We start from the raw sequence: 72,089 nt of genomic DNA on the forward strand, positions 1-72,089 counted from the left end.
CTTCAGGAAACTGAGATTAGCTAGACTAAAACTATCAATTTTAAGTTCTATGGTCTACAGGTCTAATGGCCACTGAATTATTCTTAATACAACAAACACATTTAACAAGGTAAACAAATAATTAAGTTGATTAAAGTATAATTTTAAAACTAAATGCATCAGTATTCATTATTCACTTTTAAATATAAATCATTGCATTCACTCTGACAAATATCTACTGAGCATTACTATGTGCTCTGCAAATCAAAATATTGATTACCTGGTCCACGACATACTGACCACGGAAACTAAACATAGAATGATCTCTATTGTTCTTTATGAAGGAGAAATCATAAATATTATGCAGAGAAATATCTGTAAAACACTGATTCTACTGGCCTGCTTTATTCTTTTTTAATCCATATTAATGTAAATAAACACAATGATACTTTAAGAAACTCTCTACAATCATGAAATAACATATATTTTTAAACTGTGCCGTGCCTTTCACCAATTAGCTTATCCTTCTCTCAGGAGGAAAAAAAAAAGTTTATGCTACAAACTTCAGAATTCAAAACACATTCCTTGCATTCTCTATTCCTTATTCTTACTTCTCATATGTTATATAGAGAAAAACTGAAGAAACAATCATCCCAGATCTCCAATACCACCCCTGCTCACACATTTAACAGAGTGAATGTTTCCTCAGAATCCAAAAAGCATTACCTAAACCATTCATTCAGACCAAACCCCACTGACTTCTTTATCAACTCTCAGTATGCCCTGAATCATTTCATCGATTCATTCAAACATCAAAGCACTTACATACATGCCAGACTCTATGCCAAGTACAGAATTAGGGATGCAGAGCTGAATCAAATGCAGTCCCTGCCCTCAAAAAAAATTTACAATCCCAAAGACTAGACAGGCACATAAACAAATAAGGACCATAAAGGGTTATGGATGTCCTGACCAGAGTGCACAAAGAAAAGGTACAATCACCACACAAAGCACAAGACTCAAGAAATAAGCTGTTTTTCTTGTGTAATGGCTTAACACATGTCCCTCTTAATATTCAAAATACAATTTAGTCAAATAGAAATTTTAAAATAAAGCACATACATCTCCTTATAATAAGTCATTTATATAAGGGCGAATGTTGAAAATCATAGGGTTTGGAAAGCATAGACTCATGTTCTTAGCCTCAAAGCACTTAGAAAAACAATCCACATACCACATCATCAATATGATGGAAAGGAATGTAGTCATTAAAAGTTACGTTTTAAAAGTTTCAAAAAACTTGAGCAATGTCAGTTGGGAAAACTAAGATTAGAAATGTCAAAGAATATGATAGCAGCTATACTAAACATTACATAGAAAAAGGGATGATAAAAATGTACTAACTCATTATTTCTGGATTATTACTTTATTTTTTATAGTTTTGAGTATTTTCCAAATTTACAGTTGTAATTTGAAAATTCACACTCTATACAAATACAATTCTAACTGTCCTAAAAATAAATTCACTTTCTCCAATATTGGAGGAAGGAAAGGAAGTATACAAAAAGATGAGTGGAAGAAATGTAGAGTGCTAAAAGGAGGGCTATAGCCCTGGCCTTCCATTCCCATCATGAGAGATGCTCAGATATCTAGTGGAAGCTTATGACTGCTGTTTGTACAGCTGAGTCAACTTTTGTTGATTCCTTATATCTAAATTAATTAATATGTCTTAATGCAATTTTAAGAACCTAAGTCAATGGCCAATAGTTAAGTGGAAGCACATTAAGCTCTGAGATTATTAAAAAATGTGATGAACTCCCCATTCTGCCCTTCTTGCCTGTGGTTTCCTCTGCTCCTCATGTCCGTTGTTCCTGTCCATGTGGCTTCAGCATTTCCCTCTCCTCCAGTAACCTGGGTGAGGAGGAGTCGGGGAGGTAGGTGGCAGAGAGGAGGCAAAACCGAGTCAAACTGGGTGCTGTGGTTCATGCTTATAATCCTAGCACTTTGGAGGGCCAAAATGGGAGGATCACTTGAAACCAGGAGTTCAAGACCAGCTTGGGCACCATAGCAAGACTTTGTCTCTACAAAAAAGTTTAAAGATTTAACTGGATGTGGTGGCTCATGCCTATAGTCCTAGCTACTTGGGATGCTGAGGCAAGAGGATTGCTTGAATCCAAGAGTTCAAGGTTGCTGTGAGCTATAATCATACTGCTGTGCTCCAGCCTGGGTGACAGAGCAAAACTCTGTCCCTTAAAAAAAAAAGAAAAGTCAGTCTAAACAGCCAATGGTGTAAAAACAAACAGTAAATCTCAACAACTATTTTAAAGGGCCAAAGGGACCAAAGGATAAGTGTCACTGACATTTTTGTCCTGTGTGTATGCTAATTTGGATGATGCTATAAATAAAATAAAATGTTCTCCCTGTTACTTTACTATTATATGACTAGAAATTCTCATAAGGTTCTTTGTAGTATTTTCCATGTTAAATTTCTTAGACAGAAAATCACTTTTTATCACATTACTAAAAAAAAAAAAGTAAGATGAGGAGGAGGAAGGAAAATCATCAGCCCCTGGATATAATCAAAATTTCCCTCACTTTTAGTATTCTGTTACCTTGAGCCACTAACCAATCACAGAGCTTCCACTTCCTCTAGAGCGGCTGAACTAAATGGGCTGTAGTGTCTCTTGCAGCTATGAAATTCTACAAACTTTAAAAAGAAAGAGAGCAAGTTATTGATTTTAAACAAGGGCTCTTGAAAAACAAAAAGAAGAAAAAGTTTAATTGTTCAATATGAATTAAAACACTTATTCTCACTAGTTAGGTAGATTTGGAAAGATAACATACATATAATTTTTTAGTCTTCATATTCTACAAGTATATAAAGACAGCATCAAAAATATGTATAAATCAAAAAATAATCTTAGTAATAAGATATAAAATAAGTTTTGCCTCCTTATTTGGGTAATTCAGAAATTAAAACAATTTCACATAATACAAAAGTTAAGGCTATCTTATTATATTTACTAGCAATAGAATCTTTTTTTTTTTAACCACTTACTAGTATGTCAGGGTCTATGGTAAGTCACTAACACTCACTTTTTCATCTGATCCACATTACAGTTTGTAGGTACAATTATAATCCCTGTTACACACATTAAAGAAATCAAGGCTCAGAGAAGTTAAGTAACTTGCCTGAGGTCACAAAGCCAGTGACTGACAGAACCAGATTTGAAATGACGTATGTTTGTCTATTACTCAGCCTACCATTCCAGCTTGAGCTGAGCCTACCTACCTCTTCAGAATTGTTTTCTACTGTTCCCTTTCATATGCATTTCATTCAAGCCGATTGAATTAATTTCCTTTTCCCATTTTTAAATTTTTTTTTATTTTAATGGATTTTGGGGTACAAGTTGAATTTCATTATATATATGTGGTGTGTAGTGTTGAAGTAAGGGCTTTTGGTGTGCCCATCACCCAAGCAGTGCATATTGTACCTCACAGGTAAATTTTCTTCCCACACCCACTGCCCACCTCTCGCTCCTTTTGAATCTCTGATATCCATTATAGCACTCTGTGTGCCTAAGCTGTCCATTCGTAAACATTTATTCCCAGTTCCTAAACATGTCTCAAATTGTATCCATTGTTCATAAACCAAGTTTGTCTTTCATGGAATTCATGATCCCCTCCTCAATTCTCATATCACTTAATTTATTCCTCTTGGATGGCATTTATTACCTCATTATTGGGTTTTATATTTCATATGTCTTGATTTATCACCTCTTCTGGAATAACATCCTTGTATATAGAATCCTTGAAAAGTTCATTTTTATATCCTCAAAGCATTTAGTGCAAGAGGGAATATGGTTGGTTTAGAATATCACTATTTGTTCTCAGATAATCATAAAGTTCCAAAATGCATGTTTTGTTTTAAAGTCCAGTAACTTATAATGGAAACAGAAACTACTCTCATCAAGGAATCATTTAAGAGGGAAACACACACATACTTACACCCCACCTCCCACACACAAATTTAAAGAAAAGTTGAGAAGATTATTTTTAAATTTTGGTTAATTTTCACTGAAATATGGGGAAAGAGAGTCAACTTGGGCCATTGAACTTTTTATTTTACATTTCTGATTCTCACAAGTATTAATACCTTAGATAAAATATTAGATTTAATAATTTTAAAATTTCATCAAAGAAAAATCACTATAACATTTTTACTCTCATTGAATTTTGTGGTTAATCTCTAAGACTCAAGATAAAAACTGTAACAGTGTCTGCACGGTTAAGGCATCTATATACAAATGATTTTGAAAGTTAAAACTTTTTTTCTTAATATGAGATTTTAATTAGAAGCAGAAAACATTGATCAAATAAACTTTGAATATGCTCACAGAATTAATCTGTCCTTACACTCTATGAAGTTCTATTCTTGGGAGCTGCACGGCTGAGTAGTTATGGCACACACACACAAAAAATGTATGTCATCAAACAGTGCCTTGACTCTGTTTTCTGCTTAAATACATTCACCTCAACTGCTTGTCCATTTTACTTCCTAGAAACCTCCTCAAGAACTGAATCCATCAGACTTCTACTCTCCAAATAACAATATTCTCATTAGGAAAAAGAAAACCGTCTTACATAAATGCCTCAGTTTCGCACCTTTCACCACAACATTTCAGACTGAGTAACTATCATCCTATTATTTTATGTCACTGATATTCATTTCCCTTTTAGCATGCACATGTAGTCAATCATTAGGTTATCAATTCTCTCTTCTGAAATGTTCTGATATTTATACTTTATCATTCTTACTACCTTCAGCCTAATTCAAGCTTCAACTTCCCATAGCCCACCCACTCGGCAGAGATGTCTGTGAGCTACAATATGAAAATTATCCCTTCAAAGAACATGGTGGTTGAATACAAAAGAAATTCAAATATATTATAAGAATGATAAAAGACCTCAGGTGCCTACGTGTTGTTTAATGCAGAGCTATAATCTATTCCTTAACATTTTTCACAGAATAGAGAATTAAAACATGATTATTCTACATGGTATCCCTCATATTATGCTTCTAATTCCTGACTTAGTCCAGATTTTTACTGTTCATAAGTATATCTAACAACTGTGGTACAGTTAAATGCTTATCAATTGAAATCCCCAGATTCTGATGATTACACAAATATTTTGCTAGTAGTTGTTTTTGTAATTGTTACCAATTTCTTGATTTTCATCTTTTTCCTCCCAGATCATTATTCCTGAATTAGACTATAGCAGATGGTACAGATTACTTGTTTTTCCAGATGTTCTAAATTTTTTAATGTGAAAACTAGTTTACTATTGAGAAAGTAATAAACATTCTTAACTAGCTTCAAAAACATGTTGAATTTCAATGAGATTAAGTAGCAACTTGAGTTAACTCACCAAGACCCAAAACTAGTTTGCTGTGCTCAAACTTTTAAAATTTCTCATTTTCTCTGACATACCAATATCACAACCATAATACCTAGCATACCATAATAACCCAATAGATATATTGTATAGATGTACAGAACAACTATACCATTATAAGTTTTTGCCTTTATTAGTAACAGAACATATTCTACATATTATAATAAACAGCACAGGGGAGGAAATCATACATTTAGTTTGAAACCATACTCTCCAAAATGCTGTTCAGAGCCATGCACCTTAGTCTCTGTGCTTCCTCAGCATTTACCTGGTGAAATATTCAGAAGATCCTATCCTCTACTCTAAGGAAGGCTGATGTAAACTGTATTTTATTAAGTTATCTGTATAAATAAGAAACACAGATAACTTAATAAAATGAAATAATTTCCAATAACTTAGTAACTTCCAATGAAATGCCTCACTCTGCAATAAAAAAGGCCTAGTGTCAAGTCATTTTTTAAAAAATATTATACAATTGATAAGAGAGGACACAGTACGTTTTACAGAATGTACACGCTGAATTAAGAAATGTGCAAGCTGATGTTTACTGTGTTTATCATGTATTAGATATCTAGCATAATACATCTTGTTTAATCTTCATCACAACCCATGAGCCAGATATTATAATTTTCTGCATGTTTTGGATATTAAGTAATGCATGAAGAATATATAACTAGTCCAAGTTCACATGGCTAATCAATGGTGGAGTGAGGACCTAGTTAGTTTGACTCCAGAAGCCAGGCTCTTTACAATCTAGGTGATAACAGCAGCCAGCAAAGGGTAATACAATCACCAAGACTTTGTAAATGCCAAATAAAAGAGTACAGTGAGCTAAATTCTGAAAATATGTAAGGGTAGAATCAGAAATGGAAGCCAAGCATGAAGGAAACTGTACAATCTGTCTATAATTTTAAGGGACCAATGGCCCTAGAGAGATTCAAGAATTCTTTAGTAATATCAAGCTCTAGAAATGCCAATACCACAATACTAACATGTTGCTAGCTAAGCCATATGTTTTATTCCTGTTTACTGGATGATTTAATGTGTGAAAAGAACTCCAACTTTAGGACCAAAATTAGTGCAAAAATAAGATTTCCTTTACAGAATTTCATTTACCAAAATTGCTTTCCATCAAATAGTCATAGAATGCATCTAATTTGAATAGAAGTGTTGCCAGTTACTTTAGATCTGAGCTCACCAGTTTGGTAGCCACTAGCCACAAGCAGTCTTTGAGCATTTGAAATGTCACAAGTCCAAATAGAGATATGCTGTAAATATAAAATACACATTGAGTGCAGAAGACTTAGTACCAACTAAAGAAAAGCATATAAAGTATCTCATCAGTAATTTTTATATTAGATGTTGAAATGATAATATTTTGGGTATATTATATTAAATAAAATATATTATTAAAATTAATCACTCATTCTTCTTTATTCTTTTTTTTTACTGTTACTACTAGGAAATTTAAAATTAGTTATGTGGCTCACATTATATTTCTATTAGAATACTTTATATCCTTTAAGTAAACTTAGTTAATGTACTAATATATATTCATACTACATCACATAGTCTGAAGCATATGTTAGTATTAAACTTTTTTTCTAAATTTATATCTGATAAAACGCACTATATTTATTCAAATGCATTTTTGCTTTCAAATTTTGCATTGAACAGTTAAAAGAAAGCTATCTTATTTTGGTACTGCACTTACAAGACAGTTGCAAAGCATTGGAGCCACCAACTGTTCAAAAGTGGCAATACCTAGCTAGTTGAAACCTCTACAAGAACAAGAAATAAATATCTGTGAGAAATAAATACCTTCAAACTTCTGTGAAGGAAAAAATGTTGAAAATAACATGTAGAAAATATGTATGATTTCTATTTTAAATTAATGTGGTAATCCATTGAGAAAAATAATATTGGCTTGCAAATGCAGTAAATTCTATTTGGAAAATAGATGGAAGTGTTTGATGATAAAAGAATATCGATAACTATATAGAAAACTGCATAAAGACTAAAATATTTCTAACAAATATTGAGTCACATATAATTATGCTGTTTGAAAATTTTAATTGGCAGAAAACATTTTATATATATATATATTTTAGAGATAGGGTCTCACTTTATCATGCAGGCTGGGGTGCAGTTGCACAATCACAGCTCACTGGAGCCTCAAACTCCTGGGCTCAAGAGATTCTCCTGCCTCAGCCTCCCAAAGTGCTGGGATTACAGGCATGAGCCACTTATCTTGGCCCAGATTATGCATATTTTTAAAAGAAATGCTTGTAAATTTGAGAACTTTATGATTTTAAAAAGTATATCAATGTCCATGGGATATGACTCTCCAGGGCCCTTTTTCATCCAATAGGGTTGTTAACAGTTATGACTATTATCAGTTCTTACAAATGCTTGTGGGTGCTTCTTTCGGGACTAGGTATGCTCTCCATGTGGCAGCTGAAGCCTAATGGACCCTCTTGGCTCCCATCAGAGACACAGGGTACCCTGACTAGTTTGGTGGAAAAATTTTCAGACTAGGTTGGCCTGAAGAATAAGGATATGCATTTCTGCTTAGGGCTGAAAAATAGAGGCAAAACAACAAACTTAGCACACTTAAACCTTCAAATGTTAAAGTTAAACCTCATGGCATAGTTCCAACAATAGAATTCAAGTCATCCAGTTTGTCTTTCACAGTGTTTGACAAGCCCAGTAAGGATGTCACCATACCTCTAGGTAATGTTCTACAAAGCAGGGCAGGCCATTATCCCCTTTTTTTTTTTTCTTTTTTTTTTTTTTTTTTTGAGATAGAGCCCAACCAACTCTGTTGCCTGGGCTACAGTGCAGTGGCATCATCATAGCTCACTGCAACCTCAAACTCCTGGGCCGAAGCAGTCCTCTTGCCTCAGCCTCCTGAGTAGCTGGGACTACAGGCATTTGCCACCACGCCTGGCTAATTTTTATATATTTTTTGTAGAGACAGCATCTCGCTCTTGCTTAGGCTGGTCTTGAACTCCTAGCCTCAAGTGATCTCCCCCGTTGGCCTCACAAAGTGCTAGGATTACAGGTGTGAGCCACTGCACCTGGCCTTATTCTTATCTGTGATAGTTGTGGCCAAAGAGAAACCTGAAACTCTCCAGTATCATCCAAATATGAACTATTGCCAAACACTAATCTTTAATATTTTGCTGACAAAATGAACTTTAGAGATTTGCTGACATCTAAAAGAAATGTCACAGTTGCTGTGCTTAGAGAACATCAAAATGAAACATGACATATCTGTGCTGGTGATGGCATTAAAGGAGGCTCACAGGAAGAGGTAGCCTGGCTTCATAAGCCTGTCTAGGGAAGAGACATGAAAACTATGTTTGGAAACTTAGGTAATCTTTACCTATCTCTTTATTTTGAGATATATGTATCCTTAGGCAAACTAAATAATTTTAACATTTAAAGAGATTTTGAAGTTTTAAAAGTACTGTACAATCTTCTGTTTTCCTTTGTGGACTCAGATCAAGCTTCTTAGAAATTTAACAATTTAGATTTTCTAATTCTGGCCTGAATTGTATGAAAAATAAACCTTCCTTCAGAAAGTTTCTTAGAACTATCGGTTTATTGCTAAAGGTCTATATTCAAATGTACTTAGTATGCTTAAAACTCAATGCTGTTTCAAAATATTATTCTGATTTAGTATCTTTTAGATGTGTCTATTGGAAACATTGTCTCATTTTAAAATGTTTTCTGTATGGTGTAATTTTATAGTAAGAATTATTTTTATCAGAAATAACACTAGTTTATAGGTAACCAATACATGTAGAAGTTTTGCAACATATAATTTCAAATAGAATCAATAAAATTTCAAATGGAGAAAAAATGAAGTATTAAAGTAGACCCCCCCCAGGGAGAATACAGAACCCAGACTGTTCTGGGTCATGCAGAGGAGGTAGAGACATGATTTCTACCCTAATGAAAATCGCAGACTAGCTGTTGAAGCAGGACTAACACACATGGCACAGGAATGAAAATTAAAGAATAAGTGTGGGTGTTAAACTTTTTAATGAGTGCCAACTGGTTCAAAGAACCCTTGATGTAGCAGGGAATTTTTTTTACTAAAGAGGAAGAGCCTGTAAGGGCTCTGAAAAATAAATACAACTTGAACATATAGAAGGGAAAAAGAAAGACATTCTAGGAGATGTAAACAAAATGAGAAAAGATAGAAAAACAGAAATTTGAGAGTTTAGCTATACTGGAATTGGATGTTGATAAATACTAAAATAATAATAATATTGAGTGATCAACATTAAATGGAGTCAGGATCTCAATTCAAGCAATCTGGCTTCAGAGGCTGTGCAATTTCCATATTATATATAATAAATATTTTGAAAAAAATCAAAATAGAAAATAAGCATTCCAAAAGGCAGAAGAAGCAAAAGTGTTAACCTTTTTGCCAAGGCCAAAAAAGAAACATGACTCGTTCATTCATTTGTCAAATGATCTTGAACATCTACCTTGTAGAAGCTTCTGTGCTCAATATCAAGAAAACGTAAGTGAAAAAGATACACTCCCTTCTCTAAAGGAATTCACAAACCTATTGGGGAGACAGACAAGTAAACAGGCATTGCTTCATTTTCAGAAAGGAAGAAGGCTACTATTTCCTTAAGAGATGCAAATCAAAACCACAGTGAGATATCATTTAACTCCAGTGAGAATAGCTTTTATCAACAAGTACCAAAATAACAAATGTTGGCGTGGATGCAGAGAGATAGTAACACTCATACACTGCCGGTGGGACTGCAAATGAGTACAAACTCTAGGGAAAGTAATATGGAGATACCTCAAAGAACTAAAAGTAGAACCACCATTTGATCCAGCAATTACACTACTGGATATCTATCTACCAAAAGGAAAAAAAGACATTCTATAATAAAGACATCTGCACTAGAATGTTTATAGCAGCACAATTCACAATTGCAAAGATGTGGGAACAGCCCAGGTGCCCATCAATACATGAGTGGATTAATAAAATATGGTGTAGATGTATATCATGGAGTACTACTCGGCCACGAAAAACAGTGAACTAACAACACCTCTTGTATTATCCTGGATGGTGCTAGAGCCCATTCTTCTAAGTGAAGTATCACAAGAGTGGAGAAACAAGCACCACATGTACTCACTATAAAATTGATACTAACTGATCAACACTTATGAACACATATGAAAATAACATTCACTGGATGTCGGGCAGGTGGGAGGGGGGAGGAAGGGATGGGTAAATGCACACCTAATGGGTGCAGTGCCTACTGTCCGGATGGGCATGCTTGTAGCTCTGACTCAGGTGGTACAAAGGCAATATATGCAACCTAAACGTTGCACCCCATAAAAGTTTGAAATAATAATTTAAAAAAGACAAAGTTTTTTCTTTTTTTGTTCCTTCCTTTCCTCTCTCCCTCCCTTCCTTCCTTTTTCCTTCCTTCCTGCCTCCCTTCCTCTCTTTTGTCCTTTTCTCAGTATTTGTCTCAAGTAGCACATTAAATTCCAGGAAAGACAACGTGTTAACAAAATGCTTACTAAAAAAGCAAATTGTCAAGCAGTTATTTCTTGTAATGTCCTGATGTAAGTTTGAGAATATAATAGTTAAGCCAAAATTAGAGAAGGTTAATTCCAAAGAGATATCATTATTGATATGAGAAGAATAAACCTGGCCCTCAGAAGTTTGTAGTTTGTCACTATTCATTTATCACCCAAATCCTTTGTATAGTAAAAGTTGATGCTGTTAGGATAATACCAATTTTCTAAAATATTATGCTTATATACTTAGAATATAAGTAACTTATAATTCTATAATGTTTATACACTTACGATATAAGTAACATGAATAACACTAATTTAATCGTTAAGAAGGAACTAAAGATATTTGCTGTTCTAGAGTCAATATTCTAGATTCAATAGTGAAAGTGTTTATTATTGGGGGTACAACTATTTATTGAACAATATTTGTGAACAAAGAGCACAGATAATATTCAAAAATAATGTTAGTTCTGGAAGTTTGACAATTTAATATTTAGCTAAGTATAATTATCAACCATTCCAAAATTATAGAGCAGTGGTCCCCAACATTTTTGGCACCAGGGACCAGTTTCATGAAGACAATTTTTCCATGGATGGGGGGTGGAGGGGGGGACAGTTTTGGGATGATTCAAGCAAATTACTTTTATTGTGCAGTCAAACCTCTCTGCTAATGATAATCTGTAATTGCAGCTGCTCCCCAGCTCTAGCAATACTGCCTCAGCTCCACCTCAGATCATCAGGCATTAAATTCTCCCAAGAGTGTGCAACCTAGATCCCTCACATGCGCAGTTTAGAGTAGCATTTGCGTTCCTATGAGAATCTAATGCCACCTCTGATCTGACAGGAGGCAGAGCTCACGCAGTGATGTGAGTGATGGGGAGCAGCTGTAAATACAGATGAAGCTTTGCTTGCTTGTCTACCACTCACCTCGTGCTGTGTGGCCCAGTTCCTAACCAGAACTGGTCTGTGGCCTGGGGTTTGGGGATTGCAATGATAGAGTACATGTTTACCATTTTGGTATCTTAGAAAGAGATTTGACTTATATCTCAAGTAAACTGAACATCCTTCCTGTATTTATATGACTATTAATAAAAGCTATAAGAAAAGAATTATTACATTGTCTTTCAAGTACCTGATTTAAAACTGTTATCCTATGAACAGTTATTAAATTAAATATTATTAAAATAATTTAGTTGAATTCAGTCAAGTCACCTTGTGTGTGTACTTAAACACAACCAAAACAAATTCTAATAATATTTATTTGAATAAATTTAAATTAATTTTAGTTATTATTATTCTCCCCTTCAACTTACAACAGGATGAAACAAATATCAGTGCAGTCAGCTCCTGGATTTTGTCCATGGTGAGGCTCTCCCTTGTTATGCTTGTCTATGTTTGGTTTTATTGTGCAAGTAAACTCCTCCAGCTTGGTAATTTTGGCTGAAAGATGTTACCCTGTGGTTATTGAAGTAGGGTCCCAGGGACTCTTGTGTCAAATGCTGATCCCACCACCCATCACTTACTGAGACTAGTCAGGTGTCCACTTTCATGACTAGAGATGGGTGGGGTGATCTTCATCTAACTCAGTCCCCACATGGAAATGGAGTTCTCTTACCAGTAATCAAGTAAGAGAAGTGCAGCTCTATCCATTGCCTACCTAGGAAAAACACATCCTTTACTCCATAGATGTACACCAGTGTGTTGAACAAGCATGACACAAGGACTATGATCACAGTGAAAACTGTATCATCTTTTCCTTGGTTTTAAAATTTACTCAGTTTAGGTTTTCTTCCCTATCCCAAAAAACTACTTGGGCAAGTCTGTGATTTTTGTAGTTACTCACTTATGGAAAATAAAAATTTCTTTAGTTAATATTAATGGTAAACACAGTTTCAATGTAATTGTTATGAATCAATTCATGAAAATTAAAATGTCCAGTACAAAATATCAAACCAAAAAAATTTTTTAGAGACAGAATCTCACTCTGTTGCCCTGGGTGGAGTGCAGTGGCATCATGATAGCTCACTGCAACCTCAAACTCCTGGGCTCAAGGGATCCTCCTACTTCAGCCTTCCAAACATCTGGGACTACAAGCATGCACTACCACACCTGGCTAATTTTTCTATTTTTTTGTATAGATAGGGTCTCACTCTTGCTCAGGCTGGTCTCAAACTCCTGACTTCAAGAGATCCTCCTGCCTCTGCCTATCAAAGCACTAGGATTACAGGCATGAGCCACTGTGCCTGGACTCAAATAAAATTTTGAACTTGATTTAGCATCCAACATTCTTTTATCCCAAACTTGGACCTTCTCTCTCTGGAGGCATGCCACAGGGAAGCAGGGGTGTGGGTAAGGGAGAGGAAAGGAGGAGTGTCCTTGCATTCTCCACCCCCACCATTTTCTCTTCGGAGATTCCTTAACAGACTATCTATCTCCCAGAGGGCCTTCTGCTATTTATTCTATACTCTTAGGCCTATATGTGTTCATATTCATTCTTTTTCTGCTGAGATTTCCTGGATATCATCGGACAAAATCCATGACATCCCACACATGTCCCACTTCTGGATCTTCTGTGCATATTTGTTACAATAACATCACTTGGCCTCTCCTGACCAATACTCCTGGCAACAACCCTCTCCAGTAAAATCTGTTAACCAAACTCTCTTTACCTCCCCCTGACTCTTTTTATGTTCTTTAACAAATAGGTCTTTAGGGCTATTTCCTTTATAATTCTGCATATGTAAGCTTCACAAGGGCAGAAAACTTAAACTGTTTTGCTCACTGCTCCATCCTGAGCACATGGAATAACAAGTAGCATATAATAGGCACTTCTCATTGCATAAATGAATATGAAGCTGGGATCCATCTCCCTCTCATTTAGGTATTCTGATTCCATCACTGGTAGCTCTGTCAAAATGGAGAAAGAAAAGATATAGTTACAGCATCATTTTAGATGTGCACAAACAATTCCCACATTTCTTCTGCCTACTATAGTAAACACAATTATCCAACCTGTAACTGAAAATGTGCTTACACTTTTCCAGAGGCCAACAACACAAAATCAAATACAGCTACCATGTAAAATGGTATGTCCAGGATCTCTCGAGAAGCATCTTTTTCTTTGTCCAATGTGTATGTGACTTGCCATATCTGGCAAATGTTGACTGAATTATATGTTTAATCACCCTGTGTTCTGGTTATCTATTGTTGAGTCACAAGCTACTTCAAAACTTAGTGGCTTAAATCAATGACATTTATTCTGTTCATGAATTTGCAATTTGGGCAGAGCCTGGTAGGGATATGTTACCTCTACTCCTCTTGGAGTTAGCTGAGACAGCTTGCAAGCTGATGGCTGCCATCATCTGAAGACTCAGTTACTCACATTTGGTTGATACTGACTCTCAGTAGGACCTCTGCTGAGGTAATGACCAGAATACTGGCACATAGATTCCTCATATGGGAACTTAGCTTCCTTAGAGCGTGGTGACTTGGTTCCAATGGTGAGCATGCCAGGAGAATCAGGCAGAAACTGTGTCCCTTTTATCACACAACCTCAAAAGTCACACAGCATTACATTTTCCAAGGCCACTGACCTAACCAGGTTCAAAGAGAGAAAACATAGACCGCTACACCTATTGATGGATCAGACATATATTGTTGTGATCACCTTTGGAAAACACATTCTTCTACTTACTAAAATACTAAATATGCAATGGTGAAGACAGGCGACATTACCCACATTTGGAAAAAGCCAAAGTAAGACAACAGATAGTGGTTCCATCCCTTACACCACACCTTGTGGCCATGAACAGCAGGCTCCTCAGGTTGCCAACCGTGCAGCCGCTGGTTTTGCTTCCCCTCCTCATCCTGCAGCCTTGTCTGACAGGGGATGAGAGAGTAAGTCTTCATCTTTGAAGCTCTCTTTTTGTTGGTATTGGTTCTGAAGCTCTGAGAATTGACTCATCACAATTAAGAGAATTAATTATTACAGTATTACCTAAAATCTGAGTTGCTGGTCAATTACATTTCTCTTAGTTCCACCAATTAAAATGCTGGTCTGTGGCTTGTCTGCTCTCAGAAATGCTGATTGCCTTTTTATTTTCTCAAACTCAGCAGGCTCTTTCTCAGGTTCCCATGCCATCTGCCTTTTGTTGGAAGCAACAGACAGGGTATTTCTTCCTCTGCCTTGTATAGAATCTTTGGCCAGTGGCTGCATTTCCTTCCTGACCCCATCATTTCATCCTCCTAGTGTTCCTCCAGTGTAAGGAGGTGGTGCCCCTGCTATTGCTAGTCTTTGGGGTAACATATTATCCCAGTTGACTTCTCTCCACTATTCCATCATCTAACTGTTAATAATTCCTCTGTTTCAAATACTTAAAGGTACTGTAATATTATTTAAGCCCCTGTTATTCTGACCATGTCTATTGCAGTTTTATATTTGTAGCTGAATCTACAGATTTTTACAAATCAAATTAAGTTTATGGATTGTCCTCTGTCCTTCTAAAATGTGATTTCTCCTATTTTAACATAATTTGATAATTTATTCTCACTTTAAGAGAAGGGAGGTATTTATTTATAAGTTACCCATTTGGTAAATAATTCAATTCTCATTCAACTCAATGAAGTTGAGATATCATCTTGCTTTAATAGTGAAAAGAAAAAAAGAAAAACAACTGAGACTCACACAAGTTAATTAAATAGCTTGTCCAGGGTCTGACTCTACTATTCTTTCCACTACAATATACTGTGCCACTGCATATTTTATTTTCACTCATTAGTCTTTATCCTGACTTGAAATTAGCCATTTGATATTTAGTAATAAATTTTAGTGCTTTTAGTGAGCTTCTACAAAGCCCTTATTTGTGTTCTTGATCAGTATCTCTTCATCTATACTTTGATAAATCAAAACTTTTATCAAAGCCCAGAATTAGTTACTATAAGAATCCACTTGGCCAGGTGTGGTGGCTCATGCCTGTAATCCTAGCACTTTGGAAGGCTGAGGCAGGAGGATCGCTTGAGGCCAGGAGTTCAAAACCAGCCTGAACAACACAGTGAAACCCTGTCTCTACAAAAAAATAGAAAAATTAGCCAGGCATGGTAGTGTTCACCTATAGTCCCAGCTACTTGGGAGGCTGGGGCAGGAGGATCCCTTGAACCCAGGAGTTTGAGGTTGCTGTGAGCTATGATGACCTCACTGTACTCCAGCCTGGGCAACAGAGTGAGACTCTGTCTCAAAAAAATCCCCCCAGAAAACCTCAAGAATCCAGTTGGTGTTCAGATAAGGAGAGGTAAATAAGGCATTTCAGGATAGGCAGAAACAACAAATCACCAATAATTAATTTGCAGTATTTATATACTAATCTTATAAAGTCCAAAAAGTTAATTTAATTTGTAGAAAGAGCATCATATTTATTAGCATTGAAATAAATCTGTTACTTGCTTACACAGTAGGCCTGACACTAGTTAGAAAGAAATTATATTGAACTCGTAAGTCCTCCTTATTATAACCATATTGTCGGCTACTTGGGTGCCACCAAAATGTTTCACCATAAAGTGATGGTTTAGTTGAAGCTCTGTTGGCAATGAGAAAGATAAATAGCCTCAAAGCTTATTCGGTACCACCTTAAAACATGTTTGTAAGCCCAGGAACATGTATCTTTTATGTACATGTGTATTTCCTTACACTATTACAAGTAGATTAATTTTGTGACAATTTGAGTTTTTCTGAGTTTCTTTGGGGCAAAAAGTATAGGGAAATAAAGAGCTTTTGTGTGGAGATAAAAGCCAAAGAAATGTGAAAAGCTGAAAGTGAAAATTAACAAAAGTCTTTATGGGAGGCAAAACTCTGCGATGTCCCTCGGTATTCCCCATCCTACCTGCATACACCCTGTCTATTCCTCAGGTCAGGACTGTGAATTTGATGTATTGTACTCCTGTGATTAGCTTATGCTAGATGACACCATTAACCCTGTGATGGGGAGATCCTCTGGGAGGGTGAGATCTAATCAAATGAGCCCTAAAAGGAGAGAGTTTTCTCTGTCTGCTCACAGGAGAGGAAGTTGGAGAAATTCAAAGGTCAGTGTTCAGTTGCTGAGATAGAAAGGAAATTGTGATAAGGCCCAGAGCAGCCTAGGAGTTTAGAGGTGTTCCCAGCTGATAGCCAGCAAATTAACAGGAATTTTGCTCCTACAACCGCAAAGAGCTAAATTCTGCCAATAACAAGAATAAATTAGGAAAATGACTCTGAACTCCATGTGAAAATGTAGCTTGCTGACACCTTGATGTCAGCCTGAGCAGAATCCAGCCTTGATGTGCCTGAACTTCTGGCCTACAGAACTCTGAGCTAATAAATGGGTGTTGTTATAAGCTGCTAAATTTGTAGTGATCTGTTATATAGCAATAGACAATGAATATACCTCCAAAGGTGGTCAAACAGCTGTCTTTCAGCACATGGAGAAAGCATGGGTTGATGGAACATGGAGGAGCTTTATTGCAGACTTGTTCCACTCAAGTCATACGAGGACTTTCCACTGTACTCTGAACAACTTGTGTGGGTTTATGTTGTATTAAGGTTTCATTATTTGGCTTTATTTCATTAAAAGCATGTATAGTGTCCTAGCTTACCATGCACATTTGACCTGGGCAAAACTCCAAGAATTGCATGGGTTTAAAGTTCCATCCATTCAGCATTTTGGTTCATAACCATGTTTGTAAGCAAAGTGGATGACAGAAAAACCCAACCTTGATATTTTGTCTCCAAATCCAAATCACCTCCCTAAGATGTATAATAGTCAATGAAAATAGTAAACTGTATTTTGTAGAATAACATGGCTTTCTTATTGCTTTATTTCTTGCCCAATAGATTTTAATTTTTGAGAGTTCTTGTTTGCAAATTGGCAATTTACAAATATCCAAAAGGCACAAACATAATCACAAAAACCTAACCTAAAAAACTGTTAAAGACTATGTTGACAATTATTTTCTCACATCAAAGATAACTGCAGCCTGAGCAACATACCAAAACCCCAACTCTAAAAAAAAAAAAAAAGAAAGAAAGAAAGAAAGAAAAAGAAAAAAAACAACAAAAAAAATTTAGCTGGGCATGGTGTTGCATTCCTGTAGTCCCAGCTACTCAGGAGGCAGGGGTGGAAGGACTGCTTGAGCCCAGGAGTTCAAGGTTACAGTGAGCTATGATCGTGCCACTGCACTCCAACCTGGGCAACAGAGTACGACCCTGTCACAAAAAAAAAAAAAAAAAAAAGATAATTGTACATTATTAAATTGTTTGGGCAAATAAAACATCCTGAAAAGTTGGACATAAAAAAGCATTTTTAATAATGTAATTGCTACTGAATATATTAAATTTTAGAGATGCAGTTCATTGGCAGTTCTTGCTATTTGCATTTCTTTAACTATGGTAAATGTGAAGTCTAAGCATTTTATTGGGAGAGTGAAGTTAACATTATTAATAACAGCATACTATTCTGAATCATACTTCTGTATACAGCATGTTCTGACTTTTATTGGTTTGCTTTACAGCTTTAGTATCTGGAAATAAGGGAAAAGAGACATACCTAATATTACCACTAACTGACAGACTGATTAGGGCATGAATACACTTTTGCTGCAATGAGATTTTAAGTATAGCATATTTTAAAATTTATTTATGCCTTAAATACTAGAAGATCTTAAGTACTGCAATGCTATATCAATCATTAATGAAAGTGTGATATGGGGCCCATGTGAGATGATTTTACGTGTAAGAATATTTTCACTCAAGTAGGTAGCTATTTATTTGAATGTGCATTAATGTGTCTGTCCTTTCTACTTAAAGAAAATAATATGTGTTGAGCACAATATTTATGGCAAGTAAGACCATGATGCTGGTTTTTAAAAAATCAAACATATTTAAGTAAAAATGGAATGAAACATAATAAAATGATTAGGTAAATATTATTTTAGGTGTTACATGGATATGACAAAAATTGTGAAAGTGGTCTAAAAATAAGATTTGGAAAACAATGCTTTATAAATTTTTATCTCTATTTAATTCCCAGTTCTTATATTAATTATATCTCTTTACTTTTCCAAAATATGTTTTCAAAAGGCATTAAGTTAACGCCAGCAATTAAATACATTCATTTTAGAATTTGAAAGTATTTCTTTTTAATTATTTGAATATTTTTACTAAATGATTCACAAACTACTTTCTTCTTGGTTCAAGATCCAAACTTCTCTGCATCTTGATATGGGTTTAAAGATTCAATCAGAATAATCTATTTTCAGCCTTTGCTTCATAAAAAACTTTGAAATAAATTTAGTCAATAAAACAGTTGATTATCAACAATTAATCATTTTTATAATGACTGCTTTTGTGTGCATGCTTTAAAGGTTTTGTATACAATTTTATTAATAATAGTTTTAGTATATTTAAATATATTAAAGGATTTTCATATATATGTATATAGTTATAGATTATATAATAACTGAAACAAGTATTTGATACTTAGTTCAGTATTTGTGGTTTGATAATAGAAAATACTGATGTTTTGTAAATCATCTTTGTGTTCAGTGTAAAACAGAACTAAATCACCTAACGCTTTTGAAGATGAACAAAAATACTATTTCATTATGAAATATTTTGTACACCTCCAAATTACATTAGAATTCTCCCATTCCACCCTTAGGGCCTCCATATTATCTGAATCCTCCCCAGATCATCAGCAATGAAAATGGATAATGTTTTATACTGTGCTGTGCCTCATTTAGCATTAGTTACTACAGCTATTGCCTCTGTCTGTATCTTACTGTGTGATTGACACCAAAAGCAATCTTAGGTTGGAGAAGCAGAGTCTTCTTATTTAGGTGCACCCTGGAATGCATTATAATTACATACTCAAGGGAACTTATGCTGAACACAATTTTACATTTACATTATAGGCTCTACCTGCAGGCAATGACAGTAAAGAATAATGAGATGAAGCCAAAGATTTCTGCAAACTCTTCTTTCTGCCGAAAATGGGAGGAACAGACTCAAGAGAAAGGAAATCCTGTAACAGTTGCATGTCAAATAGAAAGAAAATAATATATTTAATTTGAAAGGAATATGAGAAAGAAGACTGTTTTAGTTAGGGAACAGGTTAAGCTGATGTAACTAACAAAAAGACCAAGAATACACTAGCTAAAACAATAAATACATAAAAAAATTTTATTCTCTCACATACCAGTCCAGAGGTAGGCAGGCAATCCAGCACAAGCAAGACACTCTGCTTCCCAAGGGCACCTTAAGGAACTCAGGTTTTCTATGAAGGGCTCTTCGAACCCCTGAAGAGCTTATCCTTGGCTACCTATTCAAAACTGACTGAGCAGCTCTGTGTCTTTATTTAAAACTGAAGAAAAGAGAAAAGAGAGAGAAGGGAGCATATACCTTGCTTGTGTTACAAGCAAGATTAAAGTGTTCCAAGTATCCCTTCTCTTTACATCTGATTGTCAAGAACCCAGCCTTATGTAACAACAAGGGAAACTTGCAAAATGTAGTCGCTTGCCGGGCAGGTACTCAGTAAAAGCTTAAGGAGTTTTAGTGTTTAAAAGGAAAATAGAGAAAGTATATTGGGGAACAATTAGAAGTCTCTGCCTTTGGTCTCTAGCCCCACAAATATCCACATGTACCAATCTTCCCATACAAAGAACACAGGCTCTCCCCAAGGAATGCAATTAAAGTTCATGCAGTTATTGTTCCCAATTCAAAATCTGAGATCTGAGTGTTTATTTATCTCCACCTGATCTAAAAGTGGCTCCTCAAAAACTAGCAATTTATTATCTAATAGACAAGTTATTTGTAATCCCATACATCTTGATGCAAAATGGTGGAGTAGAATAAAGAACTGCAATAAAAACTACCATTCTAAAAATAAATAATGGGAAACATAGCAATCTCTATGACATTGTTTGGCAGGAATTCAGAAGGCTTCCTTCCCAGGCAATAGAATAAATTCCTTGGTTAGGCTCTGGTTCTGATCTTGGGAAGGAATTCCTTTGTCTACTTACTGTTCCCCAGTCCCATGGCCACTGGGCTTCTCCTCAGGAGATTCATTCTTTTCCATTATCTGGTATCTATTATGGTGTCACCTTATATCAGTCTTGGTCTAATTAGGAGAAAAACCAACAGTGATTTGAACAAGGAAAGTTTAACTACAACAGGGGTTTGTAATAATGAGGGGCTGGCTAATAGGAATCAAAGAGAACTCTAAAGAATACAGGAATAGCAGATATAAGGAGCAGCCACTACTCACAGGGCTGAGATAGAGCCCCAAGGAAGAAGTGCCCCAAGGACTGAGATCCAGACTTCATTGGAGAGAGTTAGCATGGCTCACTGAATAGCAGCAGAGAAGCCACTGGAGGGATGAGTCAGTGGAATTTACCTAAATTTCACTAAGGGTGCTAGGGATAGCTTTTCATGAGGTGGTGTCTTGCCATAGGTGCTCCACCGTGAATCTGCCTGAGGAAACTGCTGCCTCTGGGTGCTGTTGTCATACCTATCCTGGAGCAGCTGGGCAATAGAGAAGCCACACATTCTACAAGAGGCTGCCAGGTGAGCACACCAGACCCAGGAAAGAAAACCCTTTACTCCTACAATCTCTTCCCCGCACCTTCTATTGACAAAGCTCAACATTGTTCCAGCTGACAGGAGAAAAATATTTAAAGGGCAAGCTCCATTTCTGCAGTGCAGGCAATGAGGGATGCATTTAGAGCTGAGAAGCATTAAGTTGGCACCCAACTGAAGTGAGTTGTTGATAGTCACCTTGTTGGTGAATACACAGCTTTTGCAGTATGTTTTCTGCTGGTAGTTTCCAGTTGGAGATTGCTGAAGACAGGCACCATATTTGTGATTTCCTTGGCAAACAATTTCCCCCCAGATTTAACAGGCTCCTAGTCTACTTGTTTCCAGTCACATCTATGTTAAAGCAGCTTCAGTCAAAGGTCATGTCTTGTTACAGTTCTTAAGCTTTCAGACTCTAGCTTACTTTCTGGTTGTTGTGTTCAGTCTACCCAGCTCTCAGTTAATTTAGTAGTGGCTACCTTGAGGCCACTTAAAAAAATAGACTTAGATGGGAATGGAATTTCCTTAGTCTATTGTCATAGGGCTGGCTCCCACTTTCTGGCTGAGAACATGTACTGGAGGCTCTTGAGAAATATCCTGAGGGACAATATTATCTCCTGTGGTTTGAGGTATAGGGAAGTTGGCTTTGCCAAACTTGGGAGTCCCCAGACACTGTCAAATTAGTTAATTCAGATTTTCTACTTTAGAAGGAGAAAACCTCTTTGTCTAGCCTTCCATATCTGTTTCTTTACCACCTACTTCCCTATTGATCAGCCATGACCACATATTTTAAGTTTTCATTATAGCAGCACCCCATTTCAGGTAATAATGTCTACATTAGTTAGGGTACAGCTTAAATTGCCACAAAACAGTGATTCATACAATAAATAAGTTTGTATTTCTCTCACATAATAGTCTAGATGTAGACAAGCTGTCTACAGAAGGTGTAGTAGTCACCTCTCATATACCAAGAGACTAGCCAATCACTTGGAAGACGAGTTGATTGCCTTCACTCAATCTTAAACTCTGGAGAGCAACAATTTGTCTAGATATGTTTGCTATCTCTGTTCAGTTTCACCACCACCAGCATCACCATCTGAAGACTTACAGAATATCAGAGTCAGCATAATATCCCACATATCACTCAAACCAAGAGATCCACCTTACAGCAAAGAAGTTGGGGCTACTGACACATTGTCCAATGGTCTTAAATACTACACCTTACCCAGAAACCTAATGATGATGATGATGTTGATGATGATAAACAAAATAGCCTGTTTAAGGCTCAGATAAGTACCAATTCAGGGACTATCCCTGCTGGGTTGGGGTACTCCAGCATGAAGCATGTGCACTAAATCAATGTCCAATATATGTGCTATGACTCAGTAGCTAGAATATGTGCTGCTAGAAACATGAGGTGAAAGTAGGATTTCACCAAGAAATCCTCATAACAGAAGGTGACAGCAAGAGTTCATCAAGCAGTGAAAGCAGGACTGACCTCTCAAACCACTACTCTGTGGTCTATTTGCAGAATTTATGTTTCTTGTCTTTGAAACTTTGGGTCTGCCATATTCAAGGCCCTGGTATGGAAGCAGGGTGGGGTGGAAAATGCTTCCACTGGGGGGACACAAGGAATACATTGAACTTGATGCAACAATTACCAGCTAGTAACTTGGAGCTCCTTAATGCAGGGAAGGAGTTAGCAAAAAAAAAAAAAAAAAGGAATTACTGTAATAGTGAGTGTATCATGAGCTATAGTAGCTGTTGTAAAATGAGTTTGGTGAAGAATATGCATTGAGCACATGGCATTCACTAGGCTGTTGCTTTGTGCCATTATGCCCATTGATCATGATGAGTGGGCAATTATAGCAACTGTAGGTCAAATAGGATATGGCATGTGAAGGGTCAGTCTCCTCAGGGTAAAAGGCCTGGATGATCCCACCAATTAAGCAACCAAGATCAGCTGAAATGCTAGCTGAACAACAGGGAGATCTAGAAATCTAAAAAATGGGGTAGAGAAAGGACTAGCCATCATGACAGGAATATAACTTTTTCCCTCTAGTATTGAGTGCTTGCCAAGATTGTGACCAGCCACAACTTTGAAGGAAACTCTGTGATGGGTTGGAATTAATGCAGGACACAAGAGGATCTGAGTGGTGCAAAGGGTGCACTGTATCAGACACCTTTGTGCACCATTTTAAATATCCTTGCTCACACCTCTTCCTCCAGCTGCTTCTTAGGCAACAAGTTCTACAAAAAGTGACCAGCTTTACAGAGCATCAAGACAATGCTTCACCTTGGGTCTATGCTATATCTCTCTCTCTGTCCAAGGGAACCCAATATGTATGTGCTATCCAAGGAGTAGAGTAGTTAATACCCTGGAGCCATTTTTAGCCAGTAGGGAATGAGAACTGAGGAAAAAATGATTCCTCCTTTCATCTCTAGTCAGTTTCATAAAGATCTTCAGAGAATTTCATGGTATGGAACACTAGGCAACTTTAGCAATGGCCAAGTTGATAACTCCTTTCCTATTTCACTCCCCTCTCCCTCATTCCTGCTTCTGGGATCACTTCTAAAAGAAACTACTTTCTTGTAGACCTTTGTCTCAGATTCTAATATCAAGGCAATCCCATTTAAGGTAGGAGGCTCTCCTCCAAAAGGCCATCAAGGAATCAAGTTTCCTTTCACCTCGTTGCTATCTCAACCCCTAGAATTTTACTCTGCTTCTCTGCATTGTCAAAGCAGACTCACCAGCACCAGGTCCTTATTTTATCCCAAACGATGGGGAAAAGAGCCGGAGAAAGACAAGCACATTATTTTAAAGGAAGTGACCTGGAAGTTGCACATATCACTTCATTTACTTATCATTAGCAACAACTTAGTCGCATAGCCACTCCTACTGAAAAGGAACCTATAGTATAGCTGGGCAGCCATGCACCCAAGTAAAACTTTCTTGATCTTGTTCCTAGATAGGGAATGGGAGAAATGGATATTGGCAGAAGTCTTTGCCACAAAAACACACAGAAAATATGGTAATATATATTGAAGAATTTTCTAAAAATTTTCCCTCTACCACCAAGTAAAATTCCCGGGGTATCTGGTCATGTAAACATGTCCTAACACTGCCTCTGACTGACACCAATTCTACCGCTTCTCTCAACCAGCACACTCTGTACTTACCATCTGTCTTTCACTTTCCTTTAATTATCCACACCTATCTTTTGCCTGTTCATTTCTTAAAGAACTTTAATTTATTTATGTTTTATGTGTTGCTTCATTTCTTTATGTATTAAAAATAGTAATGCTATTTCTCATATTTGTTTCACATTTTTAGTGTATTTTAATTTTGGGTCTGTCATTTTCTCAATCACATATTTTTGGGTTCTTATATATAAGGCTGGTTGGAGCCTATTTATTTTGCTCCATTGATTTATCTTTATTATTGCCAGTGTTATCTCATTTTATTAGTATAACCTCATGAAACATTTAATACCTATTATATATCCCACATTGTTTAACTTCTACTCATCTTCTCACCTGCTTATTCTTCCAGATGGATACTAGAATTATTTTATCCAAGTCCAAAAGTAAATTCCTGAGTTTTTATTAGAGCAGTGTTGGCTAAATCATGTAGTATGGGAAGACTGACATAGTACTGTGTCTTCTCATACAAAAACCTAGCTAGCACTCTATGCAAGTCTTATGAATTTCAAAGTTTAAATTTTTCTACCTTTCACTCTGCATGTCTGTTAAGAATTTTTTTCTAGATGTTTTATACTGCTGTTATTATTTTGCAGTTTTTGTTTTATTTGGTAACTTTGTGTTTGTTAGTATATAAGAAAACTGTTGGTTTTTATATTTTAATTTTGTGTTAAATTACCTCACTGAAGTTTCTGATTAGTCTTAATTTTTCTAATAATTCTCTTGTAGTTTTCAAAGGAAGACAATCATTTTGAATACTAACAATGATAATTTTGCCTCTACTTTTCCAATAGGTATGCCAATTATTTCTATGTTCTATTTCATTGAGTTTATTAACACTACCAAAGCAGAGCTGAATCATAATGATCACAGCAGCTTAGTATATAACTAAATTTGTTATAATGTTATTTGCATTATTTTTATGTAGTTATTTTGCATAAGTAAGATTACCCTCTTATATTGTGTATATTTCTCAGACTTTAATGCCAAGGATTGGATTAGGAAGCTTTCTACCTTTTCCTCTGTCCTTTAACTGTTCATAACAGCATTTAAATTGGCTCATCTTCATAAATTTAAAATAATACCCCAGATACTCTAAGTTTAAAGTCTTTGATGGAAGTAATTACTTAATTACATCTTGAAATATTTCTTGTTTACTGACTTACTAATGATTTCTATGTTTTCTGAATCATTTTTGGTAACACATTTTCTCCAGAAAATCAGTGATCATACAATCAATTTTTAGCATAAAAATTTACATATATTTTTTACCTTACTTTATTTTTTTTAAACTATGAGTTTAAAACTAAATACCAAAAACTAAAGCAAAAGTACAAAAAAAAATTCACTGAAAATCTCATGCATATATAACATTGCAACAGACATTTTTGCATATATTTGTTCCAGTCTTTCTGGTGAAAGTATTTTGTATAATTATTCCCATAATTTTCATTAGAAAATCATACTCATTTTTAAGTCTTTATTTTATAATTGTATCAGAAATGTCACGATTCTATAAAATTGGGTAAAGGTATAAACTCAGATACTAAAATCCCCTCAAATTTTTCTGTTCGGTAATAACTAATACTAATATTTTGTTGCTATTTCCTTGGATTTTGTTAGCATAGTTATATTGTATAGGCTAGCTTGAAAGCAGTATAGCAGTTAAGAGAACTGGTTCTAAAACCAGACTGCACAGATTCTAATCCTGGTTCCTCCATTTATCATCCTTATGAACTTGGTAGGCTACATATCTGTTTCCTCATCTGTAAAATGGTAACAATTATCATAGCAATTATCATATATGGATGGAGTTAAAATTAAATGAATATCCAGTGCTTGACAGTAATTGTTAGCTACTATAATTATCTTTAAATAGAGTTAACATAAGGACATTCACAAGTCCTATATGAAGGATGGAAGGCTGAATAAATTGTTCATAGCAAAATTACTCAAGCCCTCAATATGATTTTTAAGGTTATAAAAAAAATCATTCTTCTAGTTTCCATACAAGGAAATTGCCATTATGCAGCCCAATGCAGTTTTGCAGCAGGGCAGATTGATTTGTCTATTACTACTTCGTTTCTGCTCTAAGGAACTAAATGAGTAGGGACAACAGTGATTGCAAGAGGTATTCTCTTGCTGTGGGGTCAAGGTTCAGAGAAGGAGGCATAATTGGCTGCTTTGTTTGTTTTTTAGCAGTTATCCAGTTTTATCCTATCAATGAGGATCAGCCAATGGTCTCCTCTCACTTTATTGTGGGCTCAGAATTTAGAGTTCACGTTGACCACAAAGACTGTTTCTTAATTCTAACTACCACTTCTTCTTTTCTAATCTACTCAGTATATTAAATGATTCTAGAACAAGCTCTTCCAATGCTTTCTTATTATTTTCTGTCTCTAATCCCTTGTACACATGTAGCTAGAATGGATTTTAGCCCACAAATTCAGGGCAGGGGTAAGGGAGCTTTTTTCTATGCTGGTCTTCGGACATCAGGCCATCAGTGTCACTCCTACATTGTCTCTTGTTCATGACTGAAGGCCTTTTCAAGCATGACTGTCAGGTATACAGGGATCCTTATGCAATCTTTTAAATTTACTGTTTTGTTTATATATGTGTGTCTTTTCATGTTCCTGTAAGGATACACTTGAAATCCAAAAGCCAAGCAAAAATTCCTCATCTTCCCTTTATGAGAATGAGTAAGAGCTGACAAAATGGAAGAAAAGGACATGAGGTAAAGGGAAGTACCTGGGAAAAATCTTTAGGTACTATTTCAAAATATATTGCTACATACATCCTTACTCTGTTCTTTGGGCATGGGTTCATGAAATTAAAAAAATCTTTGAAAGACCTTTATTTAACTCTTAGATTAAGATGGCTTCAAGACAGAGTAGACATCACTCAAATTCCAGGCACTTTGAGATGACTAGGATACCCTGTTATGATTATGGTCCAATAAATAGGCAGTTAAGTTCAGGTGGTAGTAATTCAATGAAACTGCTAGAAAATAATTTGGGCTTCACATCTGTTTCAAAATATACCACTATTTTAAATAATTACTTTTGCCTCTGACTTTTCCATATGAATGCAAAACATCCAACTGAAACTACAAATGTATTCTGACTACCTTGATAGGTCTAAAAATACTTAAAAATTTTTAAGAATAGATAGGATTAATAACTGGACAAAATTCTTAACCATGTTCATATCACTGATGATATAAATGGGGGGGAGGGGGGAGGAAGAGGGAAAAGAAGCGGGGGCAGAGAGAGAGCATGCGCAATTGTGCAGGGTCATAACTCCAATTCCTCAAACAAACAAAAACTACTAAAGATCTAGGAAGAGTAAAGTTCTGCTGCCATTAAGTAAATTTTCTGAAAATCATTTTATTCATTTTATTCCCTATGGTCATCTACAGTGATCATATTTGCCAGACAATTGCTTAACTCCACTTCAGTTTACTTTTGCAAACAAAGTCATTGGGTCAACATAGAAGACTCAAACAGTTTCAAAAGTGGAACATTTTGAAAGCATTTTTGTTTGCTAATACAAATATGCCTTATGGTTAACTATTTAGTAGAAATTGATTTCCTCAAACTTGGTCCAATTATTTGATGAGTTTAAGACAGAACAGCGTCAGCAGCACTTCAACTATTACAACATGGTTAATGTGTAAAAACCAATCATTAATCTCATAATTTTCTTCAGCATCTTAGTAGAATGTGCTCTGTGCTTAGCTAGCATTGCAATATTAAAAAAAGTGGGCAAAGGTCATGGGTAAGTCATTCTCAATTGTTTAAAATAATGGCATTATATAACATGCTTATTTAATTGCTGCAATGTAACCTCATTGAATTATCAAACTATAATTGTAAAATTTTCCTGATAGCTTTTTTTAAGGTTATCAGTGTTTCTATATCCTAGATCCTATCACTATCCAGAAATCAATGTGTAAGAAAACTTTAATTTAAAATTGAATTACATAACTGATAAATATATTGCTGTCCTTAATTTTTTTCATAAACCAAATGAATACAAACTGATTACCCTATACAAAAAATGAAAACACTTTAGGATGGCATCCTTTTGGAGACAGATCTATGATTAAAATATTACAGTAGGCTTTAAATATTAGCAGGATTGTCTTTTTTTTTTCCAAATTAAATGAGTAATGTGCTGACGTCATAAGGATTGAGGGAGGCACATCTCACGCATGCATGTGAAAACCCCATCATCATGCTCGTGAACTACAAAAGGATCAGAATAAGTCTTTAAAATGAATAAAATGTGTGTTTAGGGTCTCTGACATTCTAATATTTCACAATCATTTTAAGAAGGCCTAGTATTTCTACCATAGTGAGATGTCTCAAATCCTATATAAGCAAGAAAACCAGGAATTTATTCTCTGACAGTAAGTAGTATGACTGAATGGTTTCACTTGGTACTAAACTGCACATTCCATTTTTGGATGGAAAAATGTTAAATATTAGATTCCTCATTCTAAGCAAGGATCAATGTACCATGACCAAATTGTTAAAGAATACCCACCCTAATTACTGTATTTATGTATGCTAAATTAGATTAACAAGTCTCACTTTCTACATGTTCTAGAGTGTGCAAAATGCACACACTACCGTATTAGTTATTTCCCCCGCTGAACTCCAGTAGCACTTACTTTCTGAGCCTTTCATTTAGTATCGCTTTCCACTTCATTTTACTAATTCTAATTTTACACATGTGAGATTTGTCTCAAAATCACCTACAATCTCCATGAGGACACACAGCCTTTAGTATGGGATTATGCATGTATTTTCACAAGTACTTGTCAGCTCACTAAACAACTTACTTCCCGAACACTACAATGATCTAGTGAAGAACAGCAATGGCTAGAAAGTAAAAAAGAAAGACTGTGGTCCCGAGGTCAGACTCACTTCCCATTTCCTAACTTATAAAGCAGGAAAACTGTGTTACTTCTATTTGAGGTCTGTTCTGAACCCCTTAATCACACTATGGCCCACTAGTAAAGTTCCCAGAACTGACCAGATCACTGTCCCACCCCACTCAGCCATCCACGTTGCCCTTACATATCACATATGTGCACAGATAACTTCTTTATATCCACTGCCCCTTCTCCCCATCAGTATAAGCATAATCTCCAACTTCTACCTCTGGACAAAATTTAGCATCAGGAGATGAGAAATTTAAGAATGGCATGGAAATATCTACTGATTTACATCAAAGAATAGACTAATAGTAAAATAATGCTTAGGACAAATCCTTAATTCATTCAACAGATATTTATTGAAGGCCTATTTTGCAGTCATTTTGGGGAATACAAAGTAAAATTTATTCCTTGTTTTCATGGAGCTGAAGTTCAACAAAAGATCTTATTGCTGATCCAGAGAGTACCAAGGTAAGGGTCAGGACTTCCCTTTGACCGCGGGCAAACCACCAGTTGCCTACATTTCCAATGGCTAAAAATAACCAAGGCTTGCATGTTATGAAACTTAAGTATAACTGAGTTAAAACACAAACTACTTATTTTCTATGCTTAAATAAAATTAAAATGCTCTCTGTTTCCTCCTTTTTGTCTTTTCCTTCGTGGGATGTTCTTTCAGCTTTTTTTCTAGTGATTTCAAAGTAAAGTATATTGTTTTTTTTCTGCCAGTGGTTGCTTTGAAACAAAAATCACTATATTCAAACCATTTCTGTACCCTTAACAAAGAATAAATTGTTTATTTACTTTTTACCTGTCTCTAAAGGCTAATTTCCCAGTTTATGGCTAATTTTGAGATTTTTAGACCCTGAGAGTATCTACATTCTGAATGTTCATTTCTAAAAGCAATTCTTTTATGTTCACATATTTCACTGCCTAACAAATATTTCATTTATTTTGTGGTTTCCCCATTATGGAGCTTTCTCTTTAACCTATTAGTTGATTGATGTAATTCTACATTTTTTTTCTATGATGAGTTTGTAAAAGTACACTATGAGCCCTTTCTATCTGAGAAAATCTTCATTTTACTCAAAGATGACAATAGGTAGTTACTGAATTTGTGAATAATCTTTTCTTTAAACCTCTATATATTGGCATTTAAATACTGTTGAGGAAAATTCTTAAGACAGCTTGTGTTTGTCTATTTTTTCTCACTGGATTGTTAAAAAGTATTTTCCTTAATTCATTTTACTTAAGCTCAGTCTGAATACAATCCTAAGTAGTTAGCAGGCCTGGAACTATAACCATGTCCAAAACCAACATAATTGCATGAGAAGACAAAGGGAGATGTGGTAAGTAAAACAATAGCCTCCAACTGTATCTGAGTCCTAATCCCAGAACCTGCAAATATTATAGGATAAGGGGAATTAAGGTGGCAGATGGGATAAAGGCTGTTAATCAACTGACCTTAAAAAAGAGAAATTATTTTTTGATATCCTCAAAATAATCACAGGGGTCCTTAAAAGTGGAAGAGGGAGGCAGAAGGGGTCAGCGTGGTGTGATATAAATACCTTCTGTTGCTGGACATGAAGACAGAGTAAGAGACTGTGAGCTAAGGCATGTATGCAGTCTTCAGAGCCAGAAGAGACAAAGAAACCCGTTTCCACAAACAGCCCTGCTGACACCTGAATTCTAGCCTAGTGAGACCTGTGTTAAGAATCCTGACCTACAGAACTATAATAAATTTGTTTTAAACCATTTTGTGGCAATTTGTTAAAACAGCAATATAAAACACAATAGACAAAGATATGTACAAATTGTATTAAGAGCTTTGAATAAAACAAATGGCAAGGATAACAGAATAGGGCATGGTAGACAGGGAAGGCCTCTTAGATGAAGTAACATTTAAAGCAGAGACCTAGAAGCAGCAGTTCCATCAGTTATGCCAAATGCAAGAGCACTGTGGGCTTGACAAAGAGTGTTTGCCTCTTACACTTGTGCTGGAGTTGTCATCTTACCTGAAAATTCTCTCCCATCCCAGTCATACAGTGATGACTGTAACATCACTACAGTCATTGAAATCTACTTTTGCTGTTTGGTGCCAGCCAAGACAAGAAGTATGCCCCTAACCTTTAGTATCTTTCAGCTATCCGCACCACCACCCTGCCTAGCCAATCCTGTGTGCTTCAGGGAGGGAAACCTTTCATTGTCACAGTCAGAAATGCATAAGGCTTGGGCCTGAATATGATCTTATCCCTCAGATTATTTCAGGTGGGCCAGAAAACTAAAATTGTTCAAGCATAGTGAAGCTGAAACTTTGTTTTGAAGGCTGAGGTAATAATGGAGGCTTGTCTTCCAGCTGATATGAACTTGGAATAGCTATGACCAAACTATTAATACCTGGTTGACCAAGATGGGAAAACCTATGAGATTACAATTCTTGGGGAAAGAAACCTAACATGCCTAAGCTACGAAAAGGGGAAGCTAATACATGAACCCAGAATTCTCCCTCTTAAACATTACAGTATAATAGTCCTTAAATAATTAGCTTAGTATCATGTGGTGACTCAAAAAGAGCCGACTTCAAATTGGAGTGTATGCGTGTATATATAAAAATAAATTTTCCTGGGCCCCACAAACTAGATGAACTACACAAAAGCATATGTAGTTCTCAAGAAATCAATTGCCTTATCAATTTGTTTCCTAAAACTAACCTGGTTTCCTTTCTCCTCTTTACCATCATCCTTCTCGCACATCCAACACACACACTCAGTATTTCTCAAGCACACCATTTACTAATGTTGCTTTGTTCCAGGGTGCCAAAGGGACAACTCAAAATTTAATCAAGGCACCATATACCAGTGTAGGACTTCCTGTATTTCTTCTACCTTATTCTGCTGGGAGTGAAGCTGAAAATTAGAAGACTGCAGAGTATTTGATCAACATTGATATTCTAAATGTCAATATACTACAGAGGGGATGCTGAAATGCTAAATTGCTTGGTAACCAAAAAACAGGGGTCTTAAGACTGGAGAACAAAACAAAGAACAATTAAAATTATTAGGAGACAGAGCCTAATCTCATCCAAGCAACAAAATCAAGTTGAAAACTACTAATCTGCCACTGAGCACCACTTCTCAACATTTTCAACTTTCTTGGGATTTTGTCAAGTGCTCACATCCACTGTTGCTGTCAGTTGCTTACTTTGTGAATTCTAGAAGCCAGGTTTGATGTTGATTTCGCTTCCAACATATCACTATCACATTTCCATATAAATGGAACATGTATCAAAATGGAAGGTTTTTTGTGACCCCTCCAGACTTAGTTCACTCATTTTTGCTAGAGGATTATTGTATACTGTATTTACTTACTTACCCAATTTCACCCTCCAACACTGGTCTAATCACTTCTACCAGGTATTTCTAATTTGCCAATAAGACACCCTACAATTTCTTAAGGTTCTGTATTAGAGCTTCCTGTTTTGCTGTTCACTTCCACTGAGCCTGTTTCATTTTAGGAGTAATACCCACAGGCATTTCCACTCGTTTATTCAAGGTTTATTGAGTGCCTTCTACACACCAGGCAGTTTTAGATGTTGAACACACCTCAACAAGCCACACCATCTTCAAATTCCTGCCCTCATTCAGTTATATCATCAAGGATATTTGGGGTGGGGAGTACAGTTTTAAAATACAGAAATGCCAACTCAGGTTTTGGGGGAAGAGCCTCTATTTTTAACAAGATCCCAGATGATACCACTACTTAGGAAAAATGACCCCTAGAAGGAATAGAGTATGCAGTTTGGGGAGAGCCAGTTTGACATTAGTGCATAAAGACTGGAAGAAAACAGGACTAAATTGTAGGTAACTGGGGTGGGGATATTCCAAGCTAAGGCAAGAACAAGTGCCAAGTCCATGAGGTGGAAGTCTGCCTGGAGAGGGCAAATGGCGGGAATTGGGGGAGGCAGAGCACTTAAAACAGGCCCTGCATAAAGGAATGAGCTCGGGTCTCAATCAAGTCTCATTTTAAAAGGAAAGCAAAAGCACAGTCAAGGGCAGAATCATAGGGTCACAAAAACAAGAAATGGTCAAAACACTGCAGAAACTACATCTTTTCTAACTTCAAACTTACTAAGAATTTTAGATTAACAATCTAAGATACAGGTTCCACATTTTTTGAGGTAAAGAGGACTAGAAAATTCCCAAGACCACCGGTTTAGAACAGAATCATGGGATTCTAAAGAGATTTAAAATATGTATTGCTTAAGATTTAGATTTCTCAGGGACTAAGCAGAAACGAGGGAACTGAGGTAGTAACAAGTGTAATTCCTATTTAAACTAATTGTTTTGTTACAACACTGAATAAAGTGTTCTAAGGCAAAATCTGAAAGCTTTAGAGAACTCCACATGTTGGAAGAGGCCAATGGCTTGAAAGATGTTACATTTATCTTGTGCAGCCTTACTTGCTCAAAATGACCCTGACCCTACTTTGACCACATGAACCAAGGAAATCCCCATACAGCTCAGTGACAACTACATATAAAAAGGAAAAGTTACTAAAGAAAGCGGATTCAGAAGCAAATGTGAGCTTGAGGCTGGCTAGTGTTATGCCAAGTAAAATACAAGTCAGCTATAAAACTGAGAGGAAATGTAAAAATATTGTTTATTCATATTTAAACCATCGTACCTCCATACAAATTCTAAGGCATCGATGTTCTTCAGCATTCTGATGAGTCACCATGTTGGACGAGCCAAGGTAGTGGGGTTCCAAGACACTTCTCAAAATACTGCCGGCCCAGCATGCAGTCCTACTCACCCCCACAAGGACTCCAATCTAACCCATGTGAATGAAGTTTCCAGGTCTGTTTTAAAAATTCTTTGGAGTTCGAGAGCAGCCTGAGCAAGAGCCAGACCGCGTCTCTACAAAAAATAGAAAAATTTAGCTGGGTATGATGGCGTGTGCCTGCAGTCCCAGCTACTTGGGAAGCTGAGGCAAGAGAACCACTTGAGCCCAGGAGTTTGAGGTTGCAGTGAATATCATGATGCCACTACACTATACCCAGGGCAACAAAGTACAACTGTCCAGACTTTGGATTAAAAACTTTGGGGAAAAAAACTCTACCAACTTCCAAGAAGCAAAAACTTGCTCCATGTTCAATCCATGTAAATGAAGTGATAGTATTATATTATTTATACAAGTAATCAAAAGATGACTTAAAGCACATGGGAGGATGTGTGTAGGTTATATACAAGTACTACACCATTTTATGTGAAGGACTTGGGCATCTGTACATTTTGGTATCTGCTGACGGTGGTCCTGGAACCAATCGCCCCCCCTTTTATAAGGATTCAAATGTACTAAAACTGCATGAGACTGGAATTTCCCTTGCTTTACTAGCCACAGAAAGTACAGCCTAGTTTTTAAAAATTATCATTTTTAATATTTGGAAATTGCTGAGCTTGAAGGGCTGCTCAGAACATGCCATTCTCATTCAGTGTTTTAAACACTGTACAGATACATTAACAATGAACCAATCTAGAATCAATAAATGTGTGAATACTTTACAAAAGCAGGAGTTAACATTTTATATACTTTGGCCTCTCAGCTTAAACTTTCATGTTATTAATAGAGGTTAAAAAATGAAGAGCTAAAAAAAAAAAAAAAACTCCTTAACATGTATGTGTACAATATCCCAGTAAAAACAATATGAAAATGCTTCAAACTTAACTAGATCAATAAAATCCCAACTGGTTAGATTTTAAGTGTCTATGCACTACAACTTAAAATAAGTTAACAAAACATTTAAACTGAGAGCTCTTCATATCAGATTTTAAGTTATATATTAGGATCACAAATTAATCTTCAAATTAAGGAAATTCAAGTATGACCACCTTCCAGAGTGAATACTGACACAGATTTGAATTCAGAGTTCATCTAATAGCTTTCCATCCAGCTTGCAAATGAATTTTTCTGATTCTGTCTATAAAACCAGGATACAAATGCAGACACAACTTTGGTACCAGTTCCCACTTCCCCAACAAGCAAAAACTTTTGGATCATCTGCAGTGACAAGCAAAAAACAGAAAAACTGCTACAATGAAGACAGCCTTAAATATGTTTATTTCAATATGCTCATTCTGGACAATTTCTTAACAAGCAGTTTTAAAATACAGTATTTTATTTATTAACATTAAATGCACTAGAAATCAAACGTGTTCAAGTTATTAGAAAAAGAAAACTAAGCCTTCAACAATTTTTCTATGTTCTTAAAATTCACGGGTTATGTGCATTTTCTTAATGATCCTTTAAAACTCAATAATAGTATTTCCTGAACTTACCAAAACAAGAAACTACATTAATTTGGACTTTACTAAGAATGTAAGCTACATAATCATTAAAAAGCCAAGGAATAATCTGAAGTCTTAAGTGGGCATGATAATCTTTACAGACACCAAAAGCTGGCTTTGTATGTACTGAGCCCACTTACCTTTGCTGCTCAGCTGAGACTCTAAATTCTCTAACGCTAGACAAACTACACAGGGTTGTCAATTACTAACAACAGCATTTCATTAAATACATAATGCACTTTAATGTGAGACTGAATTTTTCTCCAGGCAGTTGCAGGTTGCGTTTTGTCAAGAATCAGTTTTGTAGGACTCTTCAAACTGTAGGGAAAGACTCAAGTCTGGCTTGTTGTGGTTAGACAGGGTTGCCTGTAAAATGAAGATCTCAAGGTTTTCAGTAAAATCAATACTTCGCAAGCAGCTTTAAAAATAGTTTATAAAATGGTAAGTGTGTTCTTTCCAAATACAGGCTAAAAATAAAAGAATTTCACATGCACAACATAAAAGAATATTAAGAGGTCCATTTTTTAACAATATTCAGGTTATATTAAACCTAAAGCAACATATCCCACCCAAGTCTCAAGCAACTTCAAGGTTAAAGCACTTCAAGAGTCAAAGCTGTTTTTTCCCATGTCAATTATAGATGAGGCAATCATCAATTTGTTCACTTACCTGTATCCCACCATGTTAACCTTTTTTTTCAGAGTCTTAGTCTGTTGCCCAGGCTACAGTGCAGTGGTGTCATCATTGGTTGCTGCAACCTCAAACTCTTGGGCTCAAGCGATCCTCCTGCCTCAGCCTCCCCAGCAGCTGGGACCACAGGCATGCACCAGCACCAGCAAGCCTAGTTAATTTTTTTAACTTTTTGTAGATGGTGTCTCACTATGTTTCCCAGGCTGATCTCGAACTCCTGGCCTCAAGTGATCCTGCCCTTGCCCTGGCCTCCCAAAGTGTTGGGATTACAAGGTGTGTGCCACTACACCTGGCCTAGTAATGTTAAATGTTGTCCTTTATATACAATTGCATGGCTTGTGTTATCATGCCTAAGAAAATCTTAACAGAACCAAGAACATAAAAGCCACATTCTAAAGCCAGAAAGAAATCAAAAGCAATTCCTACTAAACCCTATATAACCACAGCTCACTGCCAACCCTACAACAAAACATACACATTATTAACTTGTTTATTAGATTTAAATCTCAGTTCAAGTCAAATTAACTTCAGAACACAATGAATACCACACTTTCAATATCCAGGGAGAAAGAGTTAAGACTTTACCAAAATTTGACTTACATTGTAGCATATTTAAGAAATCACCTGGCAGGCTGTTCCATTTAAAAAAAGAAAAAGAAAAAAAGCTAGTGTATTTCCCCGAAAGTTTTAAAATAAAATTATATGGTTTGGTAGATGTAAACATCACTGTTTTGACTTGTAACCACAGCACACCATTTTGCAGATTGCCATGAGCCATGGTAATGTTTTGGAACTTTACAAACATTTGGTTTAAAGCAATGTTTGTCATTAAATAACCAAAACAAAACAATTTTTAGGATTCCTTCAACTCAAAATTTTGATTCAAGAACTCAGCTGAAAGACAATTATATTTTATAAATCACTGTACAATAGTGATTACTTTCTCACCCTGAAAATTTATCTTTTAATCAACTCCAGAACAGTGAAATTCTTACCTTTTTATTCAGAAATCCAAGATTAGGCTCCTTAAATTTCTTAAAGAAGGGATACATTCATTAGAGATGTAAACTTTTCCTGTTAGACTTCACAATGTATTTTAAAATGATGTTTTCCAAATTTATCAAGTAGTATAATTACTAAGACTATATAAATTTATTGCATATTACTAAGATAGCACCTTTCCTCCAAAATACAATGAAATTTCCCAAAACTTACTGTTCAAGCTTGGGTCCAATGTTAATTGGTCCTTTTAAATCTAAGTATTCTTAAGGTAACCTACACTGTTCTACACACTGGAACACAGGCTAGAGACAAAACTCATAACAGGCAGAAATGCTGGATAAAATAATGTAACTGCTACTTCTTGGTTTCCACTCCAGTGACATAAGTCACATAAGCCTGGAATCAACTACCACTGTTGCCAAAGTCTGGCTTATGAAGCTACTAGGGAACATTTAACTACAGACTTAAAGAAAAGCTAATTTCAGATTCTCACTCCACCACTACACTCTTGGCATTCCGGAAGAGCGCACATATACTTGTCACTCCATTTAGCATCAGGATGTCCCTTTTTTCTTTTTAACTTCCATTTCTAAGTTGCAGATGCTGAGAACAGTCTGAGGTTTCTGATCACTTACGGCTTAGACATCATTATCACTCACAAAGAAAAACTAGTATACTATCAGTTAACAGTTGCACATCAAGAACTTATGTATTGGTAAAATAGTACTTGTTTACTAGAAACAAACCCCACCCCCACACTAAATTCCATGTTTTAAAAAACCCCTTTCAAGATTTAAACAGAATGGCATTTTTATCAAGTTTACATACTTGAATAGTGTATGAGTAACATAACTTATTAACTTTTAGATTAAGTAATACATACTGGAATAACACTAGGTCCAAAGAAGGCAAAAAGACATTATCTTAACTTTTACAGACTATCATCATGCATGTACAGTTAATTTTTTGTTTTATAGACCACAATCACAATGAAATACTTAACAGCAGCAAGTAAATCTAACTCAACAAAAAGCAGTCAAAATTTATGTTGCCAAATACATACATACGTGCAACCTCAGAAGTGAAATGTTTTAGTACAAAAATAAGACAAAACTTGATTTCAAGAAAACAAAAAGTTGTACATGTTATACATTGACAAAATTAATAATTTAGAATTACAAAGTTTTTTTATAATTCATACTTCTAGAACAGTTAACAGTGGAAGTTGGAATCTTCAGTATTATTTAATTTTCAAAATCTTCTGGTCACAATCCCCACCAAACTCAACAGGCCGGGACAAGTGCAATACCATACAGAAACACAGCATTGCAACCGATCCCAACCTGTGTAGAAAGGGGTTTGATTTTCCCTTACTTTTCTACAGACTTTTCACTACCACAGTCAGTTTTGCATGGATTTGCACAGCAGAATATTACACAGCTGGATGCAAACCTGCAAAACTAACCATAGAACAGTGCTCAGTAACAGGACAGTTTGACTGGGCGACAGGCCGAAGCTGGAGTTCTGCAGCTAGCAGTACTTTAAGTGCTCATGATGCAGTAGATAACTAAACACTACCTGCACTATAAGCACTTTAGTGCTACAGAAGCTGTCACATCGGATACACCAGGCAAATTCTACATCGACATAATAAAAGTACACAAAATTAGTAAAAATCATTTGAAGGAAATAGCAGGCCACCATCAGTTTTGCATAGATTTGCACAACTACATTCTTCTTGTAGTGCAACTATGCAAAACTAACAGAGGACTGCAAACAAAAACTATTAAAACACCTCTATACTTGCTTGGCTTGAATTATTGGATGAAAACATAACTTCTTATGCCAGAAGGAGCACTTAGGGCAGTAGATGCTAATCTACTTCACTATCTGCACTAGATGCACCTTAGAACAAAAAGCACTCAACATCAGCAGGCCCTGCGCTTTAAAGCCCACCTTGGCTTCCCGAGGCAGCTGTCACCATAATGCTACAAGTGCCTTCACTGCAGTAGATGCACATATCACTACCTGCACTGTAAGCACTTTGACATTATTCTGACTGGTCACAATCTTCAGTTTTACAAGGTGATGTTCTCCTTATTCCTGCTAAATTTGAAATAATTAGAATAACACCTGAAACTCTAACAGCTATAAACCATACAAATTCAGCATAATCCCTAATAGGGAAGAGAAAATTAGTTTAATTATCTCAAAGCTATGAGGCCCATTTAGACACACATGTAAGCCTTAAAAATGTTAAGAAAATTCTTTTCAGAAGGCAACCATAACCAACATCATTCTAACACTATTAAGTTGTGGCTCTTATGCCTACCCTTTCCCAAATGCACACTTAACAGACAAAAATAAAAAAAATCAGACTGCATATAAATGAGAACTAATATATCAACAGGACAACTGAAGTTGGGTGTACCTTTTAGAAGAAATCTTCACATCCACGTAGCAAACCATTTTCCTTTTCTTCTGGCTTCCAATTAGCAAATACTTGATGAAATAATTAATAAAATTACTGTTCAGATTACATTTGAAGTTCATTAGTTAGTTGTAGAACTTATATATCCTGTTTAAATGATTTTAAATTTTAAAAATTTATCACTCCACATCAAATCTACTTTATCACCAAATTTAAAAAGAGGTTCTAAAATTCAATTTTGTAAACTGCCTCAGAAAGTTTCCAAAGACGTATAAGGATATTTGCAGTGTATTTTCACTACCTTAAAAATTAGCTAATTCACACCAGTTAACTTTCTAGAAAAGGTAAAGTGGACAAATACAAATGCCTATTTCACTCTAAAAACCCAATCCTATCGTATTTATTCAATTAAAAAATAATATCAAGACAAACTTGTTTTTAAGTAAGCTTAGAAAATAAGAATACACTTACCCACTCAGGAAAACTTCCTTCTCAGCAAGTATCCTTAGAAAAGCAATTGGTGCAGTTAGGTCCACGTGTATGACTGGGGTTGGGGGGAACAGGGGAAAAAAAGATAAACATATTTGCTCAAAATTACTACCACCCTCCAAATGTATATTTCAATTTGCTTTTTTCTAACCTTCTAATACCAACTAATTCCATCCATCTGCAAAACCATGGGTAAGAGTCGGGCAATACTAGAAGGATTTAAAAGACCAACAATGCATGGGTGAAAACCTGGAGGAGAAAGTTGAAAAATCCTTAGGTAACACATACATGTCTTAAATAATAAACTCCTGAAATTTACTACTATAATCAGCAGCAGTCATTAGCTCTACTGTACAGCTCCAGTAAGTGGAAAAAACGCAGCCAAGGGACTATTCTTCACCACCCCTCCCCCAATCAAGACCTCGTGGCTGCAAGCCGGGATAAAGAGTTGTTTCCCCAACTGCTGCGGTCCTGATGGTATGTTGCTAATCTTTTCTTTTGGTGATATTGCAGCAACAAGCCTGCCTTCTCCAGTTCCTTTCCCCTTTGCTCCAGCTTAGGAACAGAAAACGGGGCAGGAACACCCGAGACTGCAAAGTGCCCGCCACGCTCATGGAGCCCGGGCCGGCAGCACATGTCGCACAAGGGGGCGCGCGGCCCTGCGGTTCCCCGCACAGCCGCCAGGGGGCGGAGGGTCAGAGTCGGGCCCCGCCGGACGCGGCAACCCCCCCAAACCCGTTTCCCGGCGGCAGCCGCGCGGCGACCGGCAGCGCCGAGGCCCGAGCGCGGCGGGGACGCGGGCGCGCCGCCCCTCCTTTGTGTCCCGCAGCCCCCCCAAGCCCGGCCCAGAGGGGCGGGGGCTCCGCGGCCGCGGTGCCCATCGCACGCGGCCCGAGGCCTAAGCCGGGAACAATCGGCGGCGGCGCGCAGTCGCCGCCATGTCCCCTGCCCTCACCCCCGCGCAGCCCGCCCCGCAGGAACATGGCGGCGGGGACGCCGCTCCCGCCGAGCCGGCCCGGCCCTCCCGCGCCGCGCTCACAGCGAGCGGGCGGGCGCAGGGGGCTCCACGGCGCCACCGAGGCCGACTCCGGCCTCCTCTGCGGGCCACGGACGGGGAAGTTGCGCGCCCCGCCCCAGGGCTGGCCACGCGGGGTAACAAAGCCCACGCGGAGCGGGGGTGGCGCCCAGGCCGGGCCGGGCTCCCGCGCCCCTCCTCCCACCCCCGCGCGTACAAAGTTTAGGGCCCGCTGGCTCCCGCCCACGCCGCGCCGCCCGCCGGCGCGCAGGTACCTCGTGGGCGCGCCCCCTCCCGGCCCGCGGCCTGCCCCATGTGCCGCCGCCGCCGCCGCTTTGTTCTGGAGGCGCTTTAACTCTCGCCCCCAGGAGAAACTTTCCCTACCCGGGAACCCCGCGCCCCGCGTGCACCCCGCGCCCTGGAGGAGCGCGGGCCTCGCACGTCCTCTCCCCGAGGGGCCATTGTGTGCGCCGCGCGCCCACCCGCCCTCGGGGCCGGCCCAGCAAGGTCCGCGCGGGTCCCGGGCGCGGCCGCCACGCGCACGCCGCCCCGTCCCACCCTTCCTTCCCCGGCCCTGCCCCTCGGCCGTCCCGCGTGCGAGCCGGGGGGCAGCGAGTCGCGGCTGCCACACGCCGGGGCGGCCAACGGCCCGAGACCCGCCCCGGCCACGCCGCCGCGCTGCCCCGGGCCACCCTGCCCCGGGCCGCTCCGCCCCGCCCGCCGGACCCGGGCCGCACACAACAGGTTTCACTCAGTCGATGGAGGGGCGGGCAGACTCACCAAGAGGAGTAGCCGCCACCATCTTCGCCTCGCCCGCCGCGGGCTCTCGCTCCCGCCTCCCCACCCGCCTCCGCTTTACTACGACCGGAGGCCCCAGGCCGGGGGTGCGGCCAGCCGGCCGGCCGGCCCCGCAAAGAAGCCTTCGTGGAGGGGCGCGAGCCGCTGCGGCGCTGCGGGGGTCGTCCCCACCCCCTCGGCCTCGCCCGAGGGCGCGAAGTGGCGCAAAGGCGCAGGTCGGGCGGCGGCGGCGGCACCTCGAAGGACCATGTGGGTGAATGAAGGGCGGCGGCTCCCGCCTCAACGTAAATACGGACAAGCCCCACTCCCTCATTAGCATAAAAAACAAAGTACTTCCGACCTCCCCGCCCGCCCGCCAATCACCGCAGGCCCCGCCCACGGCAGCTCGTTCTTGGCGGCCGGGAGAGCGGGAGCCGGGAGCCGCTCGCGGCGCCGCGCAGCCTTCCCCGGGCCGCGCTCCCCCGCGGCCCGCCCACTGCCGCCCGCCTCGCGGAGCGCCTCGCCCGGACACCTCGCGCCACGCCTCCGGCACGCCCTCCGTTAACAGGCTCTGCGCGCGTGCAGACCCCCGCGCGCCGCACACCCTCCTGGAAGCGCACGCTTCCTGGGGCTTCCTGTGAGCCCTGCTCTGCCTGGGACTCGACGTGTATGCAGTGTGATTGCAGTTTATTACTTCACTTGCCCTTGGTGGGTTTCAGTGGCAATTAGGGGCCTGCTTCATGCCCACATGAACCAAAGATAAGTAGAATGCAGTGACTTTCACAACGAAACGGAATTAGTGCGAAGATCGTTTTAAACCCAGAAATAAACGCACTACACCCAAGAGTGTCAGGAATGCACAAATCGTTGAAATGTGTTTCCTTAACCTGACCGTGTGTAAACCCAAAACGCATGCCTGAGCAGAGGTTTCACAGCTGCAGTACCTGAGCCTCCTCTCATGCCCAGCTGCATTTAGTAAGAACTCTTGGCTCTCCTGTAGAAATAGCATAGCTCGGAAAGAGCCTCATAAACAACCACAAAGCTGAGAGGAGAAGCCCACTCAGGAGCACCTCCTGCTACACATTGTGGTTCAGGAAATTCCAGAATTCTCAGAAAATCATTGTTAAAAAGTGAGGATTCATAACATTTACCACAAATGTAGTAATTTAAAAATGGTTTTAAATAATCTAGTAAGTAGTTTGGAAAGCACATACCACTATTTTGTGATTTTACAAGTCAACTGTAAAAAACATATTACCAGAAAATGTCTATAATGTCCAAGTGTTAACATTTTTGACATTCAAATCTTGACAATATTGACATTTACTGTTTCTGACTCGTTTTATCATGCTTTGCTTAAATACAATTGTCAAACTGGTGATAGTATAAAAACTAATAAAGTCTAGGTTTTGCTACTTTTTTACATTACAGATCTCTTTTCTAAATATTTCTAGCTTTGTAAATCAAATAGGTAGCCAAATTTGGAAATTAACACTATTTAGTCTTTCTGTAATTTAGTCATTTATGAGTTTTTCAAAGAGGAAAAAATTGCTGACTTTTACGTTAAAAGTCTAGTTTACATTACTTTTGGCGGACATTGACTGATACGTCAATTACTTTTTCTTTAAAACTTTAACTTCTGCTTAAATTAAAATGGTTAGGGTTGGGAGGGTGTTGTGAATAAGAGTGTTCATCACACTCTCTGAATCACTGGAAATCCCACCTTTACACAGGTTTCTTAGCAGGAGTTATCTATCTCATCCTCATCGTTTCCTTCCAATTAAAGTCAATATTGAAATACTATGAGCTTTAAAAAGCTGTTTTTAGACATCTAACAATAACTGTGGAAATCCGACATACAAGTAACTATTTTCTGTGACTACAGTATAAGGGGTTTAATTCTCAACATATATACAATTTTTACCGTAATCAGGATTTTGGAAGACGTAAATTCACTTAAACACACTGACTTGGAAATCCCAGAAAGTTTCAGAATTAGTAGGTTGCATTTTATTTTTAAGGGGTTCACTCATACTTCCTTTCAAAATTAATATACAAATTATCTCAAGTATAATTAGAACAATTGAAAACATTTCAATCCCAATGAATTTGAAGCTTAGCAAACTTCACTTTTTTCTTGAAGTCACTTCTAATTAGAAACTCATCCTCCTCAATTTCAGGGGCCACAGCTAGGTATACATTATAACTAAAGGAAAGGTTTTGTGGTTATGATTTTGAAGATCTCAAAAATATCTGAACTGCTAAAAAATGCCTTTTGCAACCAAGGAATGTGAAAATAAAGCTGTCTGAAATGCCAAAGTAGACACACAGACTTCTCAAGTCAGCTAAAACACAATACTGTTTTACACAAATCCAGAATGCTTTAGATGAAATGAAAAGCTCAGTTCGATGTCAGAACAGTTTCATATAACTGACTGTTTACGTGATATAGAGCAAGTAGTAGAAACTATCTGTATTTTTCACTTTTCACTCATATGTTTCGGAGTCATAACATAGATGTTATGAACAGAGAACATCTAAAAAGTTCTTCACCTTATTAGTAACAAAGAGAATTTTATTTCCTATCTTTTATTTTTTAACTATGCCAGTATCAATTGACTTAATTGTGTTGAATATTTGAAAGATAAATTCAGTTAAAATGGTCTAGTTTTTTTTAGTGTAATTATAGGATTTTTAAGAAACTAATAAAGTAATAGTCACAAATTATGGATGTGAAAACTTAGGAATGAGGCAGGAGTCTAAGATAAATATGAACTGCTTAGTGTTCTCTTAAGCCTATATCTATACATACTTTAAATAGTAATTCAGAGATAGTTTATACATTTGCTATAGCAATTAAGTATATTTCATATTTTGGCAAGTTGGTTTTAACATAAATGTGTCTAATTTTATTATTTTCCCACGGCATTTGTATTTTTGGGGAAAGAGAAACAAATTTAAATGCCATTTTGAGGTTAGAAAATTAACTGGTTATAAACCAAGAATATTTTGGACTCTTTTTTGTAGTGTAGCAAACAGTGATCATTGACACAAATTCAGTGCTGAAATGTGGGACTTTTTACAATACATATTTGTAAATGTCTGAAAATGCATAGTTTAGTACTACTAAATTAATTTTGTGTTATTTTAGGATTTTTAAAAATATTCAATCAAATTTAACAATTATGTATTGAGTGCCTGCTATTTGAAGTTATAACAAGGAATAAGACATAACCCATGCTTTTGAAAAGTTCAAGAACTACAGAATATTACTAATTACCATGAATCTTTGACAAAAAAGCTGAAGGTTTTACATCTTCAAGCTTTTAATTTATTTGTTCCTGCCAATGTCTAATCAAATAATTTCTCTGATGGGAAGTTATTTTATTTCCTTAATTTAGAATTTAGAACATCTGTATTTTATGTATGTCATTAGAAAATTGTGCATAGCACTAATATATAGATTATTCACTACAAATGGCATTTCAGGGTGCTACTAATAACAATAAATTTGTAGTGAATGCAAATAATGTGATCATTTAGCCTTATAGTCCTACCTATGATTTTGGAATTAAGAAATTATAAATTATAGAGGCAAAGATGAATAAGTTTGTGGTTTTAAATAAAGAAAAGATTTGAAGAAAGTGCTTTTTTTTGTATCTTTGAAATTGTCCCTGTGGCACTCTGTAGAACCAGATGTGGGTAATTGATAATTATTTAATTAAGAAAACCAGATGTAGTAGGTACTATTTGTCACAATAGTATCTACTCTTAAAGAAGTTCAGTATATATTGATATCTATTAATATATATAAAAAATGGTATGGCTTTTACAAAACAAGTCTAATACATTTTTAATTAAACATTTAAAGACAGTGTACTGTTATAGTACATTATAGACAGTATTTCACTAGTTTTTCACTAGTTTTTCACTTGTTTTTACTAGAAGGATGAAACAACAAAATTAGAAGTAGCTTATTTTTAATTTCTTTTTCTTAACTCAGTGGTTTTCAACCTGGGTGTACTTTACAATTACCGAAGGAGCCTTTAACACATGCAAATGTCTTGCCCTACCTTGCAGATATTCTAATTTAAATGGTCAGAAGTGGGACCAAGATTGTTTTTTAAAAATTCCCAGGTCATGCTTGTGTGAAATCAGGACTGATAAGCTCTGGTACTTAGTTAAATAAAAATGTTTGACTAATCATTTCCATTAGCTGTTTAATCTTTATAGGTCTTGTGTCTGTGTTCATCCATATTCCATATATGTTTGCTATTAACACATAGAGAAACAGTGAAAACCAGCTGTAGGCTATTCAAAATCTTTCACTAAGGAGTTATGGACATAATGGTTTTTAAAAAAAGACAAAACCTTCAGAAATAATTTTGAAAAACTTAAAGTCTTCAACTGTTGTAACCTTGATATATAAGGCACATTGGAAACTTTAGAGTGCTGTTATACTTTTGCTATATGGAGTTGCAGTTTAATTTAACTAAGAAATTTGCTTAACAATGGAAAACATTACTCGCATGGATTGTGTTGTGCTTGAAAAAATTCTTTGGAGTGGAAAACTTTAGATATGAATTTTTTTCTCAGTTACTTAAGAAAGGGGTCTTATAGAGATCACCTGGGTCATCTATAAAATTTTTTAAATAATAATACAAGAAGAAGGATCCAGAGTAGGAGAAATTACCAAATGCTACTGCTTTTAATTAATTTTATTCAATTTCCTAAAATCTTCTTAAGTTTTTTTTTATATTCTTGATTCAAAAATGCAGGATTTAACCTCAATTTATATCAGAAGAAACAAGTTGATTTAGTCTATCATCTAGATTTATTCCACTAGCTAATAGTTCCAGAAACAACTTTAAGATATTGATTACATAGTTTTCTCTTTAAGATTGGTCATAATAACACAGATTTCACAGTTGTCATATTATTTCACAAAACTACACTGAAATGGCAATACTCATATTAATAGTTAAGCCTAATTCTATGAATTTCAAGGTAATGAAAAATTATTTTTTTTATGTAAATTACAATTCATTATTAATATCTTTAATAATTTGCCTTTCTGAGGGCACTTTAAAAGTTGGATAACAATGTGTTCAGATGGAAGATTTCTGATGGTTTAATTGGTTTATTTCTAAAAGTGTGTAATGAATAGATAAACTGATACAATTACAAAAACTTAAAAACATCATTTATATGAGACTTGCAAAAACAGGATACATTTTTGATAAATCCTGCAAATCAGTGCACCCTAGTTCCCCTAAATGTTAGTTAATTAAGCCTTTTCCCCATACAGGCAGTAAATTTCAATATAGTAGCTTCTTTTTCACACACCTATATTCAAAACAAATAAGTATATTACAAAGGTTTGACCAGGTAAAACCAAAAACTAAATTAGAACAAATGATGACATTTCTATGTCCGAAGTGATAAAAGTGTAAGGGCCAATTAATGTTATACAGAATGAGTGGGGCCTCTTCCGTGCAATTGTCCAAAGAGAAATCAGTACCCAGTTGAGCCTCAAAAATCATCCTTGAGAATGTGAATGATTTTCTTTGTTCTCTGAGAATGTATACATGATGACGTTGTATTGGTAGGAAGACCAGCTATGTCTGACACATATGTTTATAGGAATTTTCCAAAATTATGTGGGTATAAATTTAAAAGCAAATGATATTAGATTTAGCCATATATGCTTGATGTCTCCAGTGTTAACTTTGCATGCAAAATATTTAGAGCAAATTGTTTGTTCTTCTCTGGCTGGGAGGTCATAGTAGCTGTTATTAGGAGCTTCAGATAAAATTAATCCAAGAGAGTATTTAAAACCAAGTCAAGATAGGAAGAGATGAGGAAAGCTGAAGTTTATAAGTCATAAAAGCCCAAGCAAGAGATTAAAACGAGGAGGAAGATGGACCCCAAAGGATGGGAATGGGGTATGGAAAATAACCTAGGAAGGTGGGTACTGGAAATATTCTATTAATATATTTTGATATAAGAGGTATGTAAAAAAAGTCACAATTACACATTGATTATTGGTGTACTCTATGCCCTTTATTCTATGTGTATTTTCTCTCAGTTTCAAAACAACAATCCTAACAGCAATAACAATAACAAGAAGGAATAAGTGTAAGAACCCAAAGCAAACAGAAGGACAGGGATTAATGAAATACATACACAGATGGTTTGGTTAAATACCTTCATATTGGTTGTTGCTAGCTTTTGTGTGTTCTTTAAATGATTATATACGGATGAGCTAGTTGCAATTAAGGAGTCATAGACAGGATGGACAAATCACAGATGATAGTTAGGAAACTACTAATGCCTAACACTAGTCAGAAGAGCTGGCTTTTATGACATCAAATATTTAAGAAAAGACTTAGCTCTAACATTAGCCAAGAGAATTCTCTTTTTCAGTATTAAATGTTTAAGAGATGACTGACATCTTACATTATCCAGGTAAGCTGGCTGTTTCAGTATGCATTGTTTACATCCTCATGAAATATTAGCTATAGCTGTTGATTATTTTAATACCTGGTGTTAAAGAAAGATTAGTGCCTAATATTGGCAAAAAAATTAGCTATTTCAAAGTCTATTATATGTTCCCTTAAAATAATTTGCCACAGAGTATGTGCTCAAAAATTATTTGTTGAAGTAATCAATGAACATGAAAATGCTATCTGCAGAATCATGAATGTGATTTCTATTTTATGAATGTATCCTTAGAGACATATTTAAAAATAAGTCTTATAATTCCATCAGAAAAGAGAGACAGCCTTTTTGGGGTTTTATTTATACCCATGTAGTATTATACAAACGGACTTAGTTGAAGCCTTGGTAGAAACCAGTGGGATGCTGGAGACCAAGAGAGACCAGGATAAAGAGATGGTGCAGATACTGATACTAGAATCTGTCAAGATTATAGGCTTTTGAACTATGAAATCAGAAGTGAATTGAGACCAAGGGATGACATATTGATAATGGCTGGGGGTGGGGAGTATAATCAAAATGGCAGGAAGGCAGCAAGATATAAACAGGAGAGGTCGATCATGGTTAACTAGCTGACTCAGCATCAGAGAAACAGAAACAGAGATGAGGCACAGAATCAGCCACTTGCATCATGAGTGGGTCTTATGAAACACATTTTCTCTGGCATGACCAAAGCATCCTTGGCCCCCTGATGAAAGTTCTCTGGCCTAAAGATCATTGAATACTGCCTTCCCCCATTATCCATGAGTCATTTTGTCATTTTGATATCAGAGTTACTTCTTCACAAGTGGGCAAGTAGGAGAGTTCAGCTTTGGGCTGGATATAGGTTGATTCATCAAATTTCTAGGGCACTCTACACTGTATCACATATCCCTGACATAAAACCAAAATAGGAGACCTGCAGTTGCAAAATGATGGCATAGATGCAAGCTGACTTCAGTGTCTTCCACAGAAAAAACAAAAACAAATATACAGTGCTGAAATTATCACCAGTAATATCCCAGAACTCAATTATGAGGATGAGTCAGTTTCCAGGGCCACAGAGAAGTAAAAAAACAAAAACAAAAACAAAACAAAAACTCTGAACAGACAATAAGAGAATCAGATTTTCATATCCATAATGCTTCTCCCTCCGATCTGCCTGGTGCCAAACATGTGTAAAATTTCCCTTGACTCACAGTTTCTACACTTAAAAAACTGAGGTCAAGGTTGACAACCAGCCTCCTCACCATCCTGAGTTCTTTGGCAGCAGACCTTTCCATGCCTCAACCCACTAGAAGTAGTGTGAGTGCCTGAAGGGAGACATATCCCTGAGGACAGCCAGAGACACAGAGGGGAGGTGAGACTACCTTTGCCAAACCTGGAAATTCTTCTCTATAATTCATCCAAAGCAGACACGAAATCAGAGCGGCTGTTCAACAGCACCACACTGTAGGAGGTACATTCATAGGCCTCCTGGGCATGAACCCTTAGCCAGGCTTTCTACAATGCCAGGCTATCCCCTCTGGGACCTTTCCCATTCCAGATAGGCAGCTTTCTGATTGTTTGCTAGAGCCAAAGCAAACCTGGGTTTTAGGCATCATCTAGTACCAAAAAGGAGACAGAGGCCTAATGGGGAAAAATATGACTTTCAGCAGGTAAATTATAAAGAATGTCTAAGCAAACATAACCAATAAAAGCCAAAACAAGCCAGATAGAGAAGACCAGAATAAATAACAAATTAGTCAAAGCAAATACACAGATATATATCCACAAGAAACAATAGCAAACAGGGAACTGTAACCTCCCCAAAAGGACAAAGCAGGAAACCAGTGACTTACCCTAAGAAGATGGCAATATGTGAGCTCTCTGACCAAGTATTCAAAATAGCAGTTATAAAGAAACTCAGTGACCTCCAAGATGTCTCCGAAAAGCGATTCAGAAATTTATCAAAGAGATGGAAATAATAATTAAAAAACCAAGAAATCTTATAACTGAGAAATACATTTACTGAACTGAAAAATTCACTGGGGGCTCTCAATAGCAAAATGAATCAAGCAGAGGAGAGAATCAGTGAGCTTGAAGATAGGCTATTTGAAATTACCCAGTCCAAGGAAAAAAAAGAAAAAAGGATGAAAAGGAATGAAGATTGCCTACAAGGTAAAGACAATTACCTGAAAAGACCAAATCTAAGAAGTGTTAATGTTCAAGAGAAATCTGAGAAAGAGCAAGGAGTTGAAAGTTTACTCACAGAAATAATAACAGAAAACTTACCAAAATTTGAGAAAGATATAAATATCCATGTACAAGAAGTTCTGAAAACACCAAACAGATTTGACCCAAATAAGACTACCCCAAGTCATATAATAATCAAACTCTCAAAGTGCAAGCACAAAGAAAGAATCCTAAAAGCTGCAAAAGAAAAGAAGCAAATGACATATAAAGGAACTCCAAAGTTCCTAAAGACTGTGTGGTAACAAAATTCTCAATGAAAACCATATAGGCCAGGAAAGAGGAGATTGACATTTTCAAAGTACTGAAAGAAAATCCCTGCCCTTTAAGAAACTTTATTCAACAAAGTTATCCTTCAAATATGAAGGAGAGAGAAAGTTTTTCCTAGATAAACAAAAGGTGAGAGAATTCACTACTACCAGATCTGTCTTATTAGAAATGCTAAAGGGAATTTTTCAATCTGAAAGAACAAAACACTAGCGGGGAGAATAAATTGAAGGTATAAAGCCCACTGGTAACATTAAGTACAGAGACAACCCCAGAATACTCCAATACTGTAACTGTCATATGCAATCCACTTATAACTCTAGTATGAAGTCTAAAAGACAAATATATAAAAACCAATAATAGTTACAGCAATCTGTTAAGAGATAGACATATAAAATATGTAAATTCAGACAAAAGTCAAAATGTGAGGGGATGGAGCTAAAGTGTGAGTCCTTTTCAGTTTTTTTCTTTGCTTTTATTCTTTTTTGTGATTTAAGATAAATTGTCATCTCTTTAAAATAACTTATATAAGAAGTTTTTTATAAGCCTCCTGGTAACCACAATGCAAAAATGTATAATAGATACACTAAAACTAAAGCAATAAATTAAAACATACTCTGGAGAAAGTCACTTAACCACAAAGGATGAAAGTAAGAAAGGAAGAAAAGAGTCTCAAGAAAGACAGAAAACAAGCAACAAAATGGCAGTAGTCCTTACTCATCAATAATAACACTGAATGTAAATGGACTCAATTCTCCAATTAAAAGACATAGATTACCTCAATGGATAATGAAATCCGACCCAACTATATGCTGTGTACAAGAAACCCACCTCACCTATAACAACACACAGACTGAAAGTGAAAGGATGAAAAAGATACTCCATGCAAGTAGAAATCAAAAAAGCAGGAGTAGCCTATACTTGCATCAGATAAACTAGACTACAAGTCAAAGATTGTAAAAGGAGATGAAGAAGACCACTATATGGCACTATATAATGATAAAGGGGTTAATAGAGAAAGAGGATATAATAATTGTAAATGTCTATGCACTCAACACTGGAGTTCCCAAGTATATAAAGCATCCATTAATAGATCTAAAAGGAGAGATAGACTGCAATATAATAGTATTGCATAGTATTAATAATAGTAGGGGACTTGTAACACTCCACTCTCAGTAATGGACAGATCTTCTAGGCAGAAAATCAACAAAGAAACATTGGAATTAAACTACACACTAGACCAAATAGTCCTGACTGACCTTTACAGAACACTTCACCCAACTGCTGCAGAATGCACATTTTTTCATCAGTACATGAACATTCTCCAGAACATACCATATCTTAGGTTACAAAACAAGTGTCAACATATTCAAAAATGTTAAAATCATATCAAGTATCTTTTCTGAGAACAATGGAATAAAACTAGAAATCAGTAATAAAAGGAAACTTGGAAACCACAGAAACACATGGAAATTGAACAACATACCCCTGAATAACCAATGGGTCAATGAAGAAGTTAAGAAGAAAATTAAAAAATCTCTTGAAACAAATGAAAATGAAAATACAACATACAAAACTCTATGGGATATAGCAAATGCGGTACTAAGAGAGAAGTTTATAGCAATAAATGCCTATGTCCAAAAAGTTGAAAGCATTCAAATAACCTAACAATGCATCTTAAGGAATGAGAATAGCAAGAAGAAAAAAAACCTAAAATTAGTGGAAGGGAAAAAAAATAAAGATCAGAGCAGAAATAAATGGAATTGAGATTAAAAAAACAATACAGAAGATCAACAAAATGAAAAGCTGTTTTTTCTAAAAGATAAACAAAATCACCAAACCTTTAGCTAGACTTAAAAAAAAAATGAAAGAAGACCCAAATAAATAAAATCAGACACAGAAAAGGAAACATAAAAACTGAGACCACATAATACAAAGAATCATTAGAGACTGTTATAAAAATATGGAAAACCAAATTTCAAACAAATTGGAAAACCTAGAAGAAATAGATAAATTCCTAGACACACACAACCTGCCAAGATCGAACAATGAAGAACTATAAAACCTAAACAAACCAATAACAAGTAACAAGATGGAAGCTGTAATACAATCTCCCATCAAAGAGAAGCCCAGGAACTGAAGGCTTCACTAATGAATTCTACCAAAAATTTAAAGAAGAACTAATACCAATTCTACTCAGACTCTTCGGAAAAATTAAGGAGGAGGGAACACTGCCAAACTCATTCTATAAGGCCAGCATTACTGGGATACTAAAACTAAACAAGAACATAACACTAAAGAAAACTGCAAATCAATGTCACTGATGAACATAGATGCAAAAATCCTCAATAAAATACTAGTAAACCAAATTCAGCAACACATTAAAAAGACTATTTACCATGATCAAGTGGGATTCAACCCACGGATGCAAAAATGTTTCAACATACTCAAATCAATAAATGTGATACATCACATTAACAGAACCAAGAACAAAAACCAGATGATCATTTCAATAGGTGCTGAAAAATCATTTGATCAAATTCAACATCCAAGAAAACTGGGTATAAAATGAACATATCTCAAAATAATACAGGCCACGTATCACAAACCCATAGCTAACATCATACAGAATGAGGAAAAATTGAAAGCCTTTCCTCTACAATATGGAACAAGACAAGGATGCCCACTTTCTCCACTTCTATTCAATATAATATGAAAATCCTGGCCAGAGTAATTCGACACCAGAAGCATCCAAATTTGAAAGGAAGACATCAAATTAACCTTGTTTGCAGATATCATGATTTTAGACTTAGAAAATCCTAATCATTCCACCAAAAAACTGTTGGAACTTATAAACAAATTCAGTAAAGTTGCAGGATACACAGTCAACATACAAAACCAGTAACATCTGTATACACCAACAGCAAACAATCTGGAAAAGAAATCAAGAAAGCAATTCCATTTATAATAGCTACAAAGAATATAAAATACCTAGGCATCAATTTAACCAGAGAAAGAAACCTATAAACACGGGTAAAAGAAATTGAAGAGGATGCAAAAAATGAAAAGATATTCCATGCTCATGGATTGGAAGAATTAATATTGTTAAAATGACAATTCTACCCAAAGCAATTTATAGGCTCAATTCAATCTCTATCAAAGTATCAATTATATTCTTCACAGAATTAGAAAAAAGTAATCTTAAAATTCATATGGAACCACAAAAACACCAAATAGCCAAAGAAATTCTGAACAAAAAGAACAAATCTGAAGACATCACATTAAGCTATAGTAACCAAATTAGCATGATATTGACATAAAAACACCCACAGCCACAGAGACCAATGGAACAGAACAGAGGACCCAGATAAATATCTATGTCATTTTTAACAAGGGTGCCATGAACATACAAAGGGGAAAGGACAGTCTTTTCAATAAATAGTGCTGGAAAAACTAGAGAACCATATGCAGAAGAGTAAAATCAGACCCCTATCTCTCACTATATAGAAAAATCAAATAAAAATGGATTAAAGATTTAAATCTAAGTCCTGAAAATATGAAATTACTAAAAGAAAACATTAGGAAAATGCTCAAGGATATTGGTCTGGGCAAAGATGTTTTGTATAAGACCTCACAGGCAACAAAATCAAAAGTAGAAAAATGGGATTACATCAAGCTGAAAGCTTCTGCATAGAAAAGGAAACAATCAACAAAGTTAAGGGATAACCCACAGAATGGGAGAAATTATTTTCAAACTACTCATCTTACAAGAGATTATTATCTAGACTATATAAAGAGCTCAAACAACTCAACAGCAAGAAATCCCAAATAATCCAATTAAAAATGGGCAAAAGAAATTAATAGACATCACCATCACTAATCATCAGAGAAATGTAAGTCAAAACAACAATGAAATATCATCTTACCACCAGTTAGAATGGTTTTTATCAAAAACATGGAATGACAGAAGCTGGTGAGGATGTGGAGAAAGGGGAATCCTCGTTCACTGTTGGTGGGAATACAAATTAGTAAAACCACTATTGAAAACAGTATGGAGAGTCCTCAAAACACTAAAAATAGAACTACTGTATGATCTGGCCATTCCACTACTGTGTATATATCCAAAAGAAAGGAAATCAATATATTTAAGATATATCCACACTCCCATGTGTATTGCAGCTCTATTCGGAATAGTTAAAATATGGAATCAACACGTGTCCATTGTTGGAAAAATGGGTAAAGAAAATCTAGTATACATACACAATGGAATATTATTCAGCCATGAAAAGAATTAATTCTGTCATTTGTAGCAACATAGATGGAAGTAGAGGTCATGGAGATCATTCTGTTAAGTGAAACAAACCAAGCACAGAAAGGCAAATATCACATATTCTCACTCATATGCAGGAGCTAAGAAGTGGATCTCATGAAGATAGAGAGTAGATTGGTGGCTACCAGAGGCTGGGAAGGATAGGAGGGAGAGGGGGATGAAGAGAGGTTGATTAATAGGTACAAATTCTTCTTAGATAAAAGAAATAAGACATGGTGTTCCATAAATCAACAGGATGGCTATAGTTAGCATTGATTATACATTTCAAAATGGCTAGAAAAGAATAATTCAAATGTTCCTAGTGTAAAGAAAAGATAAATATTTAAGGTTATGGAGATCCCAATTATCCTGAATTGATTATATGAATGTATCAAATTATCACATCTGCCCTGAAAATATGTACATCTAATACGTATAAATAAAAAATATAAAAAATTTTTTTAAACCAAAAATAAATATAGCATGGAAGTGAGTGTTTCTAGAAGAAAGACTTGACTGGAACTCTGAAAGAGCTTTAAGACATTGTGGCAGATTATACTGTGACCATTGACCAACTGAATACTGCATTAATATAACCATTCTTTACCATGTATGTGTTTGTGAAAGTAACTGATTGCATTCTCTAATTTGGGAAGCTGATACAACTGATAGTGATAACCACATATTATTTGCATGCATGAGGACAGTCAAATGATCAATAATAATTATCTGTGAATGTAATAATTTAGGTCATCAAACTGGGGTTATGGAAAATGTAAAGCGGATACTAGCATTAGAACAGTCCCCCCAATCCCCTCCTGTTAAAAAAAAAAAAAAAAGCCTGCCATCCCCTGTGGAACAGTGGAGATCTGGCAAGGACTACAGCATGAAAAAAGTCAATAGAAAGCATCAGTAATCATAACACTATCTGGTAAAACTGATACAGAGGCAAAATTCTGTCCCAATTCGGAGTTTCTCAAACATTTGCTTTTCAAGGAGAATACAAACCATTGGCTGGCCTGAATCAGTAATGGGGAGCAGCTGGGTGAAGTTGAGACTGAATGAGTGGTAAGAAACTAAAGTGGCTGGCTTCTAAGACAAGCCCTCAAGGGCCACCTTCTATAACGTTCTCCTCTGTGCTATTCTTTCTCTCGTCCTAGAGGTAGGATCCTCTCGAGCTTTTTTTATTCTTCTAAAAAGATTAAATGCTGCATTTTAGTAGTACTTTATAGGTAGACTATTACATTTGATATATTTTAGATTACCTTTGAGCAATATCAGCTAAACTAGATTTAGTGACAGAGATTCAAAAAACACTCTACATATTTTTCATCTTCATTTTGATTTGTTAGGATATCTTATTTTTTTATTACCTAAAAACTGCCAAGCTAAGTAGAAGAATATTGCTAATTTTATATGAGATTCCTAGTTATTAGAATTTTTTCAGCATGAATGTATTAAATAAAAATTAAATAATTTAAATCTAAACATTTCCAAGGCACCGAACTCTTCTTCAGTAAATCTGTAAAAGAAATAATAAAAATGTACCCATTAAAAAAATCTCATGTTCTTCAGTTCTAGCAGATGAATATGAATAGCAAAGTTGCCAATGTTCCGATTACCAGTAGAAGAAATAAAAGGCAAGAATTATTCTCATATTGCCATTTCTAGACAATAGAAAATGGAGAGTATAATGTAAATTAAGTAATCTCTTTTAATTTCTCCTGAAGTTTCAAAAGCATCTTAAAACCTTCTCAAGCGGTCATAAAATATCTGGCATTTCCATAGTTCTTTCTAAATTAGGAACTTTACATATACCAGTGTTTAAAGACTGAAACTTAGAGCCATACATAGAGATCTGTGTGGGGCCCCAGCTCTTTTACTTACTTACTACCCTGTAATCCTGGACAACATTCTACGTCTCTATTTTCTTCTCATCTGTAAAAGGAGAACATTAACAGTATCTGTTTTATGGGGTTGTTTTTAAGAGTTAAATGAAATAATATATGTAAATGGTTGAAGGTCATAGAGGTACATAAACATTCAACAAATATTAGCCATTATTGTTACCAATAATATAAAGAAAAAATGTATTGTAAAGATTATTTGCCAACATCTAGGGTTTTTTATTGTTGAAAAGGTACTAAATCATATAGTTATTATATATTGAGCCAGAGTCTGAAAACAATCATAACAGTAAATTATAATTAAAGAAGCTGTAGCAATTTTTTCACCATAAAAGTGTTCATTTTACTATTAAAGTACATAAAAATCCCTCTAAATAGACTTATGTCTACATATCCACACACATATATTCATATATGCAGCAGATGCAGAACTGAGCATGATGTGTGTTCATGAAGCAAAATAAATAATACATTCGAACTTAGTTATGCAATTAGTACAAAGGCGAGGAGAAATCTATTTTTTTCCAAAGTCTTTTCTCCCTGTTTTAAGATTTATGAGAGTGAAGAATAAACTTGAAAATCACCTCTAAATTGATACATTTGCTCTGCATTGAGTTTGGGGTTGTCTCCTTTGGAGTATGATAGAACAAGTTTTTTTATTTGGTTTATTTTTTCCTTTGGCCAAATCCAATGTTCAATAATGAATGAATGAATGAATGATTTATTCATTCAATAAATAATACTTGAGTAAGACACAGAAATGTATAACACAGACAGCTTGTTTTCAAAGAGAAATACCCTACAAAGAACATGTAAGTATTGTATAGGGAAAACAGCCAGCACAATACCTTGCAGTGCAAAGATGCTGGATACAGGACTTCTTTGTATGTGTCTATACATTTTTAAAAAAGTACAGATCTTCACTGATCTGCTTGTATCATTTCAGGATTGTTTGTACAGAGAACTGAAGTTAAGAGAGTTGCCAGTGTTTGCCTACGGATGGGTAAGGGGAAGTCAGGATGAGGGCAGGAAATGCTGATTTATTTCCTCATTTATTTAAGAGCACAGTCTCATCCAAAAGTCTCTTGAGGTTCTTTTACTAGGACCTATTTCCTAACCCTCCATCTCCACCCCAAGAATTGAAGTCAAGGGCAGTTTTTCCTGTTCTGTGTAGAATGCATTTAAAACTGCAAATTTCTCCAGCCTTTCTTTGCTCTACTTTTCTTTTCTTACTATGCCTATTGTTTACTTTCTGCCTCTCTCCACAGGAATATAAGGTTTACAAGGCAGCTATCTTTTTTTTAGATCCTTGACAACCTAAAGATTCTAGTTCATTGATCTACCTTTTTCTTCAACCCAACTTTATTTTACTCAAAGTCATTTCTACTCCAGTTTCCCTAATATCCTTTGCACCAGCTCCTCCCTCTGCCAAATAGGACATAAAGGAGAAAAAACAACAGAACAAAAATTTTAAGTGTTATTTAAGTTAAATCTTAAAGTTAATTCATTTTAAGTTGCATATGTGTGTACGTGAAAGAAAAAACTCTACTATTTCTAAGATTCTAAACTCATTCTGGGAGATGTTAATTTATTATTATGCATTGGAGCTACAGAAAAATGGAAACACCTCAGTTAATTGTCATAATTACATATTGTGTTGTTCCATTGACTGTGATTCTCTGATTTTCCAAGGGTTAATCTATTTATTCAATAAAACAATTAGAGACAAGGACAACCCTGATAGGATACAGGAATCTAGATCAACAGGCAGCGCTTTAACTATGCCTCTTTGTATTGGTAGAACCCTAATTAAGTATTTTTAGAAATATAGCATTTTTACCAACCAAAAGCCTTTAATAGTCTCCTAAAATGAACTGTGGATATAATCAGCTACCTTTGCAAACCTTGCTTACAAACCATTAGTAAGCAGGCCATCACCCACAGTGTCAATACATTTTTAAAAGAGGCTTTAGAAAATGTCAATTTTATAATTCCCTTTAGTGGTTTACACAGAAGGAAACATAATCTCTCTCTCAGGCTTCAAGACTGAAGAAAGTAAGACAGTTCAGAAGCATACTTTGGTAGGTGACTAATTATCAGAACTGACTCTTAATTCCTTACATGGAAGACATCCCACAATGCTATCTCTACAAAAAAGTAGGGTGAATTCAGGCATTACATTTAAAACTAGGAAAAAAAAAACCTTTATATTATTTTAATCCAGAAAGTATGCGTATATACACATGTGCATACTTTTGGCATGCTTGTTAAATTGTAAGTTTCTGATGGATGAGGACAAATGAAAAATGTTTTTCAACTGGAAAAAGAGCAGGAGGCAATTTTAAAAATAATAGAACAATTGCAAAGAACTTTTGAAAAAATGTAGTTAAAAATGTAATGATAACACATTCATAAAAGTTATATTGTTTCAGTCATAATTTGTAGAATCATTTTCTTTTCTTAGATTACAAATGCACCTGGAAACTGGAAAGCCAAGAGAAGGAAACAGAAAGCTGCAGAGATGCTTGCAAATTATTGAATAAATGGGATGAGATACGTACTACTCTCCATTAACCTAGACTTTATCTCCAACCTAACAAAGATTTTACTGTACTTGCTATAAACTGGCATGGCCTGAGACTGAAGCTTTCCTACCTCTGATTTATGGAGTTTGGGGGAGGGAGTGCGAAAAGGAAGAATTTCAGAGAAACTCTAACTTTTGGGGGAAAGAAACATGGTGCCAGTGGCTTGTGGGTTATAGTTACCTAGATGCCTGTTAATAAGGGTGTGACTCCAGTTATTCTATTAAGAATAACCTCTTTGGCAGGACCTAAAATAAGATCAGTACTCCTTTAGAAATTATATATAGCATGCTCCCTTTCCATTGGAAACTTACACTTTAATAAGCATGCCAAAAATATACATGCACACACAGGAACACACACATACACACATACATGCCCATACATATGTGGAGACTGACTTTCTGGCTCAAAATAAAATAAAGATTTTTTTTGAGTTCTAGATGCAGGTTATGAATTCACCTTGCTTCTTTGGTAGAGATAGGTTTATGCATGTCTTTGGTGCAAGGAATTAAGAGCCTTAAATGATTAGAATGATTAGGTGGCTTCCATAGTATTAATTTTTTTAAGAAAGCTAAAAAGTACAGTCACTGAAAATTCTCTCCCAGCTCGTAAGTCTTCCATAGCATCTGTTAAAATCTCTACCATTACTCACACCTTTTTCAATGAGGGACTATTTCCACGAGAGTCCAATTAAAATTCACATGTTAATAGGGTACACAATAACTCATGAGCATATGTTACACATATTAATGTTATTAACCACATCAAAATATTCATGTTAACTTACCTTTTAAACTACTTTAACCTAAAACAGTATCTGAAGGACTGAAACCAAAACAGGGCATAGGTACATTTTGATATGGGAAAACTTTGAAGGGGAAGAATTTTGGCAATTAAGAATTAAGGGCACTTGACCAGCTAGGAAACAGCTTAAAATATTTATTATGGGATTAAAAGAAGTAGTAAAAGAGAAGAGGAATAAAAATAATGAGTTTCTACAGGAGGACATACGGAGGAAACAAAGTTTGTCTGTGCTATGGTTTGTCTATGGTCAGGTTGAAACTTTGAATAGGGAACAGTGTAGATCTACTATTGTTGCCCCAGACCTGTTATCTCTTTTTTTAAGCCAAGATATTCCAAATATAACTTCGTGTTCAAAAATTATGTGGTTTGTAAAAAATATCATTGTTACAACTTTCTCTGTGTCATTTAATGACAATGCTATAATGTGCGTATTATTTTCATGATTAGTTTTTCTTAATGAAATTAAATGAGAACATAGTTAGCACAAACATATGTTTTCCTATGCTTACCAGATTAATCAAAGTCGCTCTTTTTCCTCTGCAAAATCTACTAACCCAAGGCCACAGGGTATTCACTAGAGCTAGTAGACTTCCTTTCAGTATACGCTACATTTCTGCTCCCAGAAATCAGAGTTGGGGTCTTGTCAAATGTCAGTTGTGTTTGTTCCCAAACCGGTTTATGCTAGTTGTTATTGTAATTATGCAACTGCATTAAATGTTACATAAACTGATGAAATAACAGTTGGAAGAAAAAATTGTTGTTTCTAGGAAAACTAAGTTGAATGCTTTGGAAAGACACCTTACAGACAATATGATTTTTTTAAAAATGCTGTTAAATTAGGTGTATGTGGAAAACTAAAAGATTTTGAAGAAAATAAACCAAAAATCCATAAATATTCTCACATTGTTTTGCTAATGTTTTATGTTCTTTTTACAGAAGCCAGTATTAGATATTTCAGAAGATGCATTAGAAGTATGGTGTATATGTGAAAGGTATGCATAATCTAATCAAAACAATTCTGGGCCGGGCACGGTGGCTCACGCCTGTAATGCTAGCACTCTGGGAGGCTGAGGCTGGTGGATCGCTCGAGGTCAGGAGTTCGAGACCAGCCTCAGCAAGAGCGAGACCCTATCTCTACTAAAAATAGAGAGAAATTATCTGGACAACTAAAATATATATATAGAAAAAATTAGCCTCCCAGCTACTCGGGAGGCTGAGGCAGAACCATCGCTTAAGCCCAGGAGTTTGAGGTTGCTGTGAGCTAGGCTGACGCCATGGCACTCACTCTAGCCCGGGCAACAGAGTGAGACTCTGTCTCAAAAAAAAAAAAAAAAAACCAATTCTAATCAGTGAACCTATACTTTAGGAATAGGCTTTGGTTCTACATCAAAGAAACTGCAGAATAAAATGCACAAAAATATATTTTATGTCAATTTGTTTAAAGTATGTAATATTAACGCAATTAGAATGCAAGTTAGACATTCTGCATTTGTTTCTATTAATATATTAATGCACACTACTTGCATCAAGTTGGTTAATTTAGATGTCACGATTTTTATGAAGCCTAATTCTAAGCATGTAATATAAAACACTGATTACCACAGCATTTACTAAGTCTGTTGGTAATATCTGATATTCTCTAGGGAGTTAGATTAACTTGGGTCTTTAAAGTAGTAGACCAATTCCTTGTACCATTTCTTAAAATGGAGGTTAGTTTATAAGACTTGGTATATCTCACCTTGAAGGGATGAAAATAGGAGCATTCAGGAGGTTTGAGGCTGTATGTGTTTAAATTATATTATCAATAATGTGGTCTACAACAGTGAATCCCACACTGCTCTCTGAACAGATTATACAATGTTTCCTATCTCATGATGAAAAGAGGAAAATAAGGATAATGCAGTTATTTTAAAAACCCTAAATATATTAATATTTAATTTAAGGATTGTTATTTATTTTTAAATATGTCTGCTTTATTGCTTTGGGTTAAAATTGCTAATTTTTAAAAAATTAAGATAAAAATTTTAAAAAATGTTTATAATGCACAAAATAAAATTTTGAGTACTCTGGATACCCTATGTTAAAGTTTTCCTTTTTTTTGCTGACTGATTCTTCTATTAATCAGTATTGGAGAGAAGAGTAGATGAGCTATCAGCTCACTTGGAATAGTATATAACCTGTTTTATTTACCTTATTTATACTGAGTCCTATTAAAAAAATGGATATAGCCCCATGGGGATCATCCCAACAGGGGGACTCTTTCATTTATGTCTTGGCCAAGTTTGATTAAACATTGTTCTACCACCTACAAAAACAGATGGAAATGTGAAGGGCGCTTTGAACTGCTTTGGTTGCTCATGAAGGAAGGGAAATGATCAGGCTTATGCTTTAAGGAAAGAATGCACATAGCTACGTCAGTAGACACCTATGTTTTAAATTCATTGGAACTCTGTTGACTTAGGTACAAGTGAGGAGGAGGGAGAGAATTGTCTGTGCAGTGTGCACATCAGTAAGCTTTGGAGGTGAGGAAGCATCTCTCTGGAGCCACACCCATCTTCAGGCGGCTGTCAGCACTACTGATAAAGATTATGTGTGCCATTCATATGTAAAATAATTATACCCAAACAGAACACCTATCAATGATTTCTATTCTGAGATAAGAGTCTCCAGAAATCAATCGAAAAACCAGATTGGAAGGAAGGTAGGCTAAAAATTGATTAAGGACTTTTCAGGGTTCAATTGATATTTACAATGATTTATAGTTCTCCTGGGAATAAAAAAAGAACTAAAGTTAATGCTAACATACCAAAACAAATAAAAACTACCTTGGCAATCAGATAAGAGATATTTAAACATTTCATTCACTCTATCATTACACAGTGTCCTTAGAAGTATTACCTTTTTTTTTTTTTTTTAGAGAGGAGACCTCGCTATGTTGCCCAGGCTGGTCTTGAACTCTTGGCCTCAAGTGATCCTCCCACCTCAGCCTCCGGAGTACCTGAGACTGTAGAGGCATAACACTGTGCCTGGTTAGAAAATAACTTTTTGAGAATCATTATTTATCGACTGTTCACATAGTGCTTTCATGTTTATATGTGCTTTACAAGTATTAATTCACTTAATTCTCAAAAAACTTCTATGAAGTAGAGCCTACATCCTTATGGTTCCCATTTTATAGATGAGGAAACTGAGGCAAAGAGAGGTCAACTAATTTCCCTGAGATCACATAGAGGGTAAGTGGTGAAGCCAAGACACACACTCAGGCGGTGTGCCTACAGATTCCGAGCTCCTATCCTCTAGACATTGCTGCCTCTCTAGTGAAGGATGTGGTTGTTGTGGCTGCTGTCAAGGTCCTTCTTCTTGTCACCACCTCCATTTTTGTATCATTAAGACCACAGAAAACCCTGATAGTGCTTAGTGAGAAGTGTTGCCTTTGACAGGCATGACAACTGGTCCTTTTCATGATTTTCCCTTAACTGATCACTTCAGCGGAGACTGATCAGGGGAAGTCAGAGAAAAGCCATTTGGTCATGTCCTTTGGAATAGTTATTCTGGTGTAAAAGGCACAACTGGTAGCCTTCCTTTCTTATTTTTTCCCTAAAATGTAAAGAGAAGCCAGGGACTTCTGTAGCTTACTTAGCTCACTTTTAAAGTCTATGGACCCACATATTTACCTGACTCTCTGAGAGCTCCTCTTTTTTTGGCCTGTAACTATTCATGGACTCATGCTAAAGAAGGATGTGGAACCCAATTCTTGTGTTAAGGCTATGATAAGAGACCTCGTTTCCTAAGACTTCTGTATACTCCCAATTCAGATATAGAATCATATTATGTGCAGGTAATAAGTACTTTGCTTCATCTTTCCTAATGTTTATTATTTATAGCTCATTCAAATGTCTATTGTGAAAATATGTATAGATGTTTTCTCTGATATATTCAAGAGAATATATGGAATATATGTCAAGACAATATCCTTTCATAGAACAGTTAGCAGTTTTAATTCTCATCATGACTTAGTAAAATAAAGATTACTATCATTGTTTTACAAAAGATGAAACTGAGTCTTAGGAAAGTGAAAGAAATTGTTCAAGATCTAAGCGTGGTCAAGTGGCTGAGCCAGGATTCAAACTCTGGCTCGTCCGTTTCCACTACACCATCTAACTTTAATAAGTCAGTTCATGAAGTCAACATGCACAAAGAAATCTCAAAAAGAATAATTTGTATATACACCCCTACTATAGGGATGCATTATTATATTAACAGGTCTCTAGTCAGCTTTCTCCACTGAACACATGAGAGTGCTATTGAAATGTCCCAGAGACACGTCTTTTTCCTCTCCCTTTACACTGCTCAAGTGGCATGCCACCTTGCTGTACACTATTCTGTACCCCAAATCAGAAATCGCCATTATGAAGAGGGGCATACCAACAGTACCCTACCAGCAATTTCCCATAAATATGCTTTTCCTCTGTAATGTAGACTGAAGAAGAGACCTCTGAAAGTAGCCTAATTGTCAAGCTTTTTTCTCTTCATGATTAGCATATGTGACTATACCTAGGCTTGAGGGAAAGGGAGCTTTTTCTCAGTGAGGTTGGCTGACAGATGAGAGCAATGAGGTAAGAATGCATCTCAGAGTGAGATATTTGGTTTACATATTCAGCAATCAAAGTGATTTTAGGACAGTGTGGCTCATGAATAATGGCTATGGCACTGGTACTATTCCATGTGAAAGTTTACTCTGGATAGGGCAAAACTAAAAAAAAAAAAAAATAAGCATAACACCAGTGAGTTTTTGGTAAGGTTTGGATTCAATCGATTTAGTGTTTTAGATTTTGTTGTGAGATGATACTCGTCTTATTTCTGTGGGATTAAAATATTCTTTTTGAAAGGACAATAGTGGTGGTGATTGAGGAGTGGCATTTATTTTTATCAAATGAATAAAATTAAAAATGTAAACAAATAAAAGACTAGGTGGTGAAATCCAAATGCCTAGGACTGTGCATGCTAGTGATTACAAATCTTTATTGTTTTCTCCCCAAGCCTTGATTTTACAACACAGGTATTTCCCTTCAGTTGTTCCAGCGAATGTTGTGAAATTTGTAAAACTCAATTATTTTAAAATTTAATTGGAAGGATAACAGAACTCCATGCCATCCAACACTTTTAAAAGTTCAGGGGAGGAAATCACTGCATCAGTCAAAGGTACACATCTGATGGCAGGTGTATTAGAGAGAAGTTTCCATTTTAAATTGGAGTTCAACTGGCCTGATGCAGCCTGCTCACAGCAGTCTGAGGAAGGCAATAGAAATTCCAGGTCATGCTTGACATAAGCCTAGGTGGCCACCCATATAGTCCGTAAGTAACATTCCTCTCTCTGTATCTACGGTGAATACCATTGCATCACAACCTCCTGGGGAAAAAAAAAATTAGCAAAATCAAGGTAAACTTTAGAAAGAGTTATATGAGGATCCTCAGAGAAATGGCCTGCCAAGGTGAGGTGTGTGAATGAATACATGCTCGAGTACACACCAGGTAGATGGAAAAGGACCCGAAGGGGAGGAATAGTGAAGAAGAAAATAAAAGCTATAAAGCTTAAAAAAAGATCTGGGCTCAGGTGCTTCAGGAGCAATCCGAAGGATATTTTAACTCAAAGCAAATCATCAAGAAAAGATCCAGTGGGGTGGGAGGGATGAGGGCTCGGAGTGGCAGCTGGGTCCAGACGGTGACCTGGAACACCAGGCCCGGGCGGCCTGAGTGTCCTGTGCATCCAGGCCAGCACTCTGCTAGCACACACATCCAGAGTCCACCAGAATTTATTCCCAATGGACGAGCGGGCCAAAGAAGCCTTGAGGATTCTCAGAGGCGAGGCTTGTAGGCCTGGACCGTTAGGAGAACCCAAGGTCCTAGGCTCTGACCCCAGATTACACTTCTGGGCGGAGGTCGCTTAGAGGGAAGCCCTGGACCTCGCGCTCAGCGTAGCCCTGGAACTGTCCACCTGCTCTGCACCTGCGCCCTTGGCTGCGGGGACAGTGAGGGGACGTGGCCTCTGGGCTCCTACACCCTCCCCACTCTACCCAATCCTAACTACATATAGGTGTGAGGGGCACATGCTAGCCTTGCTTGTTTCATTTCTATAAGGTTTTATTTTAAAATGTACTACAATACTGTTGTACAAAGTGGAGGTCAGGGGAGCTGACACCTCACATAGTTAAAAATCCACTACAACTTTTGACTCCCCCAAAACTTAACTATTAATACTAATAGCTGACTATTGACCAGAAGCCTTATGAATAACATAAAGCGTCCATTAATACATACAGTATTTTGTGTTATATGTAGCATATCCTGTATTCTTAAAATAATCTAAAGAAAACAAAATGTTATCAAGGAACCTATAAGGTGGAGAAAATATATTTACTGTTCATTAAGTGAAATCATATTATCATAAAAGCCTTCACCTCAAGTAGGTGGAGGAGGAGGGAGGAGTTGGTCTTGGGGCCTCGGGGGTGGCAGAGGCAGAAGAAAATACCCAAGTAAGTGGACCTGTGCATGTGAGTGGACTCATGCAGTTCAAACCCATTTTGTTCAAGGGTCAACTGTATATTCATTTCTATTATTTTATTTTTGCACTTCATATTTTTATTAACCAGTTTCACAGAGATTTCTTTTCAAAGAAATCATAGCACTAGTAGATGCATGGGCACAGCCTCCCGGTGTGGCTTGCAGCTCACCTGGGAGGGTCCTGTTCCTGCTCCTGCTCTTATCACAAGGAGAGGGTTTTTGTCTCAAAACTGGCCATCCAAGAGCCCTTCCCCTCCTGCTTCCCTTGGACCCACTTGGGCCCCTTTTGCTGTGTCTTCTCTCGTGGGTGCTGCCAGGGGCAACCCCTTGCTTGAAGTCTGCACTTTTAGGGTCCACATGTCTGCACAAAAGAGCATCCACATTGCAGGCTCTGAGGGCTATTGTGAAACTCAAAACTTAGCATTTATTTGGCTTTCAGAGAGTGGGCTAGAACAATGTGGATTTTAGGTTGATGCCAATAGGTTTCTGACACTATTTTCTTTCAGTAGCTTATCAAAGCCATTCACTCTTCCTTGAAGACTGAGAAACAGCAACATTCTTCTCACCAACTTCAATAGGTGTTTTCTGTATTAGGGGTGTGTGTGTGTGTGTGTGTGTGTGTGTGTGTGTGTGCGTGTGTGTGTGTGTGTGTGTGTGTGTTTTACATTGCAAATGGTTCCGTAGGATAGGAATATGGTGGGGACTTTGCAGCTATTAAAGTGGTTTATAGACTGAAAGCCACTGGGTTTTAAGGCAGAATTTAAGTCCGCCAAAATGCATATCAATTTACTTTTAGAGGTTAATATCTTCCATGTAGGAATCTTCTTTCCACGGTATTCTCTGAAATGCACATTCACTTGCTCACAAGCCCTTGTTGCTGTAGTTGCTGTTATTTTTAGAGTATTCGTTCTCATGACCTGCCTTCTCTTGACTGATGTTGGATAAATTAACAGAATTTCTGCATGTCTTTTGTAAAGCAGGCTGACTGATTCCAAAGACAGTATTTAAGACTGGTGGGTTCCTCCTTGATAGGTAAGTTGGCTCATCCTTGATCCCAGCATTTGAGGTATATGCTTATCAACTATCTTCAAATTACTACCCCAAAGTGTGTCAGTTCCCAAAACTGTTTATGCCAGTTAAAGTTGTTAGTTTAATGACATAACAATTAAAAATTGTGTAAATGATACAAGTTTGAAAAATAAGTTATTTTTAGAGAAACTAAATAGAATGTTCTATGAAAAGCAAGTGATAAAATTACTGTTAAATTAGTTGTGGGTGACTGAGGGTGGAGCAAAAAATTGCAAAAACTAAAAAGTCAGTTCTCAGCTGGTTAAAGTGTCTTTAATTGTAACTTTTAGCCAGTGTTAGGTTTTTGTTCCACCTGAAAGAAACTAAACCTGGAAATTGTATATAATGTATTATGTGAATGGCTTAGGTAAGAAAGATGGTGTAGAATTCCAATCAGTGGGTTCGTACTCAAAGAAAAGGATTTACCCGTATATCAAAAAATTGATGAATGAAATGTGACTGTGAATATGTATAAATATTAAATATTTTAATTTAAAACAAGTGAATGTGTTTTTCCATTAACAGACTAAGCAATGGTGCTAATATTATTAGATAAGTGTCTATTTTATTTAGATGTTTTTGAATTTTTTCAATTTTAGGTATTTGTTTGTTTTGTTCACTGCATTATTTGGAAATGTTCCTGGCACATTGTAGGTTCTCAACAAATACTTGTTGAAGGTGTGTGAATGAAATGTGAGGACTGGGTTCTTCAATTTGAAAGAAAAATATGTAAATATGTATATATTTAAGATTGCCTTTCAGACCAGTGTAAGGGTTGAGAGTTGAGGGTTGATGGAGGTGAGGGAGAGAGGGAGGAAGAGAACTGTGCTTTTTTAAGGGGCAAAAGACAACAAGTGGTTGGGGGCTGGGAGGTGGGGGCATGGCTTTTTCAAACTCTCCCACAACACCATTCTGACACATCCTCATTGGGTATCACCAGCTTTCAACTTCCTTTCTTTTCTTGGCTGAGATCCACTGTGATTTTGTTGAGAACTACTGCCTGAAACTCTCATCTGCATCGTAATTTACCTCTGACAAGTTTAGATTTAGTTCTTTGTATGTCAGGATTAATATCTCTTTTGGTTTACTTTGAACTTTAACACACACTTTTTTGCACACTTGATTGATTTTTGGCTGGGAGAACACACAAAGTTAGTCAACAGGCTATTCTGAAACCAATGAGAAAATTACCGTCAATTTGCTAATCAGTTCTGTGACTAAATTTGATTTCTTTATTCCTTATTTTCTTTGTTATATTGTGAAATGGCGTATATGTGAACTTAAAATAAAAACCCAAAAAACTGAGTACCATTATGAAAAACAAAAACCAAAAAACTGAACTCTGTGTACTCACAGCCCAATTTGAGAAACAAAACATTACAGGCACCTTTGAAGCCACCTGGTGCACATTCACTTTACATCTCTTCTATCTACTCATCCCCAGAAGTAGTCTGTACCCTGAATTTGGGGCTAATCATTGCTTTGCTTTTCTTTATAATTTTACTACATTTGTATGTATTCCTAAGCAACATGTTGTTTAGTTTGCCTGTTTTGGAAATTGAAACCAATGGAGTTGTATTGTATTCTTCCTATATTTAATTTTTCATTTAATATTTAGTTTTATTAGATTCTTCCTCACTGATGCTCATAAGTGTAATTTGTTGATTTTCCATCCCATAAAGTGTTCCTGTGTATAAATATGCCACAATTTACTTATATTATCTACTGTCATTGGACTTTTGAATTACTTACAATTTTTTGCTACTGTGAACAATATTATTAATAATATGAAGTTGGACACATCTCCCAGTGCATAGATGGAGGAATTTCTCCAGACTACAGTATTATACACAGGGATAGTCATATGGTATGCATATATTAAACTTTACTGAGTAAAGTCAAATCATTTTTCCACATTGGTTTTAGCAGTTTATACTCCCACCAGCTGTGTGTAGATGTTTACATTCAACTTTTCAAAGCAACGCAGGCATGTATAGAGTTACCTATATCCTGAGTTGCTACTGAATGGCTGCAGTTGGAAGAAAGAAGAAACTTGATGTTCATTTTCTTTAAGTCTTACATTCCTCATAGAATGAGGAGAACCAGGAAATATATATGATTCTGTTTATGCTAATCTATGTTAGCTAAATTAGGAAAAATTAAGTAGTAGACCTGAAAAAGAAAGGAAAACATTTTCTTATTCCTTTTAATTCTTTGAAATTAATTGCTTAGTGTGAAGGGTAAATTCCAAGAATAAATGCTATCCCATGTGTATGACAACACACCCCAGAGTCATTTTGTCCTTATTTTGTAAGAACTGCAATAGGGAAAAGTTAAGGGTTGACTACAGCTTTTCTTGAAAATCTTTTTGTTAATTCTATTATTTTTTTCTTTCATATTATAAGAGTATTAAACATTTTCTGATTTAAAACTTTCTTGAAATAACATTCCCTCTTCTGTGAATTGCTTTTAATGTTCTATTCTTTAAGAAATGAAAATATATGCATGTTTTGCATTTTAAAGAATAAACAACCTTTATTTTCTCATTATTCTGAATTATATTACTGAAATATTTTTCAAATATTTGGGACATTGTTACTTATTTGCCACATGTGAAAAAGACATTTTATTCAAAAGAGCCTGGATTTATTTGTCCTACAAAATGCTTTTAATTTCAAGTTTCCAATGTATTTTAGGTATACAGCATTTTGATCCTAATTTCAAAAGTAACAAAAATTGGTGATTCCAAATGCAAGAATCTACAAGAAAATGACAAAGAAAACAGATGACAAAGTTGAAATCAATAGAGTATATACTGTTATAAACATACCTTAATTATAATTTCTGTCACACATAATTAAATATTATTTCTATAAATATAAAACCTTTGAAAAAGTATTTAGCAAATAATACTTAATTTAAAAGTAATTATTAGCTATGAAGGGATTATTTAACAAATTCAACCATTTTCCCCCAAGCATTTCATGTAAATCTAAAATTCAACACGAAGTTAGTATTTTGCTGCAGAATTTTGAAAATAATGATGGCAACCATGAAGGGAAAATTTTAGTGTTTATTAATGTATACATAATCAGCCAATAAATGTTATTTTAGTTTTCAGTTTTGCTCTTTACTAACGTTTTTGATGGTATGAAGAAAACAAGTTTATGTTTGACAAATATTTGTGAATTTATTGTTTCTTAGCAGGATCCATGCTCACATTGTGATAATGAATCAAGACATAAGATCCTATTGAACAATTATCTTTTAAAAGGGAAACAACAGATTTACTACTAGTTTTCTTTTACTTGTGCATTCTGTCCTTAGCTACAGCATGCACAGCTTGGCTATTTTAAGTAATTGAACAGCTGCTAATTAGTGGTTTTAATAGTC

The 72,089-nt window shown here is 36.4% G+C and overlaps 1 non-coding gene across 1 annotated transcript; it reads right to left on the reverse strand.

The window, feature by feature from the left end:
* Positions 1 to 28,957: 28,957 nt before the first annotated feature.
* On the reverse strand, positions 28,958 to 29,058 carry LOC123649583. The gene has a single exon (XR_006739081.1). It is a non-coding gene; the product is annotated as a small nucleolar RNA U13 (small nucleolar RNA).
* Between the last annotated feature and the right edge of the window lie 43,031 nt (positions 29,059 to 72,089).

Source organism: Lemur catta, chromosome 13 (genome assembly GCF_020740605.2).
Source record: "Lemur catta isolate mLemCat1 chromosome 13, mLemCat1.pri, whole genome shotgun sequence".
Classification (NCBI taxonomy): Eukaryota; Metazoa; Chordata; class Mammalia; order Primates; family Lemuridae; genus Lemur; species Lemur catta.